The sequence below is a fragment of the Phyllopteryx taeniolatus genome, chromosome 13 (assembly GCF_024500385.1).
Source record: "Phyllopteryx taeniolatus isolate TA_2022b chromosome 13, UOR_Ptae_1.2, whole genome shotgun sequence".
NCBI classification, from domain to species: Eukaryota; Metazoa; Chordata; class Actinopteri; order Syngnathiformes; family Syngnathidae; genus Phyllopteryx; species Phyllopteryx taeniolatus.
The window spans coordinates 10,706,037-10,778,125 of NC_084514.1; the positions used below are offsets into that span (position 1 = coordinate 10,706,037).

Consider the following 72,089-nt stretch of genomic DNA (forward strand, 5'->3'; position numbering starts at 1 on the left):
TGTATGTGTGTCAAATCTCTGGAGGTGTTTGTAAAGGTAAACATTTAGACATCCCCTCTTTCATGTTGAATGAGTCACATTGGAGTTCATCTTTTTCGAGGTCTTAATCTTTGTCAGTCCACCTTCTTACACAACCTCCCCCCTCTGCTGTTTCTGGAGAAAGTGCTGCTTTACTGCCAAATTCAACAAAGTCATTTCCTGTGGGGAGGAAAAGGACCAGGGCTAATTTTAGACCGAGGGTTCACAGAGCCACCAAGAACAGGTTCCTGCACAGTCTATTAGTCTGAAAATGGAAAATAATTTGTCACTGAACCTGCTGTGTGAATTAAAATCTAGCCAGTGAGGTCACTCGTCCATTATCTTTGGAGTCGGTTCCTATTTCCTTCACCAATGGAGGTTGTTGCCTGCATTTGTAAGCTTCCATTTTTTGGCTTGAGATGGCTCTACTTAATATTGCTTCTTTTCCATGGGTGAAACCAGGTACATATATAGGCCAAGTAAATTGGCATGTAAAATTCAGTATTACTCAGGGAAAAATTGATGTACTATTGATCAATGCCCAAATCCATTTTTGAACATGTACATAGCTGAAAAAGTTGTGTGTACAAGACTAAAAGTGAAACAACACAAAACAATACTGCAGAAACGTTTATATTAACTACAGACAGACTACTTGGTTAAATAATGGATTCCATGTTGCAGAGCTTTACAGAATGTTTGCTCATTTAGTCAAGCATTGACACTGGGATGTTTTTGAGATGCAGCATAAAATCCAACACGTAATTGTCACAATGTAATATAGGCGAATTGTCACAGCACTCTCATGCAAACACATTTCTCTTTCTCTTTCCTCAGACTTTGACCGGCAGTCGTCCTCCACCCAGGTACACGTACGATCCCTCCATTTTTGCCTTCCGGTCTTTAAGCACAGTGCCCGTATCCGAGGATCCTCCCTGCTCATGAAGAAATTGACCCACTGGTAGATGAAGCCTATCCATCCTTCTCTAAAAGAAAAAATGACTGTTGTGAAACAGACATTTGTTTGCTGGCCCAACTATTGCACACTCAGGTATTCCTACCCTGTAACAATGTCACTTTGATTTTTACTTTACAAGTCAGATCAGCTTTTGGAGAATACAACAGCCTAAATGTAACATTTCTAAGGATATTTCAGGTTTTTGTATGTATAGTTGACCCTTGAATATAGCCTGGGATTGAAAGAGAGGAAGGCGGTGAGCACATGGGGTGTGAAGTGACAAGTATGACCTGAATTTAGCTTTGGATTGGATCACTTTCAAGGGAAATAATGCATGTAAGACAATCAAATGGTTCCAAGGTTTCTTCCTTCAGTGTGATATATTGACATCTTATAAGGTTATTGGTAACTTCCTCTTCTAAACATGGTGAAGTGGGTCAGCCGATATCCAAATGTTTAGATGCTTTATGTCATATTTGCCTACCTGGAAAACAACTTCTTTGGATGTGTTATTTCTTTGAATATGCAGGTCATGATGAGCTGTAACAACATGTATGATTGTAGTTAAATCTAGCTGACCTTTGATGTACGTTTTTCAATGAATATGTCATTGTTAGTCTGAGTCAAAGTACTTGTATCCTCTTTCCTTGCATGGATTCCACCGTTTTCCACAGGTACCTGGTGAGACTAAGGAGTAATGAATAGTTTGCTGCACATTTGGCAAGTGTAATTGGTGCTGTTTTGCATAGCCAACTTGTAGTGTGCCATTTTATTTTTCCATATTGTACCTCATTACTTTTTAGGTAGAAGAGGACCACTGCTATATGTCTCTCTAATGCCTTGAAATAACATTCCTGGTGTGTTAAATGGAACTGAAGTAGTGCTGAGCTCATGACTTGAGCTGATCCATCGATTAAAAACCAACGTCACCACTGTAACTAAGATTTTGCCGAAATGAATGTAACATTGTGACAAGTTTGTTGTCCCTTGTTGCAGAAAAGGAATCAATAAATGTTCTGTGGCCTCTTGTTTAAGGGTTGTTCTTATTTGTTGCAATATGGACTTTGGGAAAATACTAAATAAATTGAGAGATACCTGGATATTTTAAAATGAATAGTGTACTCGGCCAGTAATTTTGTTTGGGAGAGTTTTTGGAAAGAGTGACTATGCGACCTGTACTGCCCCACAATTCATTGCAAGTTGAAGCTTATGAAAACGTATGACAAAGAAAATCTAATATGTAGCTCAACAAAATTAAATATAATTGAGCTACATGGACGTTGGAGTACATTGAAACAACAGTCTACACATATTTGGAGTATTGCCTGTATTTAAGCAATTTTCTACATTCATAGTAGTTCATCGATCCATTTTCCATTAGGGTCACAGATGAGGTAGAGCCTATCCCAGCTGACAGCAGGACTGGGCGCCAACCATTTGCAGGGCACATATAGACAACCAACCATTCACATCTATGGACAGTTGTCTTCAGTGAACCTATCATGTTTTTGGAATGTGGGAGGAAACAGGTCCCATGGAGCATGAAAACTACACACACCAAAGTAAACAAAGAAAAAAAGTAGACTGAAATGTACTTTCAAGTAAAAATGATATTTTTTAATGGCCAATTATATACAATAACTGTTGGGCACAACAGCAAAACATTTCTTGGCACACAAAAAGTTTCCCTTTTTTATAAACTTGCATAGTGATTGGACTAAGAGCTAAATTATGATAGCCCTGAAGACTAACGTTACATCTAGCATGTTGTTTGTTGTTTCTTTAAACCAAGAGTGAAGCTAGCGTTTACCATACCTTATGTTGCAAACTGACCAACAAAAAAATACACCTTACCCGTTTTTTTCCCCACCCAGATTACACAGAAACATTCATAACGCCAGAATCTACTTGGTTTTAGGCTGGCAGAAAGCGACGTATTTGCCATGAAACATTCTTGGAGCTAACATCACACAATTCTCTTCAATAAGGCTTGTGTCTCAGAATCTGTTGCGTCATTTTTCATGCTACCTGGTTCACGTTCTTCCATGCCACTGCTGTCCTTTTTCTCCCACCCTCAATCATATCAGTCAATATCTCAACCCCGGTTGACGTCACTTCTATTTACAACTTGTTTTTTTAATATCTATATTGTGTCATTATCTATGGGGATTTTAAAAAAAGCAACAAGCCTATTTTGACAAAGAAAGATGTACTGACATCTGTTTTCAAAAGTAGGGAGTAAAAGTAAAAAATTGTCAGTACTGTACAATGAACTGAAAAATTAACTTCAGTACAGTGACTAAGTACTTGTACGCAGCTCTCAGTATTTGCAATTTAGGTCAAGTGAGTTGGGAAGGGACTAAAATTATACCCTTTTCAACCAATACTAACGTCAACGGACCACTGGTGTCAAATCATTTAGCACACATAAACATTAGTCCACATACACTTATTTATACGCTACATAAAAAGACTCCACTGCCATATCCCTATCTGAGGACAGCTTTGTGTATTCTATAAATAAGGAGAATTATGCTTTGACCCAACTGACCTTATGTAAGTGCCCCTAATAACCTCTAACGAGGTTGCTTAAGCACGCCAAGTGGCCCTGTGACCACTGCACTGAGTGACTGTGTGTGTCAGGCTGTAGTTTAATAGGTGGTTTGTCACTGTTGGTGTGTATGAAAAGATGGGGTCAAACACGACTTGTCCTGCATGTTTGAAGCCAGGATAAACGTTTTCCACCAATGATTTGCAACTCACAGCAACATCTTGACAGACAAGACCACAAACTTCTTTGGGCCATATCATACGTGTGTGCGAGAATTTGCATGTATAAGGAAAATGTGAAGTGCATGAAATGAACTTGCTAGTTGTGCAGACATTTTATTACATATTTCAAAAACAAAATACAATGTAAAAGTATTTATTTACCTTGTCACCAAAAAAGAAATAGAGTAAGGCTGTGAACCAGATGAGCAGCACTGAGTGCGAATCCTACATAAACGCACAACAATGGCTGACTGTGGCATAAAGACAATCCTGTTAAAAAGAGAACTTTGAGAAGGTTGCACCACGAGTGTGTGTGCGTCAGCTGACACACAACTCTGCTTACTGTAGCTTGAGTCATTATCAGCTTGCGTTTCATCCAGTAAGCCATCCAAGTGTCCAGATGGTCAGAAAAGCTGCTTCACTGCTCTCCCTCCCTTCTACACACACTCTTTCGCAGGGGAAAAAAAAGTAATGCCAGTGATCAAGTGGAGCCAAATAGGGGAGGGATACAGATTGAATGTCAGGTGGTTTGAAGTGAAAGAGGAGCAGCCAGAGACAAGGGGAGAAAAAAGCTGAATTCAGCTAACTCTTCTTGGGCTGCCATTTTCTATTTTCGGCTTGAAGGGTGAAAAGGACACTGGGTCAAAGGGGTCAAATGCCTGCATTGGCAACGCGGGGCAGCTGTATATCATCTTCCATCCATCCATCCATCCGTTTTCTGTACCGCTTCTCCTCACTAAGGTCGCAGGCGTGCTGGAGCCTATGCCAGCTATCTTTGGACGAGAGGCGGGGTACACACTGAACTGGTCGCCAGCCAATATATATCATCTTCAGACAATATATTTACGTGAAGGGCAGTATTGACTTTTGATTCGCTTCTGGTCTCTCATGAACTTGGTCATCTCGAGTGATGATGCTGGTGCAGGAGCCGTAGTCGTGTCACGTCAGATGCGAGTTGATGACATGGGGTGAGTTTTTCCACTCAGTAGCCATACTTGTCATTAAGATGGGTGCGGCCATCTCCAGTCTGTCCTAAAAGTGATGAATATGGCATCTATGAATTTGGTGACACTTATAATGCAATAAATATGCAATTACCAATGAGGAAGCCATTTTATGCAGAGGGCTTATTTGAACAATATATACATATACATATATATATAAATATATACATATACATTATATATATATAAATATATATATATATATATATATATATGTATACATATATATATATAAATATATATGTATATATACATATATATATGTATATATACATATATATATATATAAATATATATATGTATATATACATATATTATAACTATATATATGTATATATACATATATATATACATATACATATATACATATATATATATATACATACATATATATATACATACATATATATATACATACATATATATATACATATATATATATACATATATATATATACATATATATATACATACATATATATATACATATATACATATATATATATATATATATATACATATATATATCTACATACATATATACATACATATATATATACATATATATACATATACATATATATACATATACATATATATATATATACATATATACATATATATATATACATATATACATATATATATATATACATATATATATATATACATATATATATATATATATATATATATATATACATATATATATATATATACATATATACATATATATATATATATACATATATATACATATATATATATATATACATATATATATATATATATACATATATATATATACATATATACATATACATATATATATATATACATATATACATATATATACATATATATATAATATATAATAAGGATAATATATACCAATAAGGAAGCCATTTTATGCAGAGGGCTTATTTGAACAATATATACATATATATATATAAATATATACATATACATTATATATAAATATATATATATATGTATACATATATATATACATATATATAAATATATATATACATATATATATATACATATATATATATAAATATATATATACATATATATATATACATATATATATATATAAATATATATATACATATATATATATATATATATATATAAATATATATATATTTATATAAATATATATATATGAACTGTTTGTTAATTATGTGTGGACCTCATCCTAGGAGACTCATTCAGTCATATGTCCAATTAAAAGTTGAATACAAATGGCTTGACTTGTGCCTGTGGAGGGAGGTTACCTGTCGGCGGTAGCCAAACACAGTAATCGGGGTCGTCCTGTGGATACTGACTCGAGAGCTGCACAGGTGGCTATGGACACACACCACGAGGTGGCATTATTATATGTCACGGTCTCATTGTGAATTAGCTCAATCTTTGACATGTGTACTGGATAATGACTGGGGTTGCAAAATTCTGGGAATTTTTCAAAGTTGGACATTTTTCTTTGGGATTAACAGGACTTTACCAAACTGAAAGCTGGCTCTTAGTGGGTAATTTAAATATAGTTGGGGAAAATATATTTTAGCATAATTCTGACTAAAACAACCAAATTTCATGCAAGTACAGTGGTACCTTGACTTACAGGTAACCCAATTTAGTTTTTCGAGTTATGAGCCATCACTTGGTGGATTTTCTGTTTTGTTTTGTATTGTGGGCCAAAATTTGAGACACAAGGAAGAAGAAATGCCACCACAAAAAAGTGAGCAATTAAAGTAAATGCCCTCACATGTGGGCAAGTACAGCTATTTATTTGGTTCCAATCTTTCAAACAATTCCCCTGTTTGAATTCCTATGGAAATTTACTGGAAACTTTCCACAAATTTACCATAAATTTCCACCTCTTTGCAACCCTAAGAATGACACCTACCCTGCTGGGGCCCATGACTTTCTTTTTCTTCCTCGGACTGAGATATTCATCACCCTTGTCTCTTGATTCTGTTGAGTCACAGTGACTTGAAACCTGATTGTCAAATTTGAGACTACATAGAAACAGTAAACTCACCAAAGGTTGGTAGGTTGGGCTTGGTGTTCTGATGAGGAAATGGGTTCTGCGTCTCTGTACATGCCTCGCTTTTCCTCTTTTCTTTCAAAACAAAAAATACAACATTACATGATAAAGATATTTAATCAATTTTAAAAGGCTACATCGTAATATACAGGTGCATCTGAATAAAACAGAACATCTTCGAAAATAAATATTCATTAAAAACATAATACTTTTCAGAAGGCCAATTCCTACCTAATTTCTAGATCAAAATTGTTAGCCATAAGTCATTACATATTTCACTCTATGTCTTTAGTGGATTTTGAAGAGTTTCACTTTTTGAATTAAAGTAATGGAATAAATAAATGTTTCCCCCATATTTAAATGTATTTAGATGTACCTATATTTTTAAATATTGTACAGTATTTGAAAGTGTATCTTTATGCCAAGCATTGCACCTACTACTATTACTGCCACCTAGTGGCATAAAATATGAATCTCTATTTTCTGAAGGACGTTCTGGTTGTTAACCTTTTGGCTCCGGCACTGATTTTTCTCCTTTCTGTCCCGAAGTTTCTTGAGATATGAGTTCGCTGGCCTCTACAGGTTCAACATTCAACTTGCACACTTTATCTTCATGATCCTTCTTTTTTTCAGCCGTCTCCTGCTCTACCTCCCCCTTTTCTTCTGTTTCCTCCTCCTCTTCTCCTCCTGGTGGAAGTTCTTTCATGTTAAAGAGCTCGGGAGGCAAGCTGGGCTGCTTAGGAGGCAATCTCTACAGAAGAAATGAAGACTTATGTTTGCTTAGAGATAATGAGTTTCATTTAATATTCCATTAGGAAACAAAATACACTTACCCCGATAGTGCCAGTCTTCAGCTTGAACTTGCATCCTCCCTTCATGGCTCCAAAAAGCGGCAAAGCTTTCTTTGGTTTCTCAGACTTGGAGCTGCCACTATAGCATCAAAATATGATCAAGGTGTGCTCAAAAACAGCACTGTGCTTAAGTTAGTTATATTTGATGTTTTAGCAATGCTATAATGACCTTCTAAAACTAGAATGTCACTGGGAACACAGATCTCCACCAGGGCTGAACTGTTAAAAGTGTAAAACAAATTCTGGAAAGTTGTATTTGTCGTTTTCATCTTTTCATTATTCAACTTCCTGGAAAAGATGGACTGTGCTATTATGATTTTGGGGGGTGGACTTTTCCATGGTGATTTAATTTCAGAAAATATATTCTATCTGCACCATTAAAATTACCTTACATGAATTAAATTGAAAGGTTTCTTCCTTGACCCACGCATGTCTTTTATAATTCTGCTAATTGTATGCAAAATGTTTTACTATGTAAAACAATTCAAATAAAACAAGAAAGGCAGTGGTGGCCTCAGACTATTGTACGGTACTGTACAGTATTATATATTTCTATTTATGGCCATAGCCACATCAAGGATTTATAGGTAGAGTAACACATGAAGCATTTCACCTGGGGAGCAGCGAGGGCAGCTGAGAGGGGCGAGTGAGTTCCACCAATTTGCGGAGCCGCTGGGCATCTTTTCGCAGGTCGGCGACGTGCACATGAAGCTTCCTGCGCTCGACGGCATCCATGGTTGCATCGCTGCGCACGGCCGTCATGAAGGCGTCCAGCGGGTCGTCGGTCGAAGAGCCGGAAGTGTCTGGTGAGCAAATTTAATCATGAAGACTCCCAAGTATTCACAGCGCTTCACTTTATCCACAGTTTGTTATGTTACAGCTTAATTCCAAAATGAATTGAAAAAAAATAAATCCTCAAAATTCTACACCCACAACACCTTATAGTGACAACATGAAAACTGTGTTGGGGAGATTTTCGCAAATTTACATATTAAAAAAAAGAAAAGAAATAACCCCCCCCCCCCCCAGGGTTTTCATTCAAAATGTTCTGTACATTGCTATATTCATTGTTCCTTTTCTAATAAATTTGCAAAAATTTCAACAAAAAAACATTTTATGTTGAGATTCTGGGTTGTGGTGTGTGGAATTTTGAAGACAAAATTAATCCATTAAATGTTCAAGTGACGCTGTATCATAAACAGTGGGAAAAGTGATGCGCTGTGAATACTTTTTTTATTCTTGACGTTACACTGTACAATGGAAAAATGACTCACCTTTCCCAGCGGTGCCGAGCTTCTTTTGTGCTTCTGCCACCTCCTTCTCCACCTGTGATAGCTTGGCCAGCTAACAGGGGGGAAAAACAAACAATAGTGTCACACATGTTAAAAAAATTAAACCAATACTCACTAACCAGTTAATTGGATAAACAAACAAAACCTAATCAAATCTAATTCAACAGGTGTATCAATAATTCTGGTTTAATGACAGTACGCAGTTGTGTAGTATTAACAGTGGTGCACTGCATCACATGAAGACACATTTGTAACATTTTGCCTCGTTAACTACATGTGGCAATGTCACGCTCTAGGTGAGATTTTATACGGCGCTCCCTTCCATCAACAATTTGCACACACAAATGTCGAATAGCGATAGTTTTTAACATTGCCTTTCATTTATAAAATAATATGCCACACAATGTCAAATATAAAATAGAACATTTTCTTCATTTCACTAGATTATATTCACCGCCTAACAAATGCGAGTAACCTGTCGTTGCGACACCTAATGGGACAAACCAAAAGTAGTAAAACTTGACTTCTCTTTCCCTCATTTTCTCTCTCTTTAGTCCTTTTGACATGTTTCCAGAGTTCTCTGGGGTCACATCAATACATTTAACCATACCCCAACAGAGAGCAAACAGTATATCAATCAGCCAGAGGAGGTAGTCTTTGCTATTATTATTTGTAATAATATGAATTGAGCATTTGTTGAAATTTGAATCTATGTTGTTGATGTTTTCCATGTTAAAAGTTAGTTGTCAAGTTATTGCAAATATGTGCAGCTTCCCCACTTGAGATTGATTCAGCGAGGGAAGATTTCATCTGGATTTTACTCAACGACCAAGCAACATTTGCCTTTTGTCTCATTTTACTTTAGCATTCATTAGGTTGACTGTTCAATCAAGAAGTTTCATTCCTTACATTTGTCTCTAACACTGAGGTGCTTTACGTGCATTGGCATCTGCATTTTAATTATATCTAGGATTTTGAGAAATATCTATAAAAATTACAAGAGAAAATGTTATTGTGAATAAGTGTAAGTAGTAAGACAGAAACATAATACACTAATTTGTCATTTCTATAACATCAAGTTCTAGCCTTAGATTTTTCAATTTTCTCCACAACAAATGAGGCTGTCATTGTTGTTTTAACTTTTTAGTTTAACATTAAATAATTCATGTATGTATTCATTCACATTCTTATGGCTCTTCAATATTGTAATGAACTGTTATGTGTGTTTATTGTTGTGTGTTGCTGTCGGGGGGGTTGTCAGAGCAGGAAGTGTTCTGTTGTGCTTAGCGCTGTTAATCACGAGGGACTTTGAATGCATCGCTCTGCACATTGTGGGGAAAACGGGAGCGAGCGCCTCGAGGTGAGCTCATTCCAAAGTTCTGTAGCTTACATAGTTCACCTTGCTCCTCTTCTTTCATTTGTTTATATTAATGTTTTCTCATTTCATTTTAATACAATGGTATTGAAGGTGAATTCCCCGGGCAAAAAAATAAATAAAATAAAACAATTCCTTACTTATTCTGTCAGAAAAAGACTTGCCAAACATTCATTTTACAAAGCAGTTCATTTGAATACTCAGTCCAACATATCACCATATAATATATAATAAACCGAGGACCCCCTCTACTGTAATTCTGCTATTGCTTGCTTGCTTTACCAGTGATTCATGGGTCTCGGGCCGCTCCTCAATCTTTCCTGCTTTTTTCATTCTCTCTTTCCTCTTCTTTTCAACTGTGCCTGTCCGATCCAGGAAGGTGTCATCATCGCTGTCATAATAGTCCTCATCTTCCCAGTTCTTTTTCTTCCGCTTGCGGGACACTGTACACATGTAGCCAAGCAGAGGAGGATTTGTTAGAACGCCCGGAAGGTCTTGAGACGGTGCCTCGTGCAGGCTGAGGCCCCCCGCCCCCCTACCTGCTTCCTGGCGTAGCAGTCCTCTGGCTTCCAGCATTCGGCAGGCCTCGAGGCAGCACTGGACGGCTGCTTCTTTCTTCTTCCCCGTGTGGGTCACCTCGGCAACCAGCTGCCGGCCCAAGGCATCGTCCACGGGCAGCCTAAAAGACGGATAACATTCAGTTGGGATACCAACAACAAAACATGGTACCTACAGAGTCTGTTGTTTGTGGCACAGAAAAACATCGGTGTAAAATGGAACTATAATGAACACAAAAATACACAAAGAAATGATTTTAAAAAGCTGTTTCTCATTTTTGCTTTGTCGTACTGATCGCGCTTCTATTTTTCGTTGAATTTGGTGGTGACATAATGTCACACTATTTACATAGCTACCACCACCAAACTGATACAGCTAGTAAATAATATAAAAAAAAAAAAATGAAAAAGTCAAATCAGGGTTTAGCGTTGCAGACAGAGCTGAACTAAACTGTAGCGCTGGGTGGAAACTTGATACATGGCTTACGGGTCTTCAAGACACTTACTTGATTCTACAGAGCCAACTGCCGTGGCTTTTGTCTTCATACTCAAACTCCAGCTCCTCGCCTAATGTTAAATAGAAATGCTGTATAATTAAGAGTCAAAACATTCTTCAGAACATTTTCTGCCCTCTTTTGCTGTGCATTGATAGGAAGACACATCACCTTCCCTGTCATAAAAGCCCTGTAAAGCCTTCTTAGGGTCCTTTAAGTAGGCAGCTTCCTGGTCTTCTTGGAACTCTGTTGAAAAAGGGTTCTCCTCGTTCTCGTCTTCTTCTGGAAGCTGCTCCTCAGCTGCATGGGGAGTTCATGGTCACACATGGGGTAAAAGGAAAGCAGAGAATGTTTCTCTCTTAACACTTTCACACACTCATCAAGAGCTCACCCATTCCCCAAGAGCAGCCCGAGTCTTCACTGGACAATTCTCGGCTCTTGTCGCTTTTGCCTTCGTCCTTCTCCTCTCCTTCCTCTTCATCAGAACGCCCTCCCAACATTCTCTTCTCTAGCTCCGCCATCTGTTTCCTGGCTTGCTCCCGCAACTCTGTGACGGTCAGTTCAGACTCCTCTTCCTCATCAAATTCTGGACCCTGGAAGAGGGAAAACTTTCTTTGCATATAGCAGGAGAAACTATATGAAGCAACGGCAGTTGTTTTGCTGCCCTAAGTACACGGTCACAACTACATGGAATAGAGGAGTTACCTTATCCAATGTTTGTGCTTCGACAAGTCAGATGCCTGAGAGTTAATGACTACTCGGTGAGGGTGAGAAACAGGGAAACGTCGAACATAAACACCAGGTGTCACATGTTGTATGCATTTACAATGGGAAATTTTAAGTTCAAATGGTAGTAATACTAGTCAATGGTCAGAGTGAACTAACAGTTAGAAGAAATACCTTAACATAAAACACAATCAGGGAGGTAGTTTTGACCGTAACCCAAACTACAAAATAGCATATGACGCCATAATCAACTTACAATATACTGTCCTAAATATAGATTAATGTTAAAAACACAAAGGACAATAATTTCCATCCATCCACTCTACAAAGGAAGGCTGGAGCAGAGATTCTAACACGAACCTCAGAACATGAGGCAGATGTGCCAGCATCTTTAGAAAAAAAAACAAAAAAGATGAAGAAGAAAAGAAAAATGTGGCACTGTTTGAAAAGCATTTTTACTCTGTTCATATCAATTAAGACTAAAAAATAGCAGCTCAAATGGGCAGCACGAATCCGGGCTCCGGCCTTCCCGTGTGGAGTTTGCATGTTCTCTCCATGCTTGCTAGGGTTTTCTCTGGTACCCTGGCTTCCTCCTACATTTCAAAAACATGTTAAGGTTTAATTATAAGCTCTCAATTGTCTATAGGTGTGAATCTGAGTGTCCATAGGTATGAATCTGATTGTTTGTTTGTCTCCATTTGTCCTGCGATTGGCTGGCGACCAGTCCAGGGGTGCCCTAAGCCCGAACGCAAGCTGTTTCGAAAATTGATGGGTGGATAGCAGCTGAAATGTGTTGGATGCATCATGGACTATTTAGAATCTGAATAGTCCATGATGCATCGGCCCGTGGGCCACATCAGGCGTAATAATACAATAAGAAGCAAAAACAAGCCATACCTGTAGGATGAATAGCCTCGTGCTGCCTCCGAACTTAAGGACATGTCCAACACGGAGTCTGATGTACGTCTTGGGCGGAATCTTGTTCTTGTTAACGACGGTACCGTGTGTGCTGCCCAGGTCCTGGATGTAGAAACCTCGATCCTCACTGACAGACTCCCCCTCCCCGGGAAGCCGGCGGTACTGGATGACAGCATGGTACCTGGAGATGGACGGGTGTTCCAGAGTGACGTCACACACCGGCAAACGTCCAACCACGAAGTAACCTCGATGCGCAAGGGGCACCTTGTCCACTATGGTGCCGTTTTTTAGAATTTCAAGAGCATAGACGTCATCTGGAGCAGGACCACCCCACTGTGGCTCTGTGTATGGGAGAGGAGGGAACTCTCCAGCCGGCGGAAGCACCCTGTGTTTAGAGTCTGTTTTCATGTTTACTCGAGCAACGTCTCTCTGTTCGTCGCCATTTGTATTCTTTTCTGGCCCAGTGTCCGGGGTTTCGTTATCCTTCGCTGGAACATCAGATAGCTCACAATTGGTGTCCTCGATTTGTGCTTCGTTGTTGTCTTTCTCGTTTCTCGTCTCGGCTCCAGGTTTGGATGGAGCAGCAGCGTTCAGGCTGCGTTTGCTCGCGAGAGAAGGCGAAGCGAACGCAGTCGGTTTTTTGAAAGGGTCACTTGTGTTCTGGCCAGCTTCGGGCAATTCTTTCTTTTGGGGCTCTGTGTCATTTTCTGCTTCCGAGCACTCGTTTGTTTCCATCGCAGAGTTGGTCTCTTTTTCATCCGTGTTTGTCACGCTCACATCAAGTTGCGCAGAGGCGGACATGTTTGATTGGTGCGACTGTCAACTTAGTCCGGGTCCTGTCTTCATATATAAAACGTACAAAAATAACCAAAATAAAGAAAACGTAGACTGAAATACAAGTTCAAAAATAAAATATAATTTAAAAAAAAAAACATCAGCGTTCAAATGGATCAAATAAATGTGTTGCTGTTGTACTTTTCTTTTTTTTTTTTGTTCCGGGAAGAAATATTTATTTGGTGTTTCACGGGAATTTATTTCAAGAGGAAGTGAAATGTTATTTCCAGTTCAACAGTTCAAATAATGATTTAGCTTATTGGTTCCGTTTAAATAATGTACATACAGTAGCAAACGCTTCTTTTGTTGAAAAGGTGAGCAACGACTAATATATTTAGTTACTTTAGCAGACATTATTGTGTATTATTGTACATGTACCTAGCATAGTGTCGCCCCCCTATACAATCATTGCTTTTCCGAACTCAATCGTTGACGAATTCAACCCATTTGTTTTCGACTTTTGACAGCTAGGTGATTTAGAGATGGAATATAATTAGCATTTATCTTTATAGAATTTACTGAATACATCAAGCAGGTAAAAAATATAACCCGCGCAAGATAATTTGGCACATGATGTGTTATCCTCGTTGTTGCTGGTGTGACATAGAATGCCTCGTTAATTCAATTTTTTCGATAAATTTATTATTATTATTTTTTTTTAATAACCAGTTGGTCTACAGAGAGGCAAAGCCATCTGAAGGATGATATTAGAAATCACTGCAAACATGTTTTACCCCTGTTAAATCTCAATATTGTTCACAGCCCCGACATTCTGCTCTATGAAATCATAAGTATGAATACTTAATAATTTCAATGTGTAGGTCCGTCAGTATTAACAAAGTCAGGAAACATTTTTTTCAAGTCATGTTATGATGTCTTATATGTGGGCTAGCAAATGGGACGGACAATTCCCATTACATTTCCGGGAAGACGAGGAATTTTGGAAATACTAGTTTCCAAATTGGAAACTTTCCATGGGAATTAACTGGGAATTGAGGGTAATTTAATCAGAAGGTATGTTTGTCATAAGCAGAGATTCATGTGGAATAGATACATAGCTCTTGTTGCCCATATGCTAGGTCATTAGAGTATCTTAATTGCTCCGTAACCTTTTCACATAATTTGAGCAGTGGCGTATGTAAAGCTCTCTCATAACTACAATGTTGGGCCGCAACTTGTTTTAGTCAGGATTATGCTAAAATATATTTTCCCCAACTATATTAAATTTCCTGTTAAGACTAATTCTTCAATTTTGTAAATTTGTGGTTTATTTTCATAGATACCTGTTAATTATCATAAATTCCTATTAATTCCCATTGAAAGTTTCCAACTTAAAAAATTCCCAGAATTTTGCAACCCTCCTAATGTCGACATTTGGTGTATTGCTGTTATATCTATCTATTTTTGCTTTTCGTCCCTCAGTATCCCAAATATTTCTCTGTTATCGCTCATCATGCGTTACTGGGGCGAGATCCCAGGACCTGCAGGGGCTCCTACCAGTCGCAGCTCCTTTGATTTGCTCCAGCGTGAGTTCCGATCAGTGGAGATGCAGGATCCTCCGTTGCATCAGCCGTCGGCCCAGCGTCCGCGCCCCACTACAATGCTGGACATCCCGTCAGAGCCTTGCAGTCTCACCATTCACACGGTACAGCTGTGCCAGCACGCCCGCCGCCTCCGTGGCCTTTTGGCGGCAGCTCAGGGTCAGAGCGCGACATCTTCCGAGCTTGGTGGCAGGCTGGAAGATGTTGATACAAACCTGCCTCTGCGTCCTCCCACACCTCCTGCCATGCCTGATGACTTGCTACCACTTGACTGCAAAGAGCCTCGGCAACCCTTTCAGCTCCGCCACAGCGATCCAGAAAGCGACTTTTATAAGTAAGTTCATCTGGTCATATGACCAAGCAAAATTTGAGGTCAACCGGTTGTAATTCAGTACTGAAACATTTAACAGTTGGGCATGTGCATTCAAAAGTTTAGAGGTCAAATTAAATTAATCTGTCATGGTTATAGTGAATTCGAGGTAATGAGTTAATCCCTGTGTGGCATGGTGGACAACTGTTTAGCACATCTGCCTCATAGTTCTGAGGACCGGGGTTCAAATCCGGGTCCCACATGTATGGAGTTTGCATGTTCTCCCGGTGCCTGCGTGGGTTTTCTCCGGGTACTCCGGTTTCCTCCCACATCCCCAAAAACATGCATGGTAGGTTGACCGAAGACTCTAAATTGCCCGTAGGTGTGAATGTGAGTGCGAATGGTTGTTTGTTTCTATTAGCCCTGCAATTGGCTGACAACCAGTTCAGGGTGTACCCCGCCTCTCGCCCAAAGATAGCTGGGATTGGCGCTAGCATGCCCGCAACCCTAATGAGGATAAGCGTTACAGAAAATGGATAGACGGATGGGTGGAGTTAATCCCTCAAGGGAAAATTCCACTCAAACTGTGCTGAATATAGTACAGTGGACTCCCGCATACTTGCGATTCTGCACCGTGCCATCCCCACTTATTCAATTATTATTTTTTCTCTGGGGAGGGGCCCAACTGCTCAGGGTCCTGGGACAGTTGTCTCCTTTTCTCCCCCAGTTCATCACCCCTGGCCAGGAGAGATGTTAGAGTGAAATGGGTACGCAAACATTGCTGAATCTCAGCTGGGGGATTGTGGCCCAGGCTTTGCCCAAGGACACCTCAACAGTAATCAGTAAGGAGACCAGGATCTCTCCAACAACTAGTAGCCATTTTTACATTTAACCGCAGCGGGACTTGAACGGTCACCCTTTGGTTCCAAAGTCCAAATCCTTACACTGATGAGCTACTGTTTAAGAAATGTTTGTGGTGTTCCTCACCTCTCTACTAATTGGATTCTCCCATTATCAGGGGTAGAGGGGAGCCAGTCACGGAGCTGAGTTGGCCCTCCTGCAGACAGCTCCTTTATCAGTCAGTGGCCACCATCTTGGCCCATGCAGGCTTCGAGACGGCCCAGGAGAGCGTGCTAGAAACTCTGACCGACCTGGTTCACGAGCACTACTTACGCCTGACCCGCCTCCTGAGGGTAGCTGTGGACAGGGAGGCCCGACTGGGGGCCAGTCCCTTTCCTGACGTCATGGAGCAAGTGTTCCATGAAGTGGGCATCGGCAGTGTGCTTGCCTTGCAGCGCTTCTGGCAAGTGCGTATCAAGGATTATCACAGCTACATGTCACAGGTGAGGAAAGACACGTATTATGACTGATCACAGGCTCAAGTAACATAACGGTGTAGTTTCTGAGATAATGGGTTCCTCCAAATCTTTTCAATCTGTTCAGTGGGGTTATCTGTGCTCTTTGCTGCAAAATGTTGAGAGGGGAATTATTATTATAATTTTTTTTAAAAACAACAACTTTTAACTTGAGGTATTGACAGTTGTTTTTTAAAGGATATGCATTTTATTTCACTATTTAATGCAACTTCCAGGTGTCTTAGTAAAAGGTATAAGCAGAAAAAGATTTTCACTTCTGGAGGCAGAACTTCAATACCAAGCCACTGAATTACACTTGCCAAGTAGGATTCATGCATGTGGTGCATGCAGCTGACACATTGTCACACAAAAATATCTCCCATATTGACAACTTGGGCAAATTTTTTTAGTATGTGCCGTTTTTTTATAAGCAAACAGTGATAACGCTTAGGTTGTCCCTTGGACATGGTGGTTGTCCCTTGGACATGGTGGTTGTCCCTTGGACATGGTGTTTTTTTGCCCAGCGTAGATGCCACATGGGTGGAGAAACTCAACGTGGGGGCATTTATTATGTAAATTAGCCGCACTGTCACATCACAGTGGGGCAAAAGTTATTAGGGGACATACCGTATTTTCACGACCATAAGGCGCACTTAAGAGTCTGAAATTTTCTCCAAAATGGACGGGGCGCCTTATAATGCGGCACGCCTTATGTGTGCACCAAGTTCAAAAATCTGTAAATTTTGTTGTGTGACTTTGATGAGCGCTCCGCTTGACTGACTGGGAGCATTTCGTGCCGACACGCTGCTTATATAGAGGAAAGGCGGATGTGACTGAGGACAGCATGCGGACGTAAAGGGGGAAGGGTGCGCTTGAAAGAGGACGCTGAAGGCACGCCCCCAGTAGGGGCCGTATGTGCATTGTGCAAAACAACATCGGTTTGGCTAAGGACCCCCAAAAATGGCACCTACGAAGAGACGCGCTTACGAAGCACAGTTTAAACTGCAAGCTATCAGTTACGCGGAGGAACATAGGAATCGAGCAGCCGCGAGAGAATTCAAGATCAACGAATCCATAGTTCGCAAGTGGAGGAAGCAGGAAAACGAGCTTCGCCAAGTCAAGAAGACGAAGTGCCGGGCGAGTTACGCCACCATATGTGAATGGATTGTGGATGCCTGGGCTAAGGTATCTGCTTTGACTGTTGTCCGAACTTTCGCGAAACCCGGGATCATTGCGGAACAGCCCCCCGACAATGACGAGAGGGAACCCGGCATGTTTGATGGAGAACTTTCCCAGCTGTTCATTTCGGATACAAAAGATGAGGACTTTGATGGATTTGTGGATGAGTATTGATAAAAAAATAACGTGAGTACACATGCACAGATCCACACACTCATTGACAAGTGTATGAAGTGTTTTTATTGTGACCTACAGTAGGTGCTCGCTTTTTCTTCATACTCTGGGCTCCGCTTCTACAAGTAGCAGCCGCTTGCCTTGTCTTAGCTTCTTATGATGCGTTCACACCGTACTCGAAGCGAAGTTTTGCCTCGCTTCACTCGCGGGAGTTTGATCGCGGGTGTTCATTCGCGCCACATTTAGCCTACCAGAGAAAAAAAGGGGCCTAGCCTGAGGCTATATCTCACTGCCAGGGACATCCTCGAGATTGCAGAGGCTGATCAGTCATGCAGCAACTCCAGAACCCGGGAGACCAAAATATGGCTTGCGCTCTCACCAGGAAGATGTCTCATGAGATGTCTCATGAGATGTCTCCAGACAATGTGACAACCATTTCACCCAGAAGTCGCTGATATAGGCCACGATAAAGTATATAATGTATATATATTGTAGCGTAGGTTACAATTAAAATAGCTTTGTCTCGTATAGGGCAACACGTCTGTTTTGATATTTGTAGATTTTGGGAAAAGTGACGAAAAAAAACTATCAATCTCTGTCATCTAGAAGGCTTGCTACATTAATAGAAATAAAAGTTATCGATTGCAGCGTTCAAGAATCAAACGCACACAGTACACACAGGAAGTGTAATTTTAGAGAAAATTTAATGAAAACTCCAGGGGAATTCGAGGACAAATGAAAGGGGACTTTACTACAACAATTACAGACAAACGTATGTAAAGAACAACATATAGGGTGAATGACGAAACTGGTAATGTGAGCGTGAAAGGAGTTGAATCATAGTGAGGGAGAAAGTTTGGACTCGTGTGAGTTCGCTAACTAAACCCCAAGTTACTATGGAACAATTTTTACTTTATAGTAATCACTGCAATGTTTTACTCAAGATTGTACATTACTGGGTCTGGTCTTTCTCAGTTGGCTCAGGAACGGAGGCAGGTTTAGTTGAAGAAGATGTACAAAAAGTAAAAACAAGAGAGATGCAAAAAGAAAATTGTTGTTCATGTAGGGGGGTGCACTCATAACTTTTGCTGCCGTTTAGACTTGTTGCGGTCCACGCTCTTGCGCTAGGTTACAGGCGTAACTCGTAGTAACGCCAGGAGTGACTCTCCTGAGCCCCGAGAACAAGTCAAGGCAGGGAAAGCAGATAGAAGCCGCATGGCAGGATTCTTTAATCTGACCGCGCCGCCGTCGTGGTCCGGGGTCACTCGCACCACATGGTGACACAATAAAGGAAAAAGAGGGGAGGAAGGGGTTGCCCGAAGCCAAGCTCCGTAACTGGAGAGATGTTAGCCAGGAAGAGAGAGAGAGAGAGAGAGCAGAAAAAAAACCAGAAGAAAGGATGTCAAGGCTTTTTGCACCTCCGGAGGCAGGAGAAAAAGACCACACCCATCGACTCTGATTTCCATGTTAAATGTTTAAACTTGAGTATTTGCAAATCAACTACTTATTGTTCAATACAACATCATTTCGTACTGTTTGGCTTCAAATCAAGAGGAACAGTTTTCAAAGTCTCATAGCCAGACCTGTTAAACTGACACATTAATGACACAGACATCAAGGTATACATTTAGAATATTCATGAAGGTTTGCAGGTTTGCTTTGTTTGTTACAGACGTGGGATGTCTTCAATGTAATTTTATTGTCCACTAGCAGTGTCGCTAATCACCACTAGGGGGTGATCGTGTTCCATTGTTCAACAGTCATCAATCACTTCCTTCCCCCAATCATGCTGTGGGAGGAATGCAAAGGTTATCAGCTCTTGGGGGTTGCCGTTGACAACCATGTATCATAGGCTTATTCGCTACAATATTATTTAAATAAATGTATGTATAAACCTTAAGAAGAGGAAGAAAAACTTTATCAGTTGTGTGTGAACGTGCGTGTGCATGCTTCCTTGCATTTGTGTGTGTGCGCGTGCACACACGTGCGCACATATATGCGTGCATGTTTTTAACTACTGAGATGCAAAGGTATTGACTGACAGCAGAGAGCAGACATACCATAATTTCTTGTGTATAATGAGCACTTTTTCCCCCCAAATTTATTTTAGCAAAGTCCATGTAGGCTTTTATGTGTCTTGCACTAAGGAGAGGCTTCCGTCGGGGCGCACTGCCATAAACCCCCGATTGGTGGAGGGCTGCAGTGATGGTTGACTTTCTAGAACTTTCTCCCATCTACCGACTGTATCTCTGGAGCTCAGCCACAGTGATCTCTGGGTTCTTCTTTAGCTCTCTCACCAAGGCTCTTCTCCCCCGATGGCTCAGTTTGGGCGGACGGCCAGCTCTAGGAAGGGTTCTGGTCGTTCCAAACGTCTTCCATTTAAGGATTATTGAGGCCACTGTGCTCTTAGGAACCTTAAGTGCTGCAGAATTTTCTTTGTAACGTTGGCCAGATCTGTGCCTTGCCACAATTCTCTCTGAGCTCTTCAGGCAGTTCCTTTGACCTCATGATTCTCATTTGGTCTGACATGCACTGTGAGCTGTAAGGTCTTATATAAACAGGTGTGTGGTTCTCCTAATCACGTCCAATCAGTATAATCAAACACTGCTGGACTCCAATGAATGTGTAGAACCATCTCAAGGATGAGGAGACGAAATGGACAGCACCCGAGTTAAATATGTCACAGCAAAGCGTCTGAATACTTATGGCTGTGTGATATTTCAGTTTTTCTTTTTTAATAAATAATAAATTTCAACAATTCCGTTTTTTTCTGTCAATATGGGGTGCTGTGTGTACATTGAGGGGGGGGGGAAGAACTTAAATGATTTTAGCAAATGGCCGCAATATAACAAAGAGTGAAAAATTTAAGGGGGTCTGAATACTTTCCGAAAAACTGTATTTGTTTAACGGTACGTAGTGGTTGTGAAAAAGGTGTACTTGCGTTCCAATATGATATATATGTGATTTCTAGGCGGCAAGGTGGGCGACTGGTTAGAGCATCAGCCTCACAGTTCTGAGGACCAGGGTTCAATCCCCGGCCCCGCCTGTGTGGAGTTTGCATGTTCTCCCCGTGCCTGCGTGGGTTTCCTCCCACATCCCAAAAACATGCATGCGAGGTTAATTGCCCGTAAGTGTGAATGGTTGTTTGTTTGTATGTGCCCTGCGATTGGCTGGCAACCAGTTCAGGGTGTACCCCGCCTCCTGCCCGATGATAGCTGGGATAGGGTCCAGCACGCCCGCGACTTTAGTGAGAAGCGGCTCAGAAAATGGATGGATGGATGTTATTTCTAATGTTAAAAAATGTATGTAAATTACGGTTTATTTTCACTGCTGACCCAAGAATCAATGCCTCTTATAACTATATGCATGCACATATGTACAATGCATCTGGAAAGTATTCACAGCGCTTCACTTTTTCCACATTATACAGCCTCATCCCAAAATGGAATACATTTTTTTCCCTCCAAATTCTACACACAACACCCCATAATGACATGATTTAAAAAAAAAAAAAAGAACTTAAATGATTTTAGCAAATGGCTGCAATATAATAAAGAGTGAAAAGTTAAGGGGGTCTGAATCCTTTCCGTAGCCAGTGTAATCACACCGTTTGAAACCGCCCCAGTCATCATTTTAAGAAAACCCATACTCTGCATTGGCCAGCAGTACAGTGGGGTGGGGTCAGCAGTTTTTCTTTTTTTTCCCCCGAGGCTTTAAAAATTGGGTGTTAAGTTTACTAGGAATTCTTAATCTGTGGGGTATTTTGATGAAAGCACATCACAGACACGTTATTAAAACACCAGGGAACTGTTTTAGATGAGAACCTACATGTCTTTGCACTTAAACATCCATTTTACTTCTGACCATATAATCACCACCTGGAGTTGTGGACAATGGAGGCCTGGGTTGTTGTATTTCCCTGTTTATCATTTTTAACCGCTGACAAGGACTGAAAATAGATTTTGCCCTTCCAGGTCAGTAATGATCTGTCAGAAGAATACGAAAGGTTGGTGAATCCTGAAAAGGCTCTGGAGGACTCAAAGCCCCCCAGGATCAAGGAGGAGCCCATGAGTGACATTTCCTTCCCTGTTAGTGAGGAGCCAGAGGCCGACCTCGCCTCTGGGGACCAAGCCTTGCCCATGGGGGTCCTCGGAGCTCATGGTGAGAGGCTGCCCGCGGGCCTGGATGCTGACCATTCTCCTCACACTTCAAGTGAGTCGCCTTTTTTTATCCACACATTAGGGCTGCACGATATTGGAAAGATATGCGATATGGGTGTTGAATATTGCAATATCGATTTAAAAATATTTAACATGCCCTTGAATAAATTGTACTTTTACTATCTAGTTAAATTAATACAGTTTTTAATGTGGCAAAATACACAGGCTATTTGTATTCTCCCATATTTCAGATGTGTTATTCATTTTTGTTCGTTGTTTTCGTCCTTGTTCATTGCTTCCTCTGCCAGCTGCTGTTGATGGTTCCGATCTAGCCAATAGGAGACCAGTAACTAGGGGTTTGGATGGCAATGCGTATTTAAGGTCATATCTGACTGGTCAAATGCCACACGCGTGCAACAAAGCATACAATACATATGTATAAATTGATTACACGTCTTTGCGATGCACATATTGTACATGCCACTCTTGTGATGATTTATATATATATATATATATATATATATATATTGTCAGATTTCGCTTACCCACAGGACTAATCGGGAGAAATGTCCTGACCGACTCTCCGTTTAAAGGGTCAAGCTCCCCCCTTTTTCCTTTACCGGCACCAACACCGTATGCGCAAGGAGACGAGGAGCTGTTAAGCCGATGTCGAGATGAATTCGCCTAGGTGTGCTAACTGCCTTTAGTTTTACGGAGCCGATACGGTCTGCCCTCACTTATCACCCCTTGATGAGTAACCGCACCGAGTGAAAGGGTAATATTGTGAGTACTCCATTTTTACAGCAGCTTCATCCCTCAAAAATCGTTTGGACTTGTTAAAGACCTAGTAAATTTAACAATCCTTGTTAGGACCGTACGGATTTGTTTTTGTGTTAAGCCGAAGAGATATATATGAGTTACTTCTTGGGATGATGTTACGACCCGGTGTTATTGGTATCGTCGACGTTCAATCACTTGTAAGAGGTTGAGTGATAAAAATGAGACAACTTCTCATTATAAGAATGACAAAGATAGAATAGAATTAAAGCAAGGTATTTATTTCAGTGATTACTTATGGTTAAAATGATAATACGACAGATAGGGTTTGTAATATAAAATAAACAATAATAAGAATAATAACAATGAAAATAAGTACAAGTAGTTTAAAAGTAATAAATCATAAAAACAAATATTACCTTTTGAGTGAGCCTTAAGGAGTGATCAAGTCCTACGGAGCCGTGATGCCAATTAATAATAAGATAATTTGGAATATAAGAATCCCTGGACAGCTGACTAGCCCTTTTTCCTATCCACGCAATGTCAATAGCGGTTCTATTAGTTACCTTATTATAATATTCTTTTAGTCTTACCCAATTAAAGAGGAAGATTCAAAGATGAATTCCTCCTGCCAGCATGTCATTTTCATTGCGAGGGAAAAGGACGTGTGTCTCCCTTTCTCGAGAGAAGAAGGAGCCTCGTTTATCAGCGTGTGAGGCTTTTATAACCTTGTTTTTTTCAGAAATTCCCTTTTTCTAAAAATAATCCTTTTGTTTGCGCTGTCCTGATATGACCTGAGTGTGAAAGTACTTTTCACTTTCACTTCTCAGCGTGTCCTGATTTTGACCTGAGTGGGAAGCACCTGTTTCCTGTTTTCCCCTCAGAGTGGCGATATCTTTCACTTTCACTTCTCAGCGTGTCCTTATTTTGACCTGAGTGGGAAGCACCTGTTCCCCTCAAAGTGGCGTCAGCGTTATCCTGACCTGACCTCTTATTTGCTCACCCAAATAGGCTTCTTAGTAAATACATTTAACTACAAGCATATTTCATATGTTTCTGTAGGTTCTCAGTAAATACATCCAAGCACATTTCATATGTCTTGATCTCAACCAATACATTTCATCACACCATGTTAATTTCTAAGCAATCTGCAATACATGTGTATATGTTAAATGGTAAATAAATGAATATACATTCATGTGAATACAATTCTCTCATGCATTCAACAGGTACGCTCTTCGTAGTACATCTTGTGATGCGATGCCTGAGAGAGACACTCTTACACAGGTTACAGTTCTTGCACAAAAGCAGTTTCAAAGCATTTTCTATCAGTAATATAAGAGTAAGAATAATGTATAACAGTCTTACTAGGCTTGATGTACTTCTTATCAATGATTTCCAAAAGAACATCCAAGTTATAACATCAAAAGAGAACATCAAAATATCTCAAGGATATAAAATCAAACAAATGGTTATAAGCGGTTGACTTCAGTATGTGTTTGTTTACTATGATAGGGGGTTTAATAGTTTTAAGATATTTAAGAAGACTTATGCTTGACCTGGCGACTCAGGTCCAGCAGGGGACCTGTGACACTCTTGAGGTGGTCCAGCACGAGACGTTCAAAGGACTTCATGACCACAGATGTCAAAGCGACAGGCCTGTAGTCATTCAGACCCGAGATTGCAGGTTTCTTGGGGACTGGAATGATGGTGAAGCGTTTCAAACAGGATGGAACTTCGCACAGTTCCAGAGATCTATTGAAGATCTGAGTGAAGATTGGAGCGAGCTGGTCCGCGCAGACTTTGAGGCAGGATGGGGACACATGGTCCGGGCCTGCGGCTTTGTTAATCTTTTGTTGGTTGAAGATGCGTCTCACATCCTGTTCATGAATGGTTAACGCACGTTAACCTACTCGTCACTTTAAACCGCATACACTCCTTGAAGTCTCAGCGCCCCTTGCACAGTGGTCATTGCACCGGTCTATTGCGATATTGGTCATTCGAACTGCTCTAGGTGCTAGAGGACTCTGCATCTTTTTGCACAATTGTTTTTTGTCAATGTCTTTGTCTCCAAAGTGTTCTGTAAATTGACTGTCTGTTGTACTAGAGCGGCTCCAACTACCGGAGACAAATTCCTTGTGTGTTTGGACATACTTGGCAAATAAAGATGATTCTGATTCTGATTCTGATACTTCATGATTTAAATTTGGTTTGGCGACCTCTGGTGGTTAAACCAGGAATTGAAACTGGGGCTAAGCTCAATCATATGAACCCAGCTACATAAGCCAATTATCACCTTGTGTTCCATCGCTTCATGTGGCTTGGCCGCCCACTTGACAATATATATATATATAAAAAGCCTTAATACACATGCAATGAAAAATTCGAGTTTTTTCGTTTTGTTTTGTTTTTTTGTTTGGTGCATAAGGTCTCCAGAAAAAATGCCTTAGTGGGAATTGCACACTTGGGGTTGCAACTTGTGTATTGTTGTTACATGGCTTTGTCCTCCTGAAAGGGACTGTGTGTTTTAATGGTCCATATTTCACTAACAAGTTGATTTTATGTATTTTGTTTTATTGTTTATAATTTGAACGATATGCATATTGTTTGTACAGATTTAAGTTTTCTTTATAGTCAACAAATCTGGATCACCAAATTACTTTGGTCAGTGTCATTGATAATAGAGTTACACTACAAGTGAGACAATGTTTTTGGGGTGGGGCTGGACGAGGGGGGGTGTTAGTCCCAGGTGGCACATTTCGGACATACATCACGGCAGCCCAAAGATGCGCATCAGAATCCATACTTTAGTGTTGGTCACTCAAACTGTACGTCTAAATACTGCAGCTAGTCAACAAAATCTGACATGGACACTCAATTCAAAATTGAGCACTTAGGACTGGAGTGCAAATCCGGCCTAAATGACCTAATGCTCTATATATCAAGTTATAACAAATACTATTACTCAGGAGTCTTAAAAGACAGATTTAATGCAGGATTGTCGAACCCCATCCTTTAAGACTATCTAATTGGCATGCAGTGCAAGAAGAGGATTTTGTATACCACATATAGTTACATAGAAAATGATCAGGCTGCACCCACATAGATAATCAAGTTTTATCATCTTACATAACGTGTATTTACTTTGTATTAAGATAGAATTACTTTATATGAATATATTTTTGTAATGCGTAACGCGCACTATAAAAATAAATTTTAAAAATCGCCTTCACAATAATCATGTCATGTTTTTGGAAACATATTACACATAACAGCGCAATGGGGATCTGAAGAATAAAGTGAAATGAAATTGTACAAATTCAATAAGGCAGCAAAATGTTATATTTGATTTACAGTACCAGTTGCAGGTTTGAACTCTTTAATGGTCTCATATTTTAGCTATTTAGACCTCCATTGAGTGACTTATAAAAGTGTCAATATCATTTCAAAAAACACCTTGGTTTTGTAAGACTAGTGTCCCGAAAAGACCCCTCTGACAGCTACTTCTGTTTGACCCAGTTTTATCTGCGTTGTTGATATTTGGCTAAGACTGCCCGCCCCCTTTCCTCTGATTGGTTGCCTCCATGTATAACACCCACTAGTGAGCGCACACGTGTTTGTTACAGTATGTTGACAGCGCTGGCTTCAGAGCAGAGAGGTAGGCAGAGATCTTCGCTAGTGATGTAAATAAGCTTGAGAAATTTGAATGACCTGATTTCAAGCCTCTCGGGAGAAAAACGTGGTGCTCAGGAATGCGTGGATGCTTTTAAATCATATTTCACATGTTTACTGAGGCACCATAGAGCCAATATAACATCCCAAATATGAGAAAAAGTTGGTTTGGTAAAATACGGGACGTTTAAATTCAGTTTATGACCCACACATTCACTCATTGCCGCTCTTGCATCATTCTATTGTCAGCCTGACTTGTCTTTACCCATTCATGGTTTTTCATTCAAAAGGTAGCAATTCAGCTACCAGTGGACTGGTTTGATTAACACAACATTCTGCAAACTCCACTGTGGCACAGTAAAACTGTTCCGGCATAAAAGGGATACAGATCCTCCTTTCTGTTTGACCTAACAGAAAAACAGGGGGGAAAAGAAAAGAAAAAAAGAGAGATTAATACAACATTCCAAATAAAACACGAAGTGAGATGACTAAATATCATATAGGCCTATAAAAAATAACAAAAATTAATCCAATAATGCATTTACTGTAAAAGTGTCATCTGGTTTATCGTTACTTTTGAAAAATAGTACAACACCTCTGTGCTAAAATAATTTCGAATTTCAAGCAGCAAAGTGTAAGTGGATACAAAAAATATATATATTTTTGTTTTTATTAAGTAAGTAATTACAGGAAGTCCTCGATTTACGAACGAGTTCCGTTCCTACGCTGGCGACGTAACCCGAATTTCCGTGTAAGTCGGATTTCACCGTTAAAGTCAAAATTTACGTCAAAATACTTCGTATAAAGAAACTAAAATACATTAAAATAAAAAAAATATAAGATTCTGTACTTACCATTACTGCTGAGAGGTGGATGGAGAAGAAGGAGGGGAGGCTGTGCAGGTTCTACTGGTCTCCCCACCTTGGTGAAGTACTCGCAGATGTCCGTCTGGTAGGAAATCTTCCTCTTTTCCTCCGAGATCTCACGGTAGCACCGTACACTGTCCATCACTCCCCTTGAAACTTTCGAAAATTGTTCCATATTGGGATCCTCTGCCTCGAATTGCGTCATGGCTTGTTCTAGAAGTGAAAATGCCTCAGCTAAGCTCCCTTGGTTGTGAAATGCCTTTCTTCTGGGGATTCTGGGGATTCCTCTTCTTGCATCATCTGCTTCTCCAATTCAATCAGGTCCTCCGATGATAGCTCTTCTCCTTGGGTAATCCAGACGTTCCGTGATGTCGTCCTTGTCCAACTCCAGATCCAACAGCCGACTGATTTCGACAACTGTATCGATCACAGACTCACGAGTCTCCTCAAAGCCGGGAAGTCAAATTGGGGACACACGTTCTTCCACACGCCGTTCATGTTGCTCTGCTTCACCTCATTCCAAGCATCGGCGATGTTCTTAATGGCATCACGGAGGTTATACCCCCTCCAGAAGTCCTTAAGGTTGAAGCCCTCTTGATTTTCCGTCCTCTCCAGCGCCTGAGCCATAGTCCTTCTAAGGTAGTATGCCTTGAAGGATGAGATGACGCCTTGATTCATGGGCTGCAGCAGGGATGTCGTGTTGGGTGGGAGGTAAACCATCTTAACATCGGGGTGGAAATCACCCAAAGTTGGAAGATGGCCAGGAGCATTGTCGAGCAAAAGTAAGACCTTGGCCGCACAGTACCCCTCCACTGCATGGACAAAATGGTTGGTGAACCAATCCCCTTAAACAGCTAGCATCACCCATGCCTTCCTATTCGACTTCCAGATGACTGGTAGGATGCTCTTCCATATCCCCTTGAGTGCCCTGGGGTTTTCAGAAAGATAGACGAGCAAAGGTTTCATCTTGAAGTCCCCAGCAGTGTTACCCCCAAGCAGCCCCCAAGCAGCAGCAAGTAAGTCCCCGATGTTCATGCGATGTTGCAGAGGCGTGTCAACCAGGACAGTCCCACAACATCCAGAGCCTTTAAGAACTCCGGGCGAATCTCATCCACCTCCGCCTTGCCACCGAGGAGCTTTTTAACCACCTCAGTGACCTCAACCCCAGAGATAGGAGAGCCCGCCTCAGAGAACCCAGATTCTGCTTCCTCATGTCGTGTCGGTGGAATTGAGGAGGTCTTCGAAATATTCTCCCCACCGACTCACAACGTCCCAAGTCGAGGTCAGCAGCGCCCCATCCCCACTATACACAGTGTTGGTGGTGCACTGCTGTCCTCTCCTGAGAACACCGGATGGTGGACCAGAATTTCCTCGAAGCTGTCCGGAAGTCTTTCTCCATGGCCTCACCGACCTCCTCCCATATCCGAGTTTTTGCTTCAGCGACCCCCAAAGCTGCATTCTGCTTGGCCAGCTGGTACCCATCAGCTGCCTCAGGAGTCCCACAGTTCAAAAAAGCCCGATAGGACTCCTTCTTCAGCTTGACGGCATCCCTCATCATTGGTATCCACCAACGGGTTCGGGGATTGCCGCAACGACAGGCACCGACCACCTTACGGCGACAGCTCCGGTCAGCCGCCTCAGCAATGGAGGCGCGGAACATTGTCTACTCTGACTCGATGTCCCCCGCCTCCCCCGGAACATGAGCAAAGGTCTGTCGTAGGTGGGAGTTGAAACTCCTTCTGACAGGGGATTCCGCCAGACGTTCCCTGCAGACCCTCACAATACGTTTGGGCCTGCCACGTCGGACTGGCATCTTCCCCCACCATCGGAGCCAACTCACCACCAGGTGGTGATTAGTTGACAGTTGTATAATTGTCTTAAAACTGTAAAAAAACTGTTTGGTGCATAGGCACAAACAACAGTCAGGACCCGTCCCCCCACCTGAAGGCAGAGGGAGGCTACCCTCTCGTCCACCGGGGTGAACCCCAACGTACAGGCGCCAAGCCGGGGGGCAATAAGTATACCCACACCTGCTCGGCGCCTCTCACCGTGGGCAACTCCAGAGTGGAAGAGAGTCCAACCCCACTCGAGAGGACTGGTACCAGAGCCCAAGCTGTGTGTGGAGGCGAGTCCGACTATACCTAGTCGGAACTTCTTGACCTCACACACCAGCTCGGGCTCTTTTCCTGCCAGAGAGGTGACATCCTCTGATCCATAACGTAAGTAATCTTTCCATCTCGGCTAGGATCAAAGAACGTTGCTTCGTGATCACTGTATCACTCATATGGGCAAAACCCTTCACGTGTGCTAAAATACGGGCGTTGTCCTTAATAATGGTCGCCACGGTCGACCGACTGAAGCCTAAGTCTTTACCGATGTTCTTCGGTGTCTCTCCTTTCGCCGATCTTTTTATGATGTTAAGCTTTGTTTCCATGGTATTTGCTTTTCTTTTGGCTGGACCAGCATCGCGAGAAGACCCAGCTTTCTTCTTTGGGGCCTTAATGTGAAAAAAGGAGGGCGAAAAAGGCAAAGACACAGACAAGCACTAGCTAAGCAGAAACAGCACAGAAGGTGCTGGGGACAAAATGGCGGACGAGGCACAGGCGTCGTAAAGTCAAAACGTCGTAGGTTGAGTACGTCGTAACTCGAGGACTTCCTGTATATTACTGGTTCTGTACCTGAAACAAGGTAACACAAACAATTGTATAATTGTCTTAAAACTGTAAAAATATCCAAAAGATTTAGTGAAATGTAATCAACTACAGTACCTGTATCCATACATATGTGTGTTACTCTGTTCTTCCTCGGATAACCCTGTGCAAGTGCTTATAGCTGATGCCGTGGGCAGACATAAATTAAACGTTTCTTCACGTTTATGTCAAGGTGGTGGTGTGGCCAACAACTCCCCCTTGTGGCCACAGGTAAAAATGGAACCACACGATGGCGACGAAGGCCAGGGTGCCACGCATCATCCTCATCCTCATCACCATCACAACCTGGGCGGAGACGTGTTTGAGGAGGGGGGCCCCATGTCGACAATGAGCGAGTCTGGAGGCGCAATGGCATCCTCTCCTGCTGGCGCGGCATCAGATGGCAGCTATGCCTCACATTCTCCTGACTCCCTGATGAGCACCTCACCGGTCTTTAACCAGAGACCCAAGAAGCGTGCGAAGAAGATGTGAGGTCATGTTGTATGGGGGGCGAGAGACTGTACACTCCCCAAACAAATTGGTAAAAGAAGAAAAAATATGCATGGTTGTTTTTTTAAAAATATTTTGTGGACACTTCATAAAGTACATGCACATAATCTACCGATGCATCACGGGTTATCTGGAGCCTATCCCAGCTGAATTTGGGGAGAGACAGGGTACACCCTGGACTGCATACAATACAAAACATAAAAATAAATTCACATTTTACACAGTAAATGTCAGTAAGGTATTACTTTAACAATATCATTATTGTGATTATAGTGTAGAATTGGAGTTTCTTTTATTTTGGTCACGTTAGCTACAAGAGGGGGAACAGCAGCAATAAAGTTTCAGTGGTGTATGTGTATTGAAGTTGTTCCCATTGTTAGACATTTATTATAAAATGATTAAGACCAGATTTGATTTGAGTTGTCTGGGTTAATAGAAAGAATTATACATGATGAATAATGTAGGTATGGAAAGTTTTGTTATCATTTCCATAATTCAGTTGAATGCCTTGTTTTCTTTCAAATTTCTATCTAATGTGCACTGCCAGGAAAAAAAATTCTCCTGAGTGTGCTGCTGCATATTATTTTTAACTCTTCATTTCCCCTCCACAGATCTTACATGTAGGCCACCGTAACGCATCCCCTAGGGGCTGCAGTATACACACTTCATACCCCTATCAACCTTAATCTGTTCTGCTAAATTAGCATCTGTTCCAGCAGCGCTAACGGAGACACTAGCAGGAACTGCAGTTTGCTTCCACACCTCATGAAGGCAACATGCATTCAGCCTTAATGGCAAAGTAATTGCTTAATTTCTCCTGCTCAATGAGCTGATATATTCAAATCCATGGGCAGTTTGGTGTGCCTGTTCGAGTGGGAGAAGTGCTTAGAGCCAGGTTTATACTAATGTTCAATTAAGTCCTGTGATAGCCAAGTCATGGTTGTCTAACCACACCTAAAAAATGTGATCTGCACTGTTCCACCACATGTGGCAATATAGTGGCTTAGTTAAGAGTAGTTGGTGTGGATGTTGTATTTAGGGAAGTTTAATGCTGTGCTCAGTATTGCCCATTTTGATGTATTTGAGCATAACAAGTATCTCACTAACGTACATTTCCAAATTTGCGTAATGTTGATGGTTCCTAAATGAAGCGTCATAATGACCAGATACTGTATGGTACAGTACATCATAACAGTTTTAGAGTTCAACTTCCATGTCCACAAGCCTGGCTGTTGTTGCAAGAGGAGGAGATTAGGCATGGCTGGTCATGGTGCCATCTGACCAGAGCCACTACCCTCACTAACGTGCATGAGCACGATTCTCAAACATGGCCATTAATAATGGCATGGCATTATGAAAGTGCGTAGTTGTAATAAATAGTCGGCGAGAACACGGACTAGTGGATGTTAGCCACAGTTGCTACATTGATAATATCACTTAGCTGCAATAGGCTATTGTACAGTTAAAAAGTGGGTGTCCAGGATCAAAGGCAAAGAACAAGTGCCTGCATTGAGTGACCTCCATGTAATGCGAAGGCGCGTGTGAAGTCATCAATTCCTTTGGTTTGACAACCATAACACTTCCCCCATATGCACCTGATCTGGCACAACCAGATTATCACCTTTTTGTACCTTTAATTTAAGGAGTTATGAGTTAGCACACATCAGCGAACAAGTTAAGCAAGGTGTTAAAAAAAAAAGCTGGTTAAAAGCGCAGCCTACTGAATTTTACGAGACTGGCATACATGCCCTTGTTCATCAATGGACAGTGAGTTTTGTGAAAAATTAAGATGATACTAAAAAGTAGCGATAAAATCCCCACTCTTTGGGCTTTATCTCTGTGTGTATATTGTCTTTCCATTGCAATAAATAACACTAGAGGGAAATTGGGCTCATTACTTTTTGACTGTTCCTTGTATAACACTAAATTTAGGTTTGAAGTTGTATCTTTTTGAAATATGCAATCAATTGGAGGGGGGGAGGGAAACCGGTGATACATTTAACTGTCAAGTAGAATTGTTGTTAATTCCGTGTCGGTTCTGAATCTTCTCAGCTGCCTGAGGTCCATTTGCTCTACTTCCATTTGCTAGTCTGGGGAGGGTTGGCCAATTTTACTTTTCCTGAGGTGGATATTCCGCCATAGTTTCAGCAAAGCTCCTGAAGCCAAAGGTGACAGGTCAGTGTAAGGCTGTGCCCGTGAGTGCGCGGCAAATGATTTACACCCCGTCAGTTATACATACAGTTTTAACAAATATGACAAAAACAGATTTTTTATTTTTTTTTAAATTAAATAATTTCTTAAATTGAGACACCCCTGTCTCTGAAAATCCGAGGTGCTGAACATCCTTCATCCTTCCTTCAGTTCATCTATCTGCCACTGGAGGGCAGTCTTGCGTCGCACGCAAATGTCAACAGGGCATGAAGCCCCCCCTCGCCCTCTCTTCAGTGGAGGAGACCTGAGAGTGCCAATGCAGTGATACCAATTATAATGTATCAAACATCTGATTTGTCCAGAATGTTAACAAATGGCTTAATTTCGCACTACATAGTCCAAAAACGCTCGGTGTTACTGATATTTTATTTATATAGCACCACCTTACAGTTCACGTTAGACCATCGTGTAGCATAATGTTACTTATAAAGAGAGATGCCTAAAAAAGAGGAAACTGGACCTAAATAGCCTATTACACATGACTAATATAGGAAAAATAACAGAGATAATATCACACCTGCCCTGCATGTTATTATTTTTTTTCATACATTGTAGTTGTAATACTGTACATGCTATACAGTATTTCGAATGATATATAGAAGGCAAAACAGAGAGCAGGTTTTATTATTTGTCCACCTCTGGTTTTGCAGCACGATGCTGGTGTAGCTCATTAGAGACCATGCCTGCATACAACTGACAATACTTACATGTTGTCGTATTCTGCTCCAGTTGACATGACCGAGGGCCATGTGTTCACATCAGGAACTGACAGCATTGCATGTAATGATGTATTGATACAGCGAAGGAGCCCCCAGTCTCTCACCGTTTAACGTTAAACTGCAGTGTTTTGCCCTTCACCGTTTATCGTCTGGACCGGTGATTCTCAAAGCGTGGCTGGTACTTTACCTTTTCGGAATAAAACCATGCCTCATCTTTGAACACTTGGGACTACTACGCTAAAGTGTTTAAATGTTGGTTAGGACGGTGGTACTTTTTTTTTTTGAGCTGGTACTTGGTATAAAAGGTTTGAGAACCACTGGTCTACACGATAAACATTCATGAAATTGCCATAAGAGCAGTAAGAGAGTTATCCCATCTTAAAATGATGTGCTGGCTTGATAAATGCTGTACTGCATACGATTATGTGCTTGAAATGCTGCGGTAGACACTAAAAAGATTCGCATCTCAGGATGTGTTTTTGGGCCATCTAACGTTCCACATCCTGCCCTATTCTTGGAAAGTCTCTTTTTTTTTTGGTAGAGTCTGTCAAAATATGGTGAGCCGACATCTTTGTCACGCTGCAGTTTTGTGACTGCCACCTAGTTGAGTTGTCGGTGTCAAGTCGGTTGACGGAAGCTGTATGACACCATTCCGTCCCATCTGCTGTTTGTTGCCACGTTCTCTAAAGCTGTCAAAAACACTGAGACATTCCAAAATGGAATTCAATAACTTTAAGGCTGTGCCTCAGAATAGAAGCGCTTGCATTTTTTAATCATGGTGGTTATGTGCAGCCTTAATATGACAGATTCAGTGAGGTTGTGCAGAACTACGCCTAGCAAAATGAAAGATGTTTTATTTACCCAACAGTTTACTAAAAAGGCAACGGAGAACTTGTGGAGTTAAACAGCCAGGGTTATTTTCAATCAAAAGGGCCAAACGTAAGCACCAAGTACAACAAAGAAAGTGTGCCTGTGATGGTTTGAAAAATACATGTTTATTGTTAATTACTGTCATATACACACTCATAAATAGAGGCAACGAAGCAATAAAAGGAGCACGACAAATGTTTTCATCTTTGTTTTGATGTTGATGTCCTCTTTTCATGTCCTGAAATGTTCCTTAATCTGAATTCACTTTGTTGAAAGGAACACCGTCTTGTTGTGTAGCTTCATGCCGCCTGTCTCTTTTAATATTATGGAACGCCAGGATTTTATCAATATACACGATGAAGTAACGACAACCAGAGACGCTGGTGCAGAGGTGGCACGGATGCATGGCAAAAACCCATTTATGAATAAAAACGGGTTTCAACATCAAACAGTCAAGTGTTGAGCAGCCTTCAGTGTCAACAGCACCTCACATCTGTGACGGTATTTTTTTCGTCTTGTACCTTATCTTTTGTTGTTAATAGTGTTTACTTATTTCATGCACACTACTCCCTTGAGATACCGGCAAGCACCTTGATGTCATGTCCTTAATGGATACACTTTCCCTTTTATACTTGTAACAACTGAATACAATTTGATTCGATTTATTCTTCGGCATAAGTCCTTGATGTTGAACTATAGACTACAATCTTTCTAACTTGGTGGCAAGAACTGTGCAACGTGTGCCTTTCTAGTTTGTCGAATTTGTCTTCGTTCTCTAAAGAATTCAGGAGGAAAATAGATGAAAAGTTAAGAGTTATATTCAGGGCATCCCCCAAATTTCCGTTCGTATATTTGATTTGTAGTGCATTGCTTTTAGTACAAAAATCTTACTAAATTAAATCTGAGAAAATCTTTTATTTTCTCAATGTGCACATTGTTTGATTTGATATGCAGGATGTTGACATGTTTTGTGTTACAGACTGTGTTTTCAGGTAAAGGATGTAGCAGCTCTGCGGTACTCTTCGGGCGTAAGAATAAAATTTCTCACCAGCCTGATTTCTTCTTCAAAGATGATCTATTTGAATATAAATATTTGATTCTTTATCTGCACCACAATTGTCGAAAAGTGTCGTGGAACACAGCCTGACAGCACTGATGTGCTGTATACCAGTGTGACTGTGCAGCAAATATTGCAGCACAAATGAATGCCTGTTAATTGGAGTCACCGGTGAGTAAGCACTTGTTGTTGTGTTACGTGTTTGTAAAGGTTGATTAACACTCTTAGTGTTCAGCTCATTTTTGAATTTGCTGAGGTTTTTTTTTTTTCTAGTATTCAATTTGATGTGATTTTGCGATGTGACTTGTTATCATTGGCTGTTTTTGGCCAAGCAACGGAAGTCATGTTAATCCAGATTCATGTGATCGATTTTGGTTTGTGTACAGTGTATGCTGCCGGTAATATTCTCTTGTGTGCAGAGTCATGCTTATATTTGGAACATATTCATACGTTGTATTTGTAACAATAGGTACTTCCATTCATCCATTTTCCATACCGCTTATCCTCACTAGGGTCATGCTCGTCCCAGCTAAGTCTAGGTGAGAGGCAGGGTACACCCTGAACTGGACCCTTACCCTTTGCTGCATAACAGGGACAAGGACTATAAAAATGATCCGAGATCATTATGCCATTTACTGTATATAATACTGTTCATTTGGGGATACTTTGGTCTAAAATGTTAAATAATTAAAAAAATCATGATCCTTTAACACCTCAAAACAATATTAAAAACAAATATACTGTGGTAGAATTTTGACCTTTACTGAACTGAATGTAATTTTTTTTTTTAAAGTCATCAAAAAACACCAAGGATTGCATTTAATTGACAATATTCATATGAGGAGACCCAACTGTTCAATTAGTTTTTTCAAAATGACGCCTTCAAATGCCTTTGCTCCACAAATTATTCAATTAATCCTTCTTTTAAAATGTGCAAGCAGAGATAATGTTTTGCTGCCAGAGAGGGAGGAGAGAATGAAATTAACCTCAGCTGTTCCCTGAGCCCCTGACACTTGTAATGTATAATGATTTTCTATTAAAACGCTGTCTTTCTCTTAATGAATTCTGTCTTTTGACGTAGGAAGGTTTTTCTTTACTTGTCTTCAGATGAAGTTCCAAATGAAAGACCTGCTGATGTTGATTGCCAGAAAAGACCAATTTGGAAAGGTCTTTTACAACAATTGTGAGCCAATACAATGCCTTTGCATATATCTAACAAGTATAAATACGTTTAGGGAGTGGTCAGGCCCAGGTACTTCCAAATGAATGATTTTTTATAAAGGCCTGCTTCGATTTCATGCATTTTATTTGGTTTCATCTTATGCAGTCATACATGCAGAAAAAGAAAGAGAATTTGGTCACTTCAGCCTTGTAGTGTAAATCCAGCCTAAATCAAAGGAATTTTTTTTGATTCTTTTGTATGGTCAAAAAGGGTTCATAGTGTTCACTAATGCTCCAGGAATTACAATAAAAGTCGTTTTCCTCATATGAAGCTCAACTGGTTAGTCCTCCATTTATCTCCACATAATAACATCAGATGTCATTTAGGACTGTAAAACGTTGGATATTCATCCATCATATGCAGTTTCAGCAATAAAAATTCCCTTGAGTTTGTGGAGGGGCCCTGCAGGAATGCACAGAGCCTCTGACCCCATCCACCACTTAAGGCACCTCTATCAAACTCAAGGCCCGGGGGCCAAATCTGGCCCGCCGAGTCATTTCATGTGGCCCGCGAAAGCAAATCATCCGTGTCAACTTCCACGATTATTGCTCAAATTCTCATAAAATAATAACAATAAATAGTAGCGTTGAGACATTGCAAGCATTTTCTGTTTATGGTAACTTGAACAATAGTTGAACAAACTATTATCTTTGACTTCTGATTTCAAAACATTATTACAGGTATTCAAATGCAGCCCTATGGGGGGCACAAGTCAGTGCAAACTGTAGGCCGGTCCCAAGCCCGGATAAATGCAGAGGGTTGCGTCAGGAAGGGCATCCGGCTTAAAACCTTGCCATACAAATATGAGCGTTCATCCAAAGAATTCCATACCGGATCGGTCGTGGCCCGGGTTAACAACGTCCGCCACCGGCGCCGTCAACCTGCAGGGCGCTGTTGGAAATTTAGCTACTGTGGGTCGAAGTCGAAGTCAAAGAAGAAGAAGAAGAGGTGGAAAGCGGGTTCTTCGGCAGAAAGAGAAGAGGAAAACACAGAGCCTAGAACTGAATGTGGGGACTTTGAATGTTGGGACTATGACAGGAAAATCTCGGGAGTTGGTTGACATGATGATTAGGAGAAAGGTTGATATATTGTGTGTCCAGGAGACCAGGTGGAAAGGCAGTAAGGCTAAAAGTTTAGGGGCAGGGTTTAAATTATTTTACCATGGTGTAGATGGGAAGAGAAATGGAGTCGGGGTTATTTTAAAAGAAGAGTTGGCTAAGAATGTCTTGGAGGTGAAAAGAGTATCAGATTGAGTGATGAGGCTGAAATTTGAAATTGAGGGTGTTATGTGTAATGTGATTAGTGGCTATGCCCCACAGGTAGGATGTGACCTAGAGGTGAAAGAGAAATTCTGGAAGGAGCTAGATGATGTAGTTCTGAGCATCCCAGACAGAGAGAGAGTCGTAATTGGTGCAGATTGTAATGGACATGTTGGTGAAGGTAATAGGGGTGATGAAGAAGTGATGGGTAAGTACGGCATCCAGGAAAGGAACTTGGAGGGACAGATGGTGGTAGACTTTGCAACAAGGATTCAAATGGCTGTTGTGAACACTTTTTTCCAGAAGAGGCACGAACATAGGGTGACCTACAAGAGCGGAGGTAGAAGCACACAGGTGGATTACATCTTGTGCAGACGATGTAATCTGAAGGAGGTTACCAACTGTAAGGTAGTGGTAGGGGAGAGTGTGGCTAGACAGCATAGGATGGTGGTGTGTAAGATGACTCTGGTGGTGGGGAGGAAAATTAGGAAGACAAAGGCAGAGAAGAGAACCATGTGGTGGAAGCTGAGACAGGACGAGTGTTGTGCAGCTTTTCGGGAAGAGGTGATACAGGCTCTCGGTGGACGGGAAGAGCTTCCAGAAGACTGGACCACTGCAGCCAAGGTGATCAGAGAAGCAGGCAGGAGAGTACTTGGTGTATCTTCTGGCAGGAAAGGAGAGAAGGAGACTTGGTGGTGGAACCTCACAGTACAGGAAATCATACAAGGAAAACGGTTAGCTAAGAAGAAGTGGGACACTGAGAGGACCGAGGAGAGGCGAAAGGAATACATTGAGATGCGACACAGGGCAAAGGTAGAGGTGGCAAAGGCAAAACAAGAGGCATATGATGACATGTATGGCAGGTTGGACACTAAAGAAGGAGAAAAGGATCTATACAGGCTGGCCAGACAGAGGGATAGAGATGGGAAGGATGTGCAGCAGGTTAGGGTGATTAAGGATAGAGATGGAAATATGTTGACTGGTGCCAGCAGTGTGCTAGGTAGATGGAAAGAATACTTCGAGGAGTTGATGAATGAGGAAAATGATAGAGAAGGGAGAGTAGAAGAGGCAAGTGTGGTGGACCAGGAAGTGGCAATGATTAGTAAGGGGGAAGTTAGAAAGGCATTAAAGAGAATGAAAAATGGAAAGGCAGTTGGTCCTGATGACATTCCTGTGGAGGTATGGAAGCATCTAGGAGAGGTGGCTGTGGAGTTTTTGACCAGCTTGTTCAATAGAATTCTAGTGCGTGAGAAGATGCCTGAGGAATGGAGGAAAAGTGTACTGGTGCCCATTTTTAAGAACAAAGGTGATGTGCAGAGCTGTGGCAACTATAGAGGAATAAAGTTGATGAGCCACACAATGAAGTTATGGGAAAGAGTAGTGGAGGCTAGACTCAGGACAGAAGTGAGTATTTGCGAGCAACAGTATGGTTTCATGCCTAGAAAGAGTACCACAGATGCATTATTTGCCTTGAGGATGTTGATGGAAAAGTACAGAGAAGGTCAGAAGGAGCTACATTGTGTCTTTGTAGATCTAGAGAAAGCCTATGACAGAGTACCCAGAGAGGAACTGTGGTACTGCATGCGGAAGTCTGGAGTGGCAGAGAAGTATGTTAGAATAATACAGGACATGTACGAGGGCAGCAGAACAGCGGTGAGGTGTGCTGTCGGTGTGACAGAAGAATTTAAGGTGGACGTGGGACTGCATCAGGGATCAGCCCTGAGCCCCTTCCTTTTTGCAGTGGTGATGGATAGGCTGACAGATGAGGTTAGACTGGAATCCCCGTGGACCATGATGTTTGCAGATGACATTGTGATCTGCACTGAAAGCAGGGAGCAGCTGGAGGAACAGTTAGAAAGATGGAGGCATGCACTGGAAAGAAGAGGAATGAAGATTAGCCGAAGTAAAACAGAATATATGTGCATGAATGAGAGGGGTGGTGGGGGAAGAATGAGGCTACAGGGAGAAGAGATAGCAAGGGTAGAGGACTTTAAATACTTGGGGTCAACCGTCCAGAGCAATGGTGAGTGTGGTCAGGAAGTGAAGAAACGGGTCCAAGCAGGTTGGAACGGGTGGAGGAATGTGTCAGGTGTGTTATGTGACAGAAGAGTCTCTGCTAGGATGAAGGGCAAAGTTTATAAAACAGTGGTGAGGCCAGCCATGATGTATGGATTAGAGACAGTGGCACTGAAGAGAAAACAGGAAGCAGAGCTGGAGGTGGCGGAAATGAAGATGTTGAGGTTCGCTCTCAGAGTGACCAGGTTGGATAAAATTAGAAATGAGCTCATCAGAGGGACAGCCAAGGTTCGATGTTTTGGAGACAAAGTTAGAGAGAGCAGACTTCAATGGTTTGGACACGTCCAGAGGAGAGAGAGTGAGTATATTGGTAGAAGGATGATGAGGATGGAGCTGCCAGGCAAGAGAGCTAGAGGAAGACCAAAGAGAAGGTTGATGGATGTCGTGAGGGAAGACATGATGGCAATTGGTGTTCGAGAGGAGGATGCAGGAGATAGGCTCTCATGGAAAAGGATGACGCGCTGTGGCGACCCCTAACGGGACAAGCCGAAAGGAAAAGAAGAAGAAGAATTACAGGTATTCATCAATTTGTATGTAATGTGACTAAACATTTATATGGTTTCACAGTCTACGGACCTCTGAGGGAAACCGTGACTACAATGTGGCCCGCGACAAAAATGAGTTTGACAAACCTGACTTAAGGGAGGGAGTGGGTTAAAGAATGTAAGGAAGGCCTCATCTGCCTTCATCAAGCAACATAGAGAATTCTGAACGAGAGCAAATCTCTGCAGCCACGTTGCTCAAATCGTATAGAGAGGGAAAACACATACTGTACATGATGGCATGATTTGATAACTGGATTTATAACGCGTCTATTGGAGGTTGTCCAATGATATGAGGGTCGGTATTTTCTGGTGGGACAATGGTACTCTGCATACAAATAGTGTGGAAATACTGAACAAAAGCAGTTATCTGCACTAACCAGGAAGTATTGCATTAGACCGTCTGTGTGGCCTCATAATTAGTTTGCACCAAGCAGACTTTTATAATGAATGGCTGATTAATATCTTTTCCAAGAGCCTTAAACAGCTTCATTTTTTAATATTCCTTGTGTGATCGGTTTCTTTTTCAAACCTGGTGTTCTTTTGGCTAAAAGGCATAGGGCTGTTTCCATGCAGCTGCACTGATGAGAAGAACAGCTCAATAAACAAGATGAGATTGCACAGGCAGACAGGGAATGAGCAGTTGCTATGGTAACTTCCCTTACATCGTTGCTCCCGTGAATCAAGATCCTTCATATTAGGTGCCAGCGACGGAGAATTTCTGGTCGAGGAAGAGTTGGAAGATGACAGACGTGTGTATCACAATCCTGATGCCATCAGTGGTGCGTTTGCGTTCTCCAAGAACTGGAATAATTGTCACAAAGGAAAAAAAAACAAAAACAAAACACGAACTAAAAAAGTCGAGGAAGCCGTCAGTAGAGGTTTATAGAAAAGTGCGTTTTTTTTTTTTTTTTTTTTTAATAATTCCAGGCCAAGATGAAGGACCGTGCATTGCAAGTGCAACATATAAATTGCGCCGATACATTATCAGCGCCCTTGCATGCGCAAGGTTATATTCCTCATTCCTATCTGATGTATAATTCTTTTGGACTGGAGCTGTGTTTTAAGTCCATTTAGGCAATTTCTGGAGCTATAATGAAGCTCACAACCGATTCCATTGTTACTGGCCTCCTTTTTAATCCCCCTCTTATTTGGTTTCATACTAAAAGCCTCCCTCCCTGGTGTCTGCCCTGTCACAAAACTGCCTTTTCAAGGCTGCTTATCTGTGACAAGCATTAAGCCCATCGTGAGGATTCGGTGTCAATAAATGAAGCATGTACAGCTAAATGCCAGGATGCTGCTTCACTGGGCGACATGAATGCCCCATGAAACAAAAGCCAAACCGTCCATAGTGCCAATGGAGTTTCCACTAGTGTGCCCATTCCATTTGTTAAAAAATATACACTTTCATTTCTGCATTTTTCCTGGAAATTGTTAGAAGAGTTTACTGTGCAACAGTTAAGCGCTGTCACAGGTTACTAAAATTACTGAAAATGGCTTCTACTTGCCACAGCATAATTCTCAAAGCACTGTTGCTGATTGCTCAAAGTATATTTACATCACAGCACGGAATACGGAACATACAATATGTTCAACATTCCCCTGTGGAGTTAATAGGAACCATGCATTATACTAACTGTTGACATATGTCGCTTGGATTCCGATAAAACCAGGCCATGCGACTGCACGGCATCAAGAGTTGAAACAAGCCCCGACTTGCCTGCTATATCTTCGATTGAATGGTTGTGAGGCGAAGGCCATTTCTACGCTGGCAACCAGCTGTGTAGAAGCGATGGATCATCAGTCAACCCTCCTGCCTCCTGCAGGGCACCATCGCTCTCCTTCACTTTGTCCTCCTGCTCTCTTTAAGACGAAAACATCCACTTGAAATGCTCAAGTGGGAAAGAAAGGTTGACTCTGGTAGTGAACCATACCAAATGAAATGGGAGCTATAGAATAGAGCTTAAACGTTGCCATTATTCAAAGGACCAATTAGTCATTAGTGCCCCGAAATGCTGTTTAAATTCTGTTTGTTCAACTAAATCCTTCTTAGTTAGTGATGCACTTCATAGGGCATCATGCAGGTAGGCACTAGGAACGTGAACATGTGCTTCGATGGATTCATGCTCAGAAATTAATGAAACTGTCAAGTTTGACGGTGTGTGTGTGTGTGTGAGAGTGTGTTTGTTGTGTTGAGGCAGGCAGGCGCTGAAGGAAGAATAATTGATTTAAATACAACTGGTAGGCAGACAAGCACAAACACAGAAGCAACACATCAGTACACAGCAACAAATTGGCCCTGACTTGACTGAGCTGAAAGAGGTAAACTAAGAAGAATCGGGCTGTATTCTGAATCACTCCCCAGCAGGGTCGCGGGACGCTGGAGCCTATCCCAGCTGATTTTGGGCGAAAGGCGGACTACACCCCGAACTGGTCGCCAGTCAGTCGCAGGGCACAATTATATTAACCTATAAACTATATTCATAATGTATAATGTGCCTGTGCACGAAAAAGCGACGTTGGTGACCAGAATGTACGTTCAAATGAACGGAGCCGGCAGCTTCCTTTCAAATGATCCACACGTTCCCTTGAATTCTCTCTCTCTTTAACAACTTAACTCTTAATCTATCTTTTTATGGTTTAAGAATGATGATCAAGTACAATATATTGTCTATACAGCATCAATCTCCTATACAGGCTCGCTTATATACAATCGCTATTTGGGATGGACATCTCGTTCCATCTGCATAGCCTACCCTTCCCGCGATGCAGGAGCCAATCATGTTGAAGCGGGGCGGGTCTTGTCGAGAAAGGCTGTGGGAATTTTAAGAATGTCTGTGAAATGGGACGTTCCCTTTCTGGGTTCGGGGTCTCAATTGTAATTTGTTTCGTCTTTTGTGAAAGTGTTTCTGCTTTTGTTATTGTGTTTTCTTAACTGTTCCACCGTTTCGGTCTTTGTTAATTTGTTTTCTGAAATGTAAAAGTGTTTTGGCTTTTGTTAATTTGTTTTCTGAAATGTAAGTGTTTCACAATTTGTTATATTGTTTTGCACTTCCAGGCCACTGTCGGTTACTGCCCCATTAGGAGCTTTGTGGGCATATGCAACGATCTGTTTGGACACAGTAAAAAAAAAAACAAAAAAAAAACAAAAAAGACATTTCTGGCATACAGTCTGTCTGAATGTTTTTTTATTTTTTTTTGTATTATTCATATAAAATGCCAGTTTGACAGTTGGATGACAACAGGGTGAATTGACCGGGCCGTCAAGGTAGGTGAGTTTAAATGGTAGCATACAATTGTTGCCGTTTAAGCATTTGACAGTGGATTTTCTGGAAGAGCTTGTTAGTGAAATTGTACAGAAAACTCGCAAGCTGCGCAGCAAAAAAATATGAACAAGAAATCAGAAATTAAGCATTCTGTGCTTTTAAGTAAGTACTATATAAAATAGTGTATATACTGTGTAAGTATTGTGTGTCTGTGTGTTTACATTATGATATGTATTTTCATTGACATTTAAAAAAAAATGTGGTGTGGTGATGTCGTATTTGCCCACAAAAGCTTGGCCTAGTACTTCTCACTTTAGCTTACCCAAAGCCAAAGTTGCAATAAGGTTGCCTTAAAGGGTCAAAAAGGCTTCAAGTTCCACGTTGAATGTAAACTTTTGGTTCCTGGTTTTGAGTAGTTACTCTGATTGTCATTGTTAATTTTTTTTTTTTTTTTTTTTTTTTTGGGAAGTGGTGAATTAACTATTGACTCAACTCGTCTTCCACTCCTGTCTCATCAACCACAACATCTCCACAGGCTGATGTCATTTCAACTATATTAGCAATGCGACCGTTTCTTTAACCAATCCGATTTAGAATTCATCATCCAAAGTCAAGCGAGCTGGCCCTCAAAGATATTCACATTTTTCCTCCACTGATTGGTTGGTGAGAGCGAGTCAAGTTGCAAAATTCTTGTAGTAAAATAGGTGGACCTAGTTTAATACTGATTTCTTCAAATTTGATTAATTTAGTTAATTAAAAAATTTTTTGCACAGGAAATGAAATAATCTGATCAATAGGGGACAGCGCGGTGATGTATTGGTTAGCACCCATTTTAAAAACTAAACGTGATCGAGCCTTGCAGTCCCTTGCCCCCAAATTGTGGAATACACTTCTTTTGAGCTAGGAGCTGCCTCTTCAGTTGAACTTTTTAAAAAGAAGTGCAAAACTCAATTGTTTAGGGATGCATTCTGTTAAGACTACGTTGTTTGGATTTGATCAGATCTGTTTTTCTTATATGAAGTATAAAATGTAAGTTGTTGTTATTCTGTATTTTATATACGCAAGACTGTATTTTACTTATGTGATGAACTTTGTGAGTCTTCTCTGTGGAAAGTGCTACACGAATAAAATTTCTTGACTTACGAAGTTGCGGTTTGGTAGCCCTTCTTGTGTCTAGTTTACAGTTTCTCCTGTGCTTGCGTGGGTTTTCTCCTGCTTCTTCCCAATTTCCAAAAACATTCATTTTAGGTTAATAGTAATTAACGGAAGATTTTAAATTGTCCATTGGCGGGAATGTAAGAGTGAATGGTTGTTTGTGTAGATCAGCCTTGTGAATGACTGGCAACCAGTGCAGGGAGTGCCCTGCTTTTTGCCCAAAGTCAGCCTAATGAGGACGAGCAGTATAGAAAGGGGATGGGTAATCAATCACCGTGCCGCTCAATATATTCTTATTCTTTTATTATTGTTGTTGACTTCTTGTTGTCATATTGCGCTGAGCATCCAGGACAGATAAACACGTGCTCAGCTTTCCTTTCTCATTTGATTTCTGGTTCTAGCTTTATCACTGGTACACTTCAATGGTAACATTATATGCAATTACGCGCATTCGCTCGCTCGCTCACTTACTCACTCAAAGTAAAACACACAAGTAAATTCCAAGATGCTCACTTAAATGCATGCATGCATGGTGTTCATGTGTTGGCCGTTTGAACTTGGACACAAGCCCAGCAAAAATTTTGGTAGAATTCAACTTATACGACTTTAAGTTTCCACTATATTTTGGGGATAGGAGTAGTAGTTCCGCAGGGGGTTTAGTTTGTCTGTTTTTTTTAATACACAGAAATGAGGATCCTTTGCTGCTTACGCATGCAGAAAAATTAAGGGTGACAGGCCGGTTATAACTTCTTACAGTTACTAAGCTATGTTCAGCGAGTCATCACTGGAGGTTTAGTGTCAGTTCTAAAGAGTTTTTACATTTTGATGTAAGCTGAGAGTCATATTGGGTGCTCACCAGAGATGATAAGAATTGTGAAATCTGATCAACGTTGAGAGGATTTTTATGAAGACCAATATGGCTACACTGAGCCTCACGATGTATGCACCAAAAGTAGTATAGTTACAGCTAAGATAAACATCTTACACCTTATTTTATTTTTTATTTTTTTCTGAAAGGTGTATTAGGACCATAAAAGTCTAACTTTTTTGTTTGTGAGATCTATTTTTGCAACAATTTAACATAAACAAAAATGTATTCTTTTTGGATACTTAGAGTATACTGCATTTGATTAGTATAGTACCTTATTATCTCATTGTTACTTTACATGGATCAGCTAGTTTAAGAGTCCTATAATATAATATATACGATCAGCTTCCTAAATAAATTACTATTATACTAGTGAGGTATGTTCGCAGAAATAGGTGTAGGTTTAATAAGTTTTTTCCCCTACTCATTTCCACTCCTTTTGAACGTATATATTGTACATTACTTTGTTTATTATTGCTCAGTTTTCTTTGTTTTGTTTTTCCATTTGTCAAAAGTTTATCTTGTGCTGATTGTTTTGTTTTCTGTATATGTTAAATAAACACAATGAAAAAAACAATAGCGTACAGTGGAACCTCAATAAAACGGACCCCGATAAAACGGATATCAGAACAAACTGGAAGTATGGAAGTATAGATGTGGCATCAGATTTTGAATCTGAATTACTAACACATAATTTTTTACCATCAAAATATGCTTCACCAAGCCATGATCTCCAACTGACCATGACCATGGTCCTCAGTCGGAAAAGGGTGGAGTGCCCTCTTCGGATGGGGGATGAGATCCTGCCCCAAGTGGAGGAGTTCAGGTATCCCGTTCACGAGTGAGGGAAGAATGGAACGGGGAGATCGACAGGCGGATCGGTGCACCGTCTGCAGTGATGCAGACTTTGTATCGGTCCGTTGTGGTAAAGAAGGAGCTAAGCCGAAAGGCGAAGCTCTCGATTTACCGGTCGATCTACCTTCCTACCCTCACCTATGGTCACAAGCTGTGGGTCGTGACCGAAAGAACAAGATCCCAGAAACAAGCGGCCGAAATGAGTTTGGTGTCTGGGCTCTCGCTTAGAGATAGGGTGAGAAGCTTGGTCATTCGGGAGGGGCTCAGAGTAGAGCCACTGCTCCTCCACATTGAGAGGAGCCAGATGAGGTGGCTTGGGCATCTGATTAGGATGCCTCCCTGATGAGGTGTTACGGGCACGTCCCACCGGCAGGAGACCCCGGGAACGACCCAGGACACGCTAAAGAGACTATGTCTCTCAGCTGGCCTGGGAACGTCTCGGGATCCTCTCGGAAGAGCTGGAGGAAGTGGCTGGGGAGAGGGACGTCTGGGCTTCCCTGCTGAGGCTGTTGCCCCTGCGACCCGACCTCGGATAAGGGGAGGAAAATGGATGGATGGATGGATGCAGATTATAGCACCGAGTGCTAATTGTGTTTTAAATTAACACTTAAAATCAGATAGAACCATCTGTGATGCTGGAACAGAAAAGAGGCTTGCCCAAACTATTCCCACAAAGTTATCATACAAGCACAAGATGAAGAGTAAAGATTTGCTCATTGTTAAAAGCAAAAAAAGAAAAAGACCATCGCCTTTCCAAGGCAGAAATGTGTGTCAAAGCATCACATTTTGAAACAAAAATACGTAACTGTGATTCATGCATGTATTATTTATATAGTATATAAAATACTCTTTCAAATGTCCTCAAAAGCACACAACTAAAAAACAAGCAAGACCAAAGCGAATGTAATAAAATGTAAATTATTAAACTGTTGAAAGGAAAGAAAAATGCATTGTGGCAAGTATGAAATCTGATTAAAAAGTTATTCCTGAGCAAACACAAAAATGAACAGGCAGGATCGAACAAAATAGAATAACAATAAAAAAGTAAATTACAGCAGAGAATGAGTACCGAATTGAGAGAATTGGAGAGGAATGACAAATATCACAATAACAATGTAAATGGAATTCAGCCAATGAAATTGATTTCTAATAGAAGTTTCCAAATCCATTACTTTTTTTGGGGGGGGGGTCGTTATTTAGAAGAGACAACAAGCCAGGAATGAATCATAGCAGTGGTCTTGAAGTTCAATAAAGGACAACTGGCTCATTTTCAAATGACATTTGATCAGGACTATGTGGGTATTACACACACACACACACACACACACACACACACACACACACCAGACAGAGGCAGACATACATAGGGTGGGTCTTAAACCATGAGTCTACGGATGCAGAATGAATATGGTTCATGTGTTTCTGCTAATTTTCGTGTGTCACAAACGTGGGACGCACATCAAACGAGATCCCTGATATATACATAGTATATATATATATATAAAATTAGAGATAGATAGATAGATAGATAGATAGATAGATAGATAGATAGATAGATAGATAGATAGATAGATAGATAGATAGATAGATAGATAGAAAGCAAACAGACATCTCACATTGAAGTGAGTATTGACTGAAAATCTTCCATATGTGCATGAAAATGTTCTAAAAATGTAATGCATCACAGTGCGTATGGAACTGGTCAGGTTGCACTATCTTGTGGAGGGGGAGGAGTTACAATACTTTGTTGACTACAATTAGTACCTTTCTGAGAGTCAAATAAGTGTTCTTGAGCAAGATACTGATTGGCTGAATGATCCACAAGTTTCACCATTGTAACATAATACACACAAATCTCCTGCTACTTTTCCTATTAATCTTTGTACATCATAATGCACTGTATTTATTCAATTACATTTTCCATAACGGGGTGAGGTAACGTGAAATGCTATGTTTAAAAATATGTACGAAGCATTATAGAAAAAAATAAGATTTATAATAATATTCTGCGAAATACACAAAGTACAGCCTCAGATGAACCCTAAGAATTTTGACATACCCTCCAGGTACCCCAGTTTCCTTTCTACAGAGATGCTTATTTCCTTTTTTTTTTTTTTTAAACATCCTGCGCACCCACCTGCTGCTGCCTGGTCTTTGGCTGACGCTCCAGGCTCAAAGTAATCGCAGCTCTGGTCCGATCTTGGGAATTGCTTTCGTCACCAGGGGTACCCCGAGAGCAGATACCAGCGCAAGGGCATCCTCAAAGTGTTTCCTTGTTCGTCATCAGAATCCCCTCCCTCCTTGAGTCACCTTTATAGCTACCTGAAAACCTTTTGGATGCCCACAGGCGACCTTCACCCCAACTGCTACTCTTGGGTGCGATTTGGTCACTTGAGTGCAAATAGATGTAATGAAAAATTGTTAATAAAGTAGAATGTAACAGTGGTAATTATGAGCTTGGATCAAGTGGGGCAGAAACCCCCAGTTGATGAGGCAGATAGCATTTTATCTTATTGTTTTGGTGCCTCTCTCCATATCTCTTCTCCGCTCCAAGTTTCCATCAACACAGAATATGGAGCGTGACTGCCATTTGCCTTTTTTTTTTTTTTTTTTTTATTATTTTATTTGATTTATTCTTTAATAATTGGACCCAGAATACACACACACACCATTGCTCCCACCACAGTAATTATTGATGCGAAGAGAAAAAAAAACCTTTTTTTCTTACAGCGTGACATTAGCCGTCCGGCACGTTAAACCAGCTCACAGTCCGGTCTCGAAACGAAGTTGAGAGTTCTCACTTTTCATTGTAAATCTTATCTAAGCTAAGTATTCTAAGTCCTTCAGTGAGTCAGTCCTTATTTTATGACAATTTATTACAGCGCATTGCCCGTTTAACACGGCAGTAAAACTGTATTCTTAATGTGTAAATAAAAAAGTAACAACAATGAAATACACTTTTTACTAAGGAAAATAACAAAAATAGTGTGGGGACAGTGAAATTGTGGATTTCTTTGCACTTTTGTGGTACTGCGCCGTCACTGTGCGTTGTGTGATAAACAATCGCTTCCCAATCGCTTTCTTCTATTTGTCGAGAAGAACGGCCTCGGTTAAATGTTTCTGCACAGCTTTACTCGTCTTTGTTCGAATCACTACGACAAATTAGTATTTAGTGAGAGACATTGAGGATGCAAAAGTAACTATTGATGGTTTGAAGAAGTAACTGTAGTCTGACTACTTTCCCAGGGAAAGTAACGCGTTACTTTGCTTGTTACCTAAAATAGCGGATTTTTGATGACCAATTAATAGGTACAATTCAGCTCATGCTTTTTTGAACTGTGGACAAGTGATATTCCTGCGACTTGGCAGCTGCTGAAAGTAACTAAAAAGTAACTTTTTTCTAATTTAGTTACTTTTGAATTCAAGTAATCAGTGAAGCAACTAAGTTAGTTTTAAGCTCCAGTAATTAGTGAAGTAACTAAGTTACTTTTTCAAGGTAACTGTGGCAACACTGGTCAACTTTCAAATACCACTACAATGACCTGGAGAAATGGATGATGTTTAATTTATTTCTAGTTGTCTTCGCAATGTGCGCGCACTCACGGCTGACAAAGAGGCGCCTCAAAGCGGTCACGCCAGTGGACTATCCAAAGGGAAGATGTATTTTTGGGGTGGTGGCATACAGTGCCGTGAAAAAGTATTGACCCCCGTCTACTACAGTACTACATAGTTCTCGGTCTTTGCATGTTTTCAACAATAATCTTCAAATATAATGTATTGTAATATTTAGAAATAAACTCAGAATTTACTGGCACCGTCCACCTACCTTAGTTTTAATGCAGTAGATTGATTGTTTAGGTTGTCCATTCCTGGACATACCTTTCGTCGCGTCGCCTTTTGTTTATTTTTTTATATCCTCGCCGTGTGCAGGCGCTTTTTGTTTGTACTCGCATTCAACATGCTCCTTTATTTAATAGAGCTGTTTTTGGTACAATTGATATTTGAGTCTGCTTTTTGGGATCCGAGTTCATGGCAACCCTGGTCATTACAACTGTGAAGAGCAGCAGTTTTTCCTTATCCTGTGTTGGGTCTCTAACATTTTAAAAATCAAAATGTAAAAATCTGTATGAGTGTAGCCGTCTCTATGGATGTAACATTTTCAAGGATCACAGTACGACTGGCTCAATACAGAACCTACAGACACCTTGACAAAATACCGCATTTAAAAATAAGTTACCACAGCCTGAAATGAAAGTATGTGTAACTGATACACCTTAATTGCACAAGTTTTATAATTAGCATTCAGACAGAAATATGAAAGACTATCCTTGACTATAAACCACAGCTGGAGTGATGGTTGTTCAGTGGCTAATCCAAGGAATAGGCTCCTCATCCCATGCATATCAAAAGCAATTCATGTAGCATTAACAAGGAAACAAATTGCTGCACAAACTCGATGCGTGGCTCAGTGCACCCTTCTCAGAGGGGAAAAAAAACCAAAACTACACTGTATTATGGATATCAAATTAGCCCCTTAACTCTGCAGGATCTCACATGCATGTTTTTCTGTGGGATTTGCATACCTTTGTGTCCACCGATGTTGATGAGAGCCGCACAACAGCTAGGAGAATTAATATGCAATTGTACGTGTGCAAATTGTGGCAGTAAGCCTTTGGTTAAGCGTGTGGTGCACCATGCATATTTATCCCTTTGAGCTGAACCCTCACGAGAGATTTACGGGGCTTTCCTGGAGTAGCTAATGCTCCATGTACTCATTTCTGAAGCATTTTTAATGGTACTGTGTTTGTCTGCGCGAGTCAGCTATTCCCAGGGGTAGCAGGCCAGACCCGCATCTTATATTATTTCTCGTGACTAGATATGCGTGACCATTATTGTCCATTCAGCCATTAATTTTCTATACTGCTTATCCTTATAAGGGTCACGGATGAGCTGGAGCCTATCCAAGCTAACTTTTGGTGAAAAGCAGGGTCGACCCTGGACCGTTCATCAGCCAATCACAGGGTACGTATGGATAAACAACCATTCACACAAGGACAATGAAGCTACCATGCATTTTTTTTTTGTACATGGAAGTAAGCCAAAGTATGCAGAGAAACCCCATGCAAGCACGGGGAGAACATGCAATCACTGAAGGTCTGATGGATCCGAATTCCAAACTGTTAAAACTTTGAGGCGAATGCGCTGAACCACTCCCCCACCATGCCGTGACAATGAATGAAATTTCCCTCCCAATACAATCCTCATGTTTGCCTTCATGAAATACATTACTTCTATTAGCGCCTCAATCAAACCAACAATTTACTTAATTTCTCTCTCGTTATTGAATGGCAATGAAAGGGATTCTAAATGAAGACACTAACAGGACAGAAGAATACATCAGAGAATTATAACATTCCCCTTAGTATAACCAAATTTCCCCCTGGTATCAATATAGTATTCTGATTCGGTGTATGAATGCTTGATCCAGGTCAGACACTTTTAAAAGCAGATCATAGAGAGTGAGATGTTTATTTTGGTTTGTATATTGTTTTATGTTTCTTATGGAAGCAGATGTCTAATTTGGCAGCAGATGATGGTTGAGGTCCCAAGTTACAAAAATGTACTCGGTCTCCTCAAAATGGTTGATTGCAGTGCAGTGCTTAATCGACCGTTGTGAAAAATACAGTGGGTACGGAAAGTTTTCAGACCCCTTTAAATTTTTCACTCTGTTATATTGCAGCCATTTGTTAAAATCATTTTAAGTTAATTTTTTTCCTCATTAATGTAAACACAGCACCCCATATTAACAGAAAAAATTTAATTTTTGAAATTCTTGCTGATTTATTAAAAAAGAAAAACTGAAATATCACACAGCCATAAGTATTCAGACCCTTTGCTGTGACACTCATAAATTTAACTCGGGTGCTGTCCATTTCTTCTGATCATCCTTGAGATGAGCTGTGTCTGATTATACTGATTGGACTTGATTAGGAAAGCCACACAGATGTCTACATAACAGCTTACAGCTCACAGTGCATGTCAGAGCAAGTGAGAATCACGAGGTTAGAGGAACTGCCTGAAGAGCTCAAAGACAGAATTGTGGCAAGGCACAGATCTGGCCAAGTTTACAAAAACATTTCTGCTGCACTTAAGATTCCTAAGAGCACAGTGGCCTCCATAATCCTTAAATGGAAGACATTTGGGACGACCAGAACCCTTCCTAGAGCTGGCCGTCCGGCCAAACTGAGCCATCGGGGGAGAAGAGCCTTGGTGAGAGAGGTAAAGAAGAACCCAAAGATCACTGTGGCTGAGCTCCAGAGATGCAGTTGGGAGATGGGAGAAAGTTCTAGAAAGTCAACCATCACTGCAGCCCTCCACCAGTCAGGGCTTTATGGCAGAGTGGCTCGACGGAAGCCTCTCCTCAGTGCAAGACATGAAAGCCCGCATGGAGTTTCCTAATAATAAAAAAAGAAAACACCTGAAGGACTCCAAGATGGTGAGAAATAAGATTCTCTGGTCTGATGAGACCAAGACAGAAATTCCATCCGTCCATTTTCAACACCGCTTATCCTGGTTAGAGTCACGGGGTGCTGGAGCCGATCCCAGCTGACTTTGGGCTAAAGGCGGACTACACCTCAAACTGATCACCACCTTTAGAAGGCTATCAAATAACCTTTGTATAAAGCAAGTAGGTAAATTTACTCAACATATATAGTTCTACCTCCTTAGCTAAGTTCCATTTCTAACAAAATGTATTATCAACATCATAGCTATCATACCGGCCCAACGAGGTCACGAGTGACCTGGATCTAAGCTGACTTTCCAGGCAATCACAGCATACCAAATTGTGCCAATAACAATGGTTTATTTTCACTAACATATTTAACTTAATGTTTTTTTTTGTTTGTTTTTTTAAATCTTTGACAGACACACCGTTTTACTGCAAGTATCCATTGTAGATTGAATAAAGAATTCTGGGTAATGGACAGCCTTTTTCTTTTAAAACAGGTCAATTAATAACATCAAGGCAACATCCTTGAAACGGAGCAAACATGAATCACCCTTGAAGGACGTAACACTGCTTTTCTTTTTTTTTTTTTGTTAAGGCTTTGACATGAAAACCCCCACGAGGGTCCTTTAAAAGTCCATGTCACTCCTAATCATAGACATATTGTGCAAGCAGGGGATAAATGTGTGCGATTTCATGCACAGTCAGTTCTGATGAACGTTGGCTCTTTTTGTTGCTGTCTCTGTGCTGACGATGAGGATGACAGGGTCATTATTGCCCCCTTGCGCAGAGCGGCGACACGGCCTTTTCCCCCCTTGGATTGATGAAGCAGGAGCACTAATAAAAAGAGCAGCAATGATTGCTCTCGCTCGGGAATTAGGCAGTCATCTCTGATGGCTTTGTGTCATGAATACAATAAAGTCATCTGAGAAAAGCACTACCTATTGCTGCTCCAAGTTCATCGTCAGCATATCAAAGAAATGGCACGTATTGGAGGGTTTGATGACAGGAAAGGAGTGGACAGACAGGGCAAATAATGCACCAAAGACATGCAATGTATACGACATACAGACGTCTCTTTACGTCTTATAATTAACTGTTTGCATAATGACTACCATTTCCAGGATGTGTGGAACTACTTTAAGTGGAAGGTTAAAAAAGGGACAAGCTGGATCACACTGCTAAATAGTTATTTCTAGTAAGGTTTGTAAAATACAATTATTTATGGTAATAATTGTCCATCCATCCATCCATCCATTTTCTGAGCCGCTTCTCCTCACTAGGGTCGCGGGCGTGCTGGAGCCTATCCCAGCTGTCATCAGGCAGGAGGCGGGGTACACCCTGAACTGGTTGCCAGCCAATCGCAGGGCACATCGAAACAAACAACCATTCGCACTCACAGTCATGCCTACGGGCAATTTAGAGTCTCCAATTAATGCATGTTTTTGGGATGTGGGAGGAAACTGGAGTGCCCGGAGAAAACCCACGCAGGCACGGGGAGAACATGCAAACTCCACACAGGCGGGGACGGGGATTGAACCCCGCACCTCAGAACTGTGAGGCTGATGCTCTAACCAGTCGGCCACCGTGCCGCCGGTAATAATTGTATTTCACATATTTTTACCTTGGCGGTACTCAAACCCTATTCACAGTGAAAATACAGTGTGAAGATCAACTATATAATACAATAAAATAGAATAGAATTGTTAGTCACACAGTTTTTTTTTTTTTTTGTCCTTTTCGGATTTTAGGTCAAGCAGAATGGAAAATCTGTATCCCTTTGAGGCAGGAACCGTTTTACTGTGTCACAGTGGAGTTTTTAAGCTTCCGCTGTTGTATTATAATTGAGGTTTATTGAGAATCAGACTAGATCATTCGAACGGATCTAAATTTCTAGAAGGGAGAGACGAACAAAGACAAAAGACAAAGCACTAATTGTAAACAGGATGAGAGAAGTAAATCATTACATTATCTACAACAATGAAACATTAAATATGAGTGTTGCATGTGGCTGTAGTGCTGCACCCTGTGAGGGAAGGACAGGACAGGATAGAACAGGACAAGGACAGGAGAAGAAGCATGCAGGACAAGGGTCGTGAACCCGGCTGTACAACTGAAGTGTGGTGGCATTAATTATGTAAATTATAAAAGTCTACAGGACGAGAGTATAAGTGAGGGGATTACAGAAGCGATTTGCATATTCATGAGTTATTTGTTGCAGTAAGTGTGTGACCCCACGCCCAGTGCAAGAGTCCTAGGGGTGTGTACCTGTGGATACATGCTAGTGAATTGACACTGTTTTACATGCACAAAGATTGACAGAAGTATCCTGTAATTGCTGTGGCCGCATTGCGGCGGCTGAGGACCCCACCCAATCAATCGAGGGGCGGGATCAGGCCCAGTGGTCCACCCGAGAACAGCCTGGCAGACGGGGCACGTGCACAGACAGGGCAAATAATGCTCCAACAACTGGCCACCCAGTGGGGCCGCAGGGACCCAGTGCCACCCCTCCAGACAACCCCCCCAATCTACCCCCCGCCCCACACACCCCGCCACCCCCAGGAGCGCCAGACGCCCCCCCTCAACCCGCAGGGCCCGCGAAACAGCCAGTCCCCGCCCAGCCAGAGGGCAGGAGAGAGTTCCTTGTTTGTTGGAAAGGAGGGCGGATAGTGGCGCCCGACAAAAATTGATAAGGGGGGAGAACCCAAGGAGCAGCCACGGGCCATGCGAGATCAGCCCCAAAACCAAGCAGTCATCCAGCCCGGGGGGCCCAGCCGCACGAGCACCGCCATGCAAGTAAGACCCACCTCCCCCCCTGTTACTATGACTGCCAGGTCCCCAACTGGAATTTTTATTCTTGTACTCAAAGTTAGTGTATCTTAACTGCTGTTGTAGAAAATCTGTTCTTTTTGATAAGATAACGTCTAATTGATGTGTTGCCTTTTGAAGTTGGTTTCCAAGCATAGCTATCGGATTAATTGCATATTGTTCTGTGAGTTGTTTAATTTTTTCCTCAATTCCATTTTCCAATTTTCGTCCTTGTTTCTTCTTATACGAAGAATATGACATGATTCGACCCATCAAAACAGCTTTCCCGGTTTCCCACAACAGAGATGGGGATATGGTTGGGTAGTCGTTGATTTTCAGAAACTCATCCCATTCCTTCCTCACGAAAGAATCAAAATCTGGGTCCCTCAATAGGGACGTGATGAAGCGCCATGTTGGTGGGGGTCCCAAATTTGATTCAACTTTTCGATTGAGATAAATTTGAAATCATCGCTGATGATGATTGGATGTATTTTGGGAGTAATTCTTTGAGCTGCCGAATTGTTTTAAAGAAAGGAATCTATTCTTAAGAACGAGCGGTGTACTGACGAAAAAAATGTGTATTCTGTTTTTGTACGGTTTTTCAGCCTCCATAGGTCAACGAGACCAAAGCCATCCATATACTGCTCTAGTATATTGGAGCATTGTGGCTGATTACTATTTTTGAGATTTGAGCGATCTATTAGGGGATTTAGCGTAAGGTTAAAATCCCCTCCCATAATAATTGTAGAAGTGGTTGACAAGTTTAACAAGAGTGAAATGAGCACGTGAAAAAAGGCTGGATCATCTTTATTTGGAGCATATACATTGACAATTGTGTAAAGCTTGTTAAATATTGTAGCCTGTATAATTATATATCGGCCTTCTGGATCTGCTACTGTATTATTTATTGTAAAAAGTAATATTTTATGAACTAATATTGAGACTCCTCTTTGTCTACAGTTATAAAAGGCAGAGATAACCTGAGTGAAATTAGAGTCAATGAGGCATTTTCCTTCTGATTTAGTAAATTGCGTTTCTTGTAATAGTAGGAGGTCTGTTTTAAATTTAGTGGTATAATCCATAATCTTAATTCTCTTTGCCTGTGATCGAATGCCATTGAAATTCAAAGACACGAATGTTAAGTGTAACATATAATGGGTGTGTGTATCATAATTTTAAACAGATTTGGTACTATGCATTCTTTGTTGTTTTTTTGACAGTTTTCGGGAGATTTTTTGGTCTTGTGTTGACGAATGTTATTTAGAGAGGGTGATTGAGATGCTATATTTAAGTACTGCAAAGCCAGGGTACATAGAAGGGTAACAAGCAAACACTGAACATAGGAAGCAAACAGTGACAAGCGGATAATATGGTGTGTGGTGCACAAAAAGAGTTTTGAGCGACTTGTGTTTAGTGTGTGTGGAAACAAGCAGAGCAGGAAAGCAGAGAGATAAGAGTGAGGATTCATGCTGGTGGCATGTGTGATTCTGTTTTAGTTTATCTAAGCAAAAGTGGAAAGAATGAAACAAAATACAATGCATTTTTGACAATTCATAACAACAACAGGTCAAAAGAAGTGGTTATCTAGAAGAGTCAGTGCGTGACGTTGGCATCACGAAACAGTTGTCCGTCGACATATAGCTTGTCGACAACTAACGACGCTCGTTTGCCTTTGTCGTGGAAATCCTTCATCAACGGGTACTAAATTCTACACCTCTCATTAGTCTCCTTGGGGAACTGGTCGTTCATTCCAAACGAAGTGCCTTTAAGCACCCGAACTTTGGATTTTACAAACACTTTTCGCTGAAAGTGTTCAAACTTTGCAATGATGGGATGTGGTCAGTTTCCTGGACGAGGGCCTCCCAATCGGTGGACACGGTGAAAAGTAATCTTGTCAACTGTATCTTGCTGTATCTTGAGCGCGGACATCATAAACCTTTTAATCTGCACCTCGGGGTCTTTCGGAGCAATGTCTGGAATGCCTGAGAAAATGAGATAGTCGCGCATGCTTCTTGATTGAAAGTCCAACGTAGTTTCATGAGTTTATATTCCAGGCTAAGAGTTTGTAGTTCTGCTAAGGTTGACATCATGTTTGATCGAAGCGCAGTATTATCTAATCTTAGTTCATTCACTTGTGTGAATTCCAAGTTCTTTCTGAGTTTTCTGATCTCCTGGCGAAGCAAATCAAGTGCAATTGACAATTTCTTGTCGATTGAAAAGAGGACACTCGTCTGTATCTCTGTTGAATCAAGCAAATCCTCAGTTGAGGTGGAAGAATCATCTTTATTCCTCTTCAGCGGCACCTCAAGGCCTAGGCCCGTATCCTCCATGGCGAGACGAGCTGGCGTTGACGTAGCTATGCGGATAACAAGTGGCTCTCTGTTACCGCTGCTAGCATAGCTGGGAAGGAAAAAAAAAAAGAACGAAGCGACCATCCGCCGTTGAAAAAGACGTGAAAAGAGAAATTTTATCTTGTAGTAGCTGTTTTTTTCAAGACTGTGCAAAGGGCGCCGCCATGTTTTTCGTCTTCGGAAATCACGAATCTCTCATGTTGTCACAGCATGCTCCCCCTAATCAGAATCAGAATCAGAATCATCTTTATTTGCCAAGTATGTCCAAAACACACAAGGAATTTGTCTCCGGTAGTTGGAGCCGCTCTAGTACAACAGACAGTCAATTTACAGAACACTTTGGAGACATAAAGACATTGACAAAAAACAAAAACAAAAAGATGCAGAGTCCTCTAGCACCTTAGAGTAGTTCGAATGGCTAATATCGCAATAGTCCGGTGCAATGACTATTGTGCAAAGGGCACTGAGACTTCAAGGAGTGTATGCGGTTTAAAGTGACGAGTAGTGCGATAATCTGGGACAATGGTTGTGCAAATGTTACAGATACTCCTCAATCAGTGTGCAAATGGAGCAGATGCTACTCTGGCATGAGTGGCCAGTATATGCAAATAGTGCAGCACGGCGAGACAACTACAGTGAGTGTACGAGTAATACATAATTGGCCCCACAGAAATGTGACAACGAACTCAAGTCAAAAAATTGCCAGCTTGTTGTAATGGAATTATAAATTAGCTGTTTAAGAAGTTGATTGCAAGAGGGAAGAAGCTGTTGGAATGTCTACTAGTTCTAGTTTGCATGGATCGGTAGGGCCTACCTGAGGGAAGGAGCTGGAAGAGCTGGTGACCGGGGTGGGGAGGGTCCGAGAGGATTTTGCATGCCCTTGTCTTAGTTCTGGCAGCGTGCAAGTCCTCAAGGGTGGGTAGGGGGGTACCGACAATCCTTTCAGCAGTTTTGATTGTCCGTTGCAGTCGGAGTTTGTCCTTTTTTGTAGCAGCACCAAACCAGACTGTGATGGAAGAACGCAGTACTGATTCAATGACTGCTGTGTAGAACTGCCTCAACAGCTCCGGTGGCAGGCCTTGCTTTCTCAGAAGCTGCAGGAAGTACATCCTCTGCTGGGCCTTTTTGAGGACGGAGTTGATGTTGGTCGCCCACTTCAGGTCCTTGGAGATTGTAATTCCCAGGAACTTGAAGGTCTCGACGGTTGACACAAGGCAGCTGGACAACGTGAGGGGCAGCTGTGGTGAAGGATGCCTCCTGAAGTCCACCATCATCTCTACAGTCTTGAGCGTGTTCAGCTCCAGGTTGTGTCGGCCGCACCACAGCTCCAGCCGCTCCGCTTCCTGTCGATATGCAGACTCGTCACCGTCCTTGATGAGTCCGATGACAGTCGTGTCATCTGCAAACTTCAGGAGTTTGACAGTCGGGTTCGCTGAGGTGCAGTCGAGAGAAGAGAGAAGAGAGAAGAGCAGCGGAGAGAGGACACAACCTTGGGGCGCCCCTGTGCTGCGTGTGGATGAGGTGGCCTCCCCCAGCCTGACCTGCTGTGTCCTGCCCGTCAGAAAGCTATAAATCCACTGGTAGATGGCAGGTGAGACGCTGAGCTGGAGAAGCTTGGATGAAAGGAGTTCAGGGATGATGGTGTTGAACGCTGAGCTGAAGTCGACGAACAGGATCCTCGCGTAGGTCCCTGCACTGTCGAGGTGTTCTAGGATGACGTGCAGTCCCATGTTGACTGCATCATCCGCAGATCTGTTTGCTTGGTAGGCAAACTGCAGGGGGTCCAGCAGGGGACCTGTGACACTCTTGAGGTGGTCCAGCACAAGACGTTCAAAGGACTTCATGACCACAGATGTCAAAGCGACAGGCCTGTAGTCATTCAGACCCGAGATTGCAGGTTTCTTGGGGACTGGGATGATGGTGGAGCGTTTGAAACAGGATGGAACTTCGCACAGTTCCAGAGATCTGTTGAAGATCTGAGTGAAGACTGGAGCGAGCTGGTCCGCGCAGACTTTGAGGCAGGATGGGGACACGTGGTCCGGGCCTGCCGCTTTGTTAATCTTTTGTTGTTTGAAGATGCGTCTCACATCCTGTTCATGGATGGTTAACGCAGAGGTCAGAGGTGTGATTGTGGTCGCGGGTGCGGCCGGGTTGGTGTGTGGTGTGAAACTGTCCTTTTCAAATCTGCAGTAGAAGGTATTCAAGTCGTTGGCTAGTGTGCTATTGTTCTCAGCTTGGGGGGATCGTCGCTTGTAATTAGTCAGCGATTGGAATGCATGCCAGACTGAATTAGTGTCGTTTGCGCTAAACAGTTTTTCCAACTTTGCTGTATAGATCCTCTTTGCAATGTTAATTTCTTTGGTCAGCTGGTTTCTAGCTCGATTATACAGGGCCCTGTCCCCGCTCTGATATGCATCCTCCTTAGCTTGGCGAAGCTGCTTAAGTTTAGCAGTGAACCACGGCTTATTGTTGTTGAATGTGCAAAATGATTTTGTTGGTACACAGACCTCTTCACAGAAACTGATATAGGATGTGACAGTGTCCGTATATTCATCCAGGCTGCCAGCTGAATTTTCAAAGACACTCCAGTCTGTGCAGTCTAAACAGCTTTGAAGTTCCATCTTGGCTTCATTTGTCCACTTTTTGACTGTTTTCACTGTAGGCTTCGCACATTTAAGTTCTTGCCTGTACGTCGGTATTAAGTGAATTAAGCAGTGATCAGACGAGCCCAAGGCTGCACGAGGTATAGCACGGTATGCGTTTTTTACCGTAGTGTAGCAGTGGTCTAAAGTATTATTTTCCCTGGTAGGACAGTCTATGTGCTGCTTGTATTTAGGGAGTTCGTGGTTGAGTTTAGCTTTGTTAAAGTCCCCGAGAATAATGAGTGAGTCGGGGTGTTTTTTTTCAATTTCGTTGACTTGATCGGCGAGCTTTAGCAATGCGGCGTTCGTGTTAGCTTGAGGCGGAATATAGACTCCAGCCAGTATGAATGATGCGAACTCACGTGCAGAGTAGAATGGTTTACAGTTTAAGAATAGCGACTCCAAATGCGGGCTGCAGTGTGTGCTGAGCACCGTGACGTCCGTACACCATTTTTCGTTGATATAGAGGCATATCCCGCCGCCCTTTGTTTTCCCCGATGATTCCATGTCGCGGTCCGCTCGATGAATGTGGAAACCGGGAAGCATAACGGCGCCATCAGGTACAGCGTCGCAGAGCCAGGTCTCCGTGAAGCACATGGCCGCGGAACGTCCGAAGTCTTTACTGGTCTTTAACAGAAGATGAAGCTCGTCCATTTTGTTGGGTAGGGAGCGTACATTCGCGAGGTGGATCGACGGGAACGCCAATCTGTGTCCTCTCTTGCGGAGTTTCACCTGAATGCCGGCTCGCTTCCCTCTGTGGCGCCGCTTCCGTCTCCATGCGCCGAAAACCGCGGACGCCGCTCCGGTGAGTAACTCGGGGAAAAAACTGAGCGGATATTCGAAAGTTGGTGACAGAAAGTCCGGAGTAGGCTCCTTGATGGTTAGCAGGTCTCCCCTTGTGTAAGTGAGTCGTGTAAGGTCTCCAAAGACGGACGAAAAACACAAAAGCAAAGACAATACTAGAGAGCTCGTTACCGAGGCGACCACACTGGTCGGCGCCATCTTGGTAAAAATCCAAACAGCCCTGCGACACTACTAGCACACATCTTCAGCGCCCGGTGATCCGTTTGGGGTATCGGTCTCTTGCTCATTGACACCACAGCCGTGGGTTCGGGGGATGTTGGAGGCCCTTTGCTGCATCCTCACAAACTATGTTAGCAACGACATCAGAGTCCCGTGGACTTCTTGTTTTATTTTATTGGCACCAATGATTACCCCCTCTATTGGAAAATAGACAATTGTGCATTTGACTGTTCAGCGGGCTGTATTTTTAATTTCTTTGAAACAGTGCAGTTGGTCCCATTTACATGACCAACCAATAAAGTGCTTTTTTTTTTTTTTTTTGGTTAGTTTTGTTTTTGCCCACATTCTTCTGCTGATCGTTGAATTGAACGGGGGTCCCCACGGTGGCAGGAGACGATCTCGGCCACAGCTGCCCATCTCAACCAAAGATGCCTTAGGCCCCTCCATTTGAATTAGGTGAAATAACAGGGTTTTGTATTGCATTAAAATGTAATTACACAATTTCTGTTTTAATATAATATAATTTTGGTTTAATGTTCGCATCCCATTCATTGTTTTTAAGTAGGCAAATTACAATAAAACAAACAATGGCAATTGATTTGCAACGAGCCCAGGGTGTTCCCTGCCTCTGATTTTAGCAAATTGCTCCAATATAACAAAGAGTGAAAAATTTAAGGGGGTCTGAATACTTTCCGTACCGACTGTATGCCCAAGAGCAGACACCAAAAGAACTATACTATTCAGGAAAGCAGCACACCCATAATGTCAGGGACAGTGACACTAAAAAGCAACATTATCAATATCCGATCTCTTGGCATACCCTTATACTTAACAAGCACCTTTTATCTGCTGCAACATTGATTTATACTCCTCGCAAAAAACAGACACACAGAATCTGAAGAGTTGTCGATGGAAGTCTGCTGAATTGAAAAGACAGCCAATACAAGATAGCAGCCCATTGTGATTTGGCCTATACTTGAAGAAATAGGGTGCTTCCATGTCTATAGTATACTCTTTTATTCAAAGCATTTGCTGGCTTTGTAACCAATGCCTGTTTCCCCAATGGTTCAGTTGGTGTTCACCAAAACGGGTCACAACAAACTAAGTAACATCTCTTTCTTTTATTCGATGTAAACAAGAAGTTATGACCAGACAAAGCAATGTTAATGAAATCAAAATTGGCATTTGGCTAGAACAATCATCGCTGTCACGTATGGGGAGTAGCTGGACCCAAGAGCAGGCGGAGGCAGATGTAACATGATAAACAGTTTATTGAGAAAAGGTAATGGTGGTGGTCCTAGGTGGGTCGGCTGGCTTGGCGGCAGGAATGACATGGATAGGGAACACGGGTGAAAACACTGAGAACAAGTAGACACAGGAGTCAAAAAAGGGAACGATGAATAGAGTGACTTACGTGAGGTAAATGGGCCGTGGTACCGCTGGAAGTAACTGGAATACTTTGGCGAGGATTTCGTGGAACAGGCAGGCTTATATACCGGTGACGATGAGGCTGATTGGAGACAGGTGTTGAAAACAGTGAAAGGAGGGGGGAGAGAGAGAGGTCACAAAGCGCCCTCCCGGCTACAATTATGGAACTGCAGGGCAGTATATGACAATCTCAACTATCTAGTAGGCTATATAACACACTACCAAATAGTAAAAACCATATAAATCAGACTCAAGATAATGATGCTCATTTATATTCCGACAAAACAAAGCAGCAAATGTATGTCAGTTTAAAAAAATTCTAATTGCTCACAGACACATTTTCTGTAATAGGCAGCTCACAAAAGATTTACGTGGTTGTATTATTTTAAACTTGATGGGTGGGCAGGCAAGTCCCCTTTAATTCTGCAACTAAAAGGAAGCTTTCTATAAGTTTGTGGAATGTACGTGTGGGAAGTTTTGTCGAGTCCATTTGTGAGGTCAGATGTCATGTTGAATGAGAAGTAATTCAACCCACAGGTGTTTTGAGGTTAAGGTCGGAACTCTCAACTTCTTCCACTCCAAACTCATCCAACCATGCCTTTGTAAACCTTAAATAAATCGAATCATTCGTTTTTATCAACTCGTAATTAGAATAGTGGTGTTTCTCAATCTGTTTGTACATACGGATCAGTTTACAGGCGGCACGGTGGACGACTGGTTAGAGCGTCAGCCTCACAGTTCTGAGGAGCGGGGTTCAATCCTCGGCCTCGCCTGTGTGGAGTTTGCATGTTCTCCCCGTGCCTGCGTGGGTTTTCTCCGGGCACTCCGGTTTCCTCCCACATCCCAAAAAGACTCTAAATTGCCCGTAGGTGTGAATGTGAGTGCGAATGTTTGTTTGTTTGTATGTGCCCTGCGATTGGCTGGCAACCAGTTCAGGGTGTACCCTGGCTCCTGCCCGATGATAGCAGGGATAGGCTCCAGCAGGCCCGCCAGCCTAGTGAGGAGAAGCGGCTCAGAAAATGGATGGATGGATCAGTTTACATGTCATGTGATGTATGCCTACATCGCAAGACATCAGTAGCATCATATGTCTGTATGTAAACATTAAATGGTGTTAGTCATCTGATCCTATGAAACTTCAATACACTAAGCCCCGTATAAGACAGTTGTGATACACACAGCATACTTTAAAAGGGTACAATAACACAACGACAACAATCCAGACAACTCATTGTTGGGATGCTTAACAACTAACGATACAAAATCTTAACCCACTCCCCAAACTGAACACCTTTGACTCACATGTGCATCCGAGCATGGCAGCCATAGCTCATTGCGTCATAGATTAGCATTTCACCATTTGAATTAATGACTAGTTTTTTTTTAAGTGAACTCACTTAAAAGAGCTGCAGGCTAAATGTCTCGTTATAGAATCTGCTGAGGATTGTGTGTACTCAGTCAGGCATCTGCATACGAGCTCTCTGAAGGTTTAGTGAACCAGCTGCGCCAGACCAACAGCGTTCAGTGATGCTATTCCTCTGTCCATGAATATAAAATTGAAAATGGGCACTCAGAAACCTCTGCAAAAATGAATGCAAACTGTCTTTCTGTGTAACAAAATTTAGGGACTTCTTTATTGGCCCATGCTGAACAACCTTCAGATGCAAGAGTGAAGTACCTCATTTGAACACTTGAGTGAATTAGTTATGTACATTTGTTTTGTGTGTGATGTCAGTCACTAGTTGATGGTATATTTTCACAATGTAAAATGTTAAACTTCCAGGCAACGTCAAATCTACTCTACACAAAGTGTAATGGCTTCCTCTCCTCCACTAGGTTTCATTATATTTTGACAACAACGTTAAAAAACCTTGCATAATCTCATACACAATTCAATTCAAGTGGTCATATAACTTTACTATCTTAATAGCTTGTGAAGCTCCATCTAGATCCAACATTTCCAACAGATCCAAGAAAACAAAATGTAAAAAGACACACGCGACATGACTAAGAGACGATAGACTGACGAAAAGTTTCATTGCTGATTTTTGATTGCAATTTCATAGTATTGATTTATCTAATCCACATCCATTGTATCCATTGTATACCACTCCTGACAGTTATGACTAATCCTAATCCTGTATCTTCAGATGGACCATGGACTCTGTGGGATTTACTATCTCTGTAATGTTATACAATTACAATCAGATCTAGATGAAATATGGGCTGAAAATAAAAAAATGAAAAAAGTTTTTGACCCTGCATCGATTTTTGTTTTGCTTTTTGGACGTGTGCTGATGCCCTCAGATATAGCTGATCTCTCTTTCTCTCTCTCTCTCTTTCTCTCTCTCGCACTCTGTCTCTCTCTTCTCTCTCTCTATCTCTCTCCTGCACACACAAACATATAACATTTGAGGAAAATTAAAGATCTTTACTCAATCGAAATGCATATACGTGTTTCTTAAATGAGCGCCCACCAAGCTCCCCTCATCACTGGCAACGGGTTAGTGTGAAGACACACATTATATTGGATTTTCAAATTGGATTCATTGCCTCCAGGTAATGACCAGTAGGAAAAAGGTTTTTCACCCGAGAAGGAAGGATAATATTAATTTTAGGGTTGACAGGAAAAAAAATAATAAAAAATCTGACCTAATCACATGGTTGGTTGGTCCTCTTAAGTCCCAGTCCACACTATATATTATGCAGGGACAAAGTCAATATCATCACACTCAAATAGCTGTAACAGTCATCCAGTTTAAGAAGAAAAAAACATATAGATACATTTGTACGCAGAGTAAGTAAATAGTAGCAGACCCCTGCAACATGTAAAACACCTCTCATGTCTTTCCAGCTTTATTACTTGTTTATTTTCACACTGTCGTGCGACAGTCACCTTCTGGCTCTGTCATCCAGCTATTGAACAGAAACATGGACAGATCAAGCTGTTTGGCAGGCCATCAAATTCTCACTCATTACCAGGGTGGCAAATACTCTTCAGTTAGTGAAATTTTGTCTGTGATTCAGAGTAATCCGATTATTCACCTGATGCCTGCATAGGCCCAAGCAAATGAGGTGGCTTCAGGCCATTTGCTGCCAATTAAAACACATTAGAAGGAGTTTGAATGCTCATTCCCTAACTCTTTTGGCATAAGGCCACCAGGGAAGTAACATTGCTGCAGGCCAGAAACATGGTGCCCATAATGGATTTAAGGAAATACATGGTTCGTAAATCGATTACTTTTAACGGTCAAAACGATTAATTGGCCACAACATTAGGAGCATGAACATCTGCTCAATGAGATCCAATATCAAAGTCTGAAATGAACATGAAAGTGGTGATTCGGGCAGAACTTTTGAAAATGTTGTGTTGTTTTGGATCTCATTAGATTGTGCATCTGTACCTAATATTGTGTTTGGTGTGTGGATACTCTACAGCAGGAGTGTCAAACTCATTTTTGTCATGGGCCACACTGTAGTTACGGTTTCCCTCAGAGGGCCATTATGACTGTGAAACGATAAAAATCTTTAATAGCCTCATCACATTTACACACGAAATGTATGAACTAGTTTTGGAATCAGGAATCAAGGGTAATAATGGGTTTTTCAGCTATTATTAATGTTTGGTAACACAAAATGCTTACAATATCTCAACATTATCATTTATGATATATGAAAATTAGAAATTTTGGTACAGATTCATGTAAGTTGACACACATGATTTTGCCTTTGCGGGCCGGCTAAAATCATGTGAAGCACTTTGAGATGCATGTCATTGTATGACAAGTACTCTATAACTCAAGTTTGATTTCATTTGATTGTATTTTTGTTGGCATTGCTTTCTCTCAACAATGGATGGACTCAAGTGAATCTCTTTTAACAACCTGGATAAATTAAGGTAGATGCACTTGGGCCATGACTGACAGTAAACTGCACTCACATCAGTGGTTTGTTTTTGTTCATTTGTTAGTTTGTAGTATTATGCTAAACAAAATACAAAACCTATTTCCAAGAAGCTGAGTGAGAGATATGCTGGGTAATAACACATCAAAAACTGTTGAGACATTCTGAATAAAGATCCGGATACATGAATTTATAATCTCCCCCCTTGCATTGGGGCCAAGTGGCAAAACGACAAACAAGTTCCAGCCCACAGAGATGGACTCACAGGATGGGCATGGATGACTATGGCCTTGCACATTATTTTTTAATGAAATAAATCAGAAACTATATTTAAGATTGTTTTGCCTTGGTGGAGGTCAGCGCTCTCCTGAGTGTTAATTTTTACATGGTATTATTCATTCTCATTGAATGCGGACCCAGTTGCTCTCTGATACAATCGATGACAGTTCTTCTTTGAAGATAAACTGATTTTTCAGTGCTTACACGCAATGCAGTAGTATTTATTTTACATGTTTGAATACAGTTTTCAGCACTACTCTGGTCACCGCAAATCCAGATGCCAATATCCACTGTATGTTTATATCTTTTGATGTAGCATGGCCTTTGGGGGAATTAATGCCGCTGACCTCTCTCTACACTGCTGCTTTGCACTATTACATTCATGGTCCAACAGAAGCCATCAGGATTTTTTCGTACTCTTTTTGGGCTGGGCAAACACAGCCCAAAAATGGTGACTCATAGCATGAGTCTGTAAATAGTGGAAAGTTTGCCCTGGTTGATGGTCTAATGCCTGTTTATTTTGTTTCTCAACTAAAACTATCAACCTGCTTTTAAGACCCTGTTCTTACCTCAATTTTTAAACCAGTTGATGGAATTTTAAATATCTAATTATGGACCATTGTAAATGATTGCCTTCAGATGGGTGTTTTTCTAACTTCTGACCACATTGGTCATATCAAAAAATATCTATGCAAAATACCAGTCTTCTTTTAGAGCTAAACACAGTACTGAGACTGTATTTGATAAGATCATAAATGACTTTAGATTTAAACTGGACATGAGAAATCTTTCAGTCCTAGTTTTAAAACATTTAAGTACAGGTTTTGATACTGTTGATCAGGAAATACTTATAAATTGACTTCACAAATTGATTGGTTTACGTGGTATTGTTTTAACTGGGTTCAATCCTTAAGTTAGCAACAGAGAAGTAAGTTTTAATGATTTTTATGAACAGAAATGTGGTGTCCCCCAAGGCTCAATGTTAGGTCCAGTTATTTTTAATCTTTACACGCTGCCACTTGGTGATGTCATCAGGAGACACAGTATAAATTTCCAGTTATGTTGAGGGCTCTACATTGCCTGGTGTGTGAACAACAAAGGGCTCACTGATGCCCTTTTTGTGACTGCACTTTAGACATAAAGTCATGGATGGAAGAAAACTTCATATAGCTCAGTATCACCAAGAACAGCTTTGAGCATCTCAAAAATATTATGAAAGTGCGTCCATGCCAGAGAAACTAAGGGGCCACTTTGCAGGTATTGCTGACAGTCACACATTGTCGTTGCAGTTTTGAGGGAATGCTTTTCATCAATATGGGCCAATGTCAGCCATCCCCCGGAGCCCCCTTCAGCTCTGGGCCCTCGGTAATTGCCTGCCTTTCCTACCCTGTTGGGACGCCTCTGCCGGTGGCCCTGTGAAGGTGAAACATCATAATTAAAGTTTGGATCCAGTAACTGCCTGGTGACGACCCGAGGACTGACAGTGCGCGACACACCTGATTGATGACACTCACCATTGCACACTGACTGCCCAACAGTCGTACAATGAAAAAAAGTCCTAAATTTGAATGAACTTCATTTTTTATTTTTAACATGTACATTGGTTGCACATAATTCAAATGTAGTAAACTGATGTAATTTCCCCCTCTTCTCCTCAAAAATTGTCAGTTTACCACACTTGAATAATGTGCAATCAATGTACATATTTAAATTATATTAAATAAAATGACTTTTTTTCAGAGTGTAATGTGTCACTACCTGCAGATGTGCTATGCTTGTAATCCTTTACAATATACGTCGTCATACGTTGTAAACGACTTTTAGAATGCTATCAAATTCAGAGAGACTGAACAAAATATATTTTTCTGAGCTATTGAGCTGATCAAAGAGGCATTGTGAGTTGGCTAGTAGCTGCAGCATTTTACCTGTAGCTGTAGCATTTACCTGTGATATTTAGTATTTTGTGCTAACCCTAACCCTATATTTATTGTATTGTTTTAGCGTATATTGGTTTGGATAAAAACGTAATTAATTTAGGAGAATATAATAAACTGGAAGCGACGCTTGCGTTACTAAAACGTCAGAATTAAAATATTTTCTCTTGTAAAGGGGAACCACGTCTCTTTTTAGATGTGTAAAACTTCAGGACAAAGGGATGAAAAACCTCTATGTCTCATAATATGAAGGTTGCTACAGGAATTAGATAAGAGTTCTCGATAACCACGCCATTTCACGTAGCCTGTCGTTCATCAACCTGTTAGCAATCTGGTTACCTAGTCCTGGATTGATCGCGTCCTCTGTGGCTCTGTTCGACTCAGTCAGGCCTAGTCAAAATGATGGGTCCCGCTTTTTGTCTTTGGACAGGCTGCGGAGCACCTCAAGTAATTCTTCTGCCAGGGCACTAAGCTCCCTTTGGGAACTGTTAGTTCGGGAGCCCTTTTCCCAGTTGTCACTAGTCGTTTTAGGGTCTCGGTTAGACGAGTCAGATTTAGGCTGGTCGTTGCGTGTACCATGTTTCGACATGTAAATTTGGAGCGAATTAGAGTTGCGGTCATTCCATGATTTAGATTTATCATTGGATTGCGTTGTTGGTTACGAGGACCATTGTTGTACGTGGGACAAGATTGGTTGTTTGGATTTAACAACTTCTTTTGGCTGGTGTTTGGATGTAGGTTTTCGACAAACAGTGCTTTGAAATTTTTGTCCTCTTCCATATTCGGTTCATGTAAATTTCCGAAGTACGCTTTACGCAACCGACAGTAATAAGCTTGGGGTGTCTCAAGTCTCTCCAGTTTAACTGTGAGGGCAGCAGATAAGCTGGTTGAATCATCAAATTCTTGAAACAATGCTTGGCAGGTGTAATGGGCCAGTACATGAGCCGGTTGTCATTCAATTAGGCTACTTACTTGTCGGCTAGACGTAACTTTAATAAGGTACCATCTCTTGTCAGTAATAGCGGAAGGGAATCGTTTCAGGTGATATTTGAGGTCTCTAGAGTATGCGGCTGTGTCATGTGATCCGTTTGGTTTAGGTTCAAACATCAGACTGTTGCGCGCAACTTTGTTTAAGTCTTTTAGAGTCATACATGGAGCAGCGCTGGGTTGAGGGAGAGTAGGGGATGAGTCAAAAAGGTAAGCTGCGACTGGTGGGGCCGCCACCCATGAGGAGGTCGCATGCCACCCGCCTGAAGACGCCTGTAGACCCAAATTAGCGATGTTTTGTTGGGTTGTGTGACAGTTTTGGCTGTCTGTAGCAGGGGCCGAAGCGATGGGACGAGTCAGAGAGTTGGTGGACAGCTGTCGAGCTAATTGTAGCTCACGCCTGACATGGGCTAACTCATCCTCCTGGTCCCAGACATGTTGGAGGCGGGACAGCTCTGTCTCAAAGACTGCCATCTGTGTCTTGAGCTGGTAGGACAGTTCCATCTCTTTGGAGTGTTCTGCTTTGAGCGTTTCGGTGCGTTCGGTGAGCCGCTGGATGTCACCGGAAGCTTGTCGAAGCAGAAGAGTTGCTCGCTGATGTTCGCCTCGTAATTCAAGCACTTGGTCATTAGACGGTCGGTTGGCTAATTCTACCAATTTAGCAATTTAAGCGGGCAATCTTGACATAAGCGTCTTGTAGCTGTTTTTGGTGAACTCTGGAAGTCTGGAAAGTAGCACTCCTAACACACCCCATACCACCGGATAATTGGTCAGCATAATCTCTCAGCGACATCCAAGAATCAGGATTTTTACCAGAAGAGGGTGATCAGGCTCATATTCAGCCCATATGCGCGTAACCCGAATATTAAGATTGATGTTAAGATTGTGCAGATGGACCTGATGTTGTGGCCATGAGAGATACACAGTACAAAGATATGTGGTACCAAATGATAATATTGGCAGATGTGCTATGCTTGTAATCTTTAGGTTGTAGTTTATTTTATTTTATTTAATGCAAGATGCTATTCATTATCAATAAT

At 41.5% G+C, this 72,089-nt stretch overlaps 3 protein-coding genes across 5 annotated transcripts in view; 2 read left to right on the plus strand and 1 right to left on the minus strand.

The window, feature by feature from the left end:
• Window positions 1-2,005, plus strand: part of si:dkey-16j16.4 (uncharacterized) — a 22,388-nt gene extending 20,383 nt beyond the window's left edge. The window contains exon 5 of the mRNA XM_061794057.1: window positions 856-2,005. Coding sequence (XP_061650041.1) covers window positions 856-963 — 108 coding nt within the window. The 3' untranslated portion in view covers window positions 964-2,005. The remainder of the gene's footprint in view (window positions 1-855) is intronic.
• Window positions 2,006-3,846: 1,841 nt separating this feature from the next.
• On the minus strand, window positions 3,847-13,848 carry slc4a1ap (solute carrier family 4 member 1 adaptor protein). Of its 3 annotated transcripts, none has more exons than XM_061794054.1 (14): window positions 12,998-13,848; window positions 11,766-11,967; window positions 11,546-11,674; window positions 11,387-11,447; window positions 10,863-11,002; window positions 10,606-10,766; window positions 8,931-9,000; window positions 8,270-8,459; window positions 7,639-7,735; window positions 7,313-7,556; window positions 6,800-6,880; window positions 6,665-6,732; window positions 6,036-6,105; window positions 3,847-4,780 (listed from the first exon to the last, which is right to left on the minus strand). In XM_061794054.1, the coding sequence occupies exons 1-14, from the start codon at window positions 13,817-13,819 to the stop codon at window positions 4,731-4,733; spliced, it is 2,385 nt and encodes a 794-aa protein (XP_061650038.1). In that variant the 5' UTR covers window positions 13,820-13,848; the 3' UTR covers window positions 3,847-4,730. The 3 variants fall into 3 exon arrangements, with proteins under 3 accessions (XP_061650038.1, XP_061650037.1, XP_061650039.1); XM_061794053.1 differs by having other exon boundaries at window positions 6,665-6,749; XM_061794055.1 differs by lacking the exon at window positions 6,665-6,732.
• A 133-nt stretch (window positions 13,849-13,981) lies between these two features.
• supt7l (SPT7 like, STAGA complex subunit gamma) lies at window positions 13,982-31,495 on the plus strand. Its single transcript, XM_061794056.1, has 5 exons — window positions 13,982-14,166; window positions 15,275-15,727; window positions 16,722-17,046; window positions 22,386-22,623; window positions 30,770-31,495. The coding sequence occupies exons 2-5, from the start codon at window positions 15,306-15,308 to the stop codon at window positions 31,066-31,068; spliced, it is 1,284 nt and encodes a 427-aa protein (XP_061650040.1). The 5' UTR covers window positions 13,982-14,166; window positions 15,275-15,305; the 3' UTR covers window positions 31,069-31,495.
• Window positions 31,496-72,089: the final 40,594 nt, after the last annotated feature.

What these genes read in the sequence shown, in the direction of transcription:
- slc4a1ap (XM_061794053.1), bottom strand. Translation starts at nt 13,819, where the DNA reads ATGTCCGCCTCTGCGCAACTTGATGTGAGCGTGACAAACACGGATGAA. An exon ending in AGTTGGCTCTGTAGAATCAA is followed by an intron (nt 11,003 to 11,386) that starts GTAAGTGTCTTG and finishes TCCGTCTTTTAG; the next exon opens with GCTGCCCGTGGACGATGCCT. An exon ending in ACTGCTACGCCAGGAAGCAG is followed by an intron (nt 10,767 to 10,862) that starts GTAGGGGGGCGG and finishes ACATGTGTACAG; the next exon opens with TGTCCCGCAAGCGGAAGAAA.
- supt7l (XM_061794056.1), top strand. Translation starts at nt 15,306, where the DNA reads ATGCGTTACTGGGGCGAGATCCCAGGACCTGCAGGGGCTCCTACCAGT. An exon ending in CCAGAAAGCGACTTTTATAA is followed by an intron (nt 15,728 to 16,721) that starts GTAAGTTCATCT and finishes TCCCATTATCAG; the next exon opens with GGGTAGAGGGGAGCCAGTCA. An exon ending in CCATTCTCCTCACACTTCAA is followed by an intron (nt 22,624 to 30,769) that starts GTGAGTCGCCTT and finishes GTTTATGTCAAG; the next exon opens with GTGGTGGTGTGGCCAACAAC.